Source organism: Haemorhous mexicanus, chromosome 21 (genome assembly GCF_027477595.1).
Source record: "Haemorhous mexicanus isolate bHaeMex1 chromosome 21, bHaeMex1.pri, whole genome shotgun sequence".
NCBI lineage: Eukaryota > Metazoa > Chordata > Aves > Passeriformes > Fringillidae > Haemorhous > Haemorhous mexicanus.
In genome coordinates, this window is record NC_082361.1 from 8,540,105 (window position 1) to 8,610,887 (window position 70,783).

At 48.5% G+C, this 70,783-nt stretch overlaps 2 protein-coding genes across 2 annotated transcripts in view; both read left to right on the forward strand.

The window, feature by feature from the left end:
• Nucleotides 1–3,489: 3,489 nt before the first annotated feature.
• On the forward strand, nt 3,490–24,052 carry TNFSF8 (TNF superfamily member 8). The gene is made up of 4 exons (XM_059865233.1): nt 3,490–3,966; nt 10,451–10,496; nt 22,324–22,395; nt 22,993–24,052. The coding sequence occupies exons 1-4, from the start codon at nt 3,772–3,774 to the stop codon at nt 23,388–23,390; spliced, it is 711 nt and encodes a 236-aa protein (XP_059721216.1). The 5' UTR covers nt 3,490–3,771; the 3' UTR covers nt 23,391–24,052.
• Nucleotides 24,053–64,544: 40,492 nt separating this feature from the next.
• TNFSF15 (TNF superfamily member 15) overlaps nt 64,545–70,783 on the forward strand; it is a 21,390-nt gene continuing 15,151 nt past the window's right edge. The window contains exons 1-2 of the mRNA XM_059865116.1: nt 64,545–64,878; nt 64,977–65,230. Of these exons, the coding sequence (XP_059721099.1) occupies nt 65,042–65,230 (189 nt within the window). The 5' untranslated portion in view covers nt 64,545–64,878; nt 64,977–65,041. The remainder of the gene's footprint in view (nt 64,879–64,976; nt 65,231–70,783) is intronic.

Consider the following 70,783-nt stretch of genomic DNA (forward strand, 5'->3'; position numbering starts at 1 on the left):
GCATCAAAGAAGGAATAAGAGGGGGACAGAATTCAAGAATGGGCAAGATTAAATTGTTCAGCCTGCACAAACTGAGAGTGACATTGCAAAGATGGATGATGTCTAAGGTCCATTCCTCCCCAAACCCCTCTGTGATTCCCTGAATCCATAAGGAGCCTGACAGCATCCCTGCTATCAATGGCCCTCCATTAGGATGATGGCAGGAATCACTCAGGGTAATAAAACAGACATTATAGTTCATTTTGTCTCTTTGATCTTGGATGAGGTTCTGAGTCAACTGCATGGATGTAAACATGGCTGATGGCTTTGACAAGAAATGGACACGGTTCATATAAACCCAGGACCCTCCAAAGGCACCTACACTCTTCACCCCCCTGGATTTCAGGGGCAGCTGGGTGCCCACACATCTCTCAAAAACTGGGCATTATTGTCTTTGATAAAGTTTCAGTTACCACAACTACAGTCAAGGGTGAATTTCCAGTGACCCCATGGATGGGTTCTCAGCTCTCAGTGAGTTCATTTCCTTTCAGCCAAGGAGCAGAACAATAAGTACTAACAACAGGCTGGGATGTTTTGTATTTCTCCTGACAAAGGCAATCACTCGCAATATCTACCAAGAAATAATTAGAGCTGCTGGTTTTGTGGTTGCCTTGTTTTCTGCCTCCCTGCCCTTTTATGCAAAGCTCTTTGCTGCAGAGGACACAGCTCGTGCTGATGCAACTCTGGGGCAAGCACCTGCTCTTTAACCTCTTGAACCAGAGCTGGGGAGAACTGATGCAATACTGGTCAGAAGAATGAAACTGTGCTCTGGGAATCAACATCATCAGGCAGGTGAGAGTGTGAAAGGTGTGCAGGGTGATGCTGTCATGTGTGAAAGCACATCACACCTCTAAGCCAGAACACACAGCCAGAGTACTCCAAAAGCCCTATTTAATAGGGGTGCACATCCCTGGCAGTGCCCAAGGCCAGGACAGGGCTTGGAGCAGCCTGGGACAGTGGGAGGTGTCTCTGCCCAGACAGGGGGTGGGACAGGATGAGCTTTAAGGTCCCTCCCAAACCAGTCTGGGATTCTGTGATTATAGGACCTTCCCAGCGGATTCCAGCTCACCCTGGGGGTTTGCAGTGCTGAGCAGATTTATCTCATAAAGCACCAGGTCTGGTTTAACCTGGATTGCACTTGTTTGCACAAATTTATCCTGTTTTTTCTCACTGACATTCACTGATCTCTTTTCCTTTTGCAGCCATCACCACACCTGGCTGTCCTTACAGGAGTTTAGCACAGGTGTTTGTTTTTCTGTTTGAAGAGCTGCCCTGCAGTCCAGGTGTGAGTCTAAAAGCCTAAGAGCTCACTGAGAACTGGGGCCTCCTCATGACACCACACAAGGTGACATCCCAAAAACTACACCTCCATTATCCTCTGGAATATCATCTACCTCAGTGAGGGATGTACCTGCTCAGTCATGAGCAGAGGTTGCTGACTGCCTGCTCTAGAGTCACTGCAGGACATTGGGAATTTGGATTTTCCTGCATTTCAGAGCTGTCACATTGTTGAGGAGGGCTGGGGATTACTTTGGTAGGGGATCTCCATGTGCTGCTTCCCAAAGAGTGGATTTGCTGCTTCCCAAAGTGCTCTGCACTTGCTGCATTAAGGGGTCAAATGAACTTTCACAGGCAAGAATTTGTAAATCCTTCCTTTATAATAAAGTTTAATTCCCAGAACAAGAACCTCTGCTGCTCATGGCTGTCCAGAGGTTTTGCATCCACCAAGAAGGTGAGGATCTACCTCATCCCACCTGCCAGGTCTGACCAAGTGAGACCATTTTCTCATCCCTTTGTCTCTGGTTAAAAAAGGTTCTGCCTGTTCCCATGGTGATAAGGGATGCTGTGAAAAACACTGCTTTGCAAATCTGTAGAAGCCTTTGTAGTGTTGTGCTCCAGTGATTTTATTAAAGATAGTGGTAATGATAGGAAAATGCTACAACTCTGCCATATCAGGGGTGTAAAGAACAATTGGATTAAAATTTAAAAGTTCTGCCTTTTATCTGGGAGGCCATGAGCCCAAATCAGAGGAAAGTGGAAAACTGCACTCAATAAATGCCTGGTTTTTCTGTTCTGATATTCTTCCCAAGGAATTTCTTGTTTCTGTTTGCTGAAGGCAAGGTGCTGAGATGGATGGACCATTGGTAAGATCCTCTTTGTCCTCTCAAATATCAAATTGAGATTAGCTGAGACATATAACCCAGGATTTGATTTTCTGTCAAATAAATTACTGGCTTGAATGGATGTGATTCAAAATGGGACACACATCCAACTGGGAACACTGTCAGAAAAATTCAGGGGTCTTTTGACTTGGACTGGCCAAAAAGTCAGGAGTCATCCTGCAGAAAACATGCAGGGTCCTTTAGCACTGGAATAGAGTAGGAATGTTTCCAGATAAATCTCACTCGAGTTCTGTGCAAAGCCAGGGTGATAGTCCCAGGCCAGGACAGGATAGAAGTGAGCAGGAATTCCCTGTCTGCAGATAAACCTGGGATTACTGACCCCCTCTGTGGGCACATCCCAACCTCTGCATTCACCTACTTCAGTGTCACCACTTCCTTTCTGCCCAGAACTTGCACCCTGCATCAGAAATTTATTTCCGATGCCTTTTTGTGAAATTCTTCAATGAAAATCTCACCCAAATATCTCCAGACCTCCACAGACAAGGGTAGTAATAAAATTATAGAATATCTTGAGCTGGAAGGGATCCATAAGGATTGAGTCCAACTCCCTGCTCCTCCCAGCAGTGCCCAACACAAACTCCTGTGACCAAGAGGATCACCCAGAGGTTCCTTTCCCCTTGGGCAGGGTTAGTGCTGTGGGGAGCCTATTCCTGTGATCAGCCACTCTCTCAGGGAAGAGCCTTTCCATAATGCCCACTCTGAACTTCCCCTGATGCAGCTCCACTCCCGTTCCTCTTGTGCTGTCCTGGCCACCAGCGAGGGGATCAGCAGGTCCTGCCCTGCTCCTGTTGGGAGGAAGCTCTGGACTGCCATGAGGTCCCCACCTCAACCACCTCTTCTCCAGCCTGAGCAAACCAAATCTCCTCAGATGATCCTCATAAGTCCTGCCCTTGGTGCCTTTTTCACCACCTTGGTTGCCCTCCCTGGACACACCCTCAGAGTTCAATGTCCTTTTCCTGCTGAGGTGCCCAAAACTGCTCCCAGCACTCAAGGTGCAGGGCAGAGCAGGTCCATCCCCTCCCTCCCTCTGTCGCCTGGCTGGTGGTGCTGTGCTTGGGGCACCCCAGGGCACAGTGGGGCTGCCCAAAGGCCACCTGTGGATGCAGAGCTCTGGAGTTGGCTCCCTGTTGGGAGGCAGCAGAGGTTTCAGTGCACAACAGGAAGGTAGAGCTCGGGGCGACTCCCTGAGCCCAACTGCAGCTGCACAAAGTATAAAATGAAAGAGAATTTGCATATCTCCCCATTTCAGAGCCTGGGGCGGGGGATCGTGGTGTCTGTGCACCTTGTGACATCAGAAACCTCGGCTGCAGCGCAGGACCTCGGTGGAGAAATCCCTGAGCAAGAACATGAAGCGCCTTCCCCTGCTCACAGCTGCGTCCTGCCTCACGCCCCCGGGGCCCTCTCTCTTTGTACGGCAAGTGATGAAGTTTTTTTTCCAGATCACATGAGCCAGGATGAAGGGGGAAAATCCTGCCAGGAGCAGAGATGGGCTGCAACTTGAACCTGACCGAGGGGAGACACAGAGCAGTGCCCGGAGAGCTATATAAGAATGTGGCAGGAACAGGAGCAAACACTTTCTCAGGTGAAGGACTCTCATGAATCAGCCATGAATGTGAATGAAGACACTGATTCCAGGAGGCTTGGAGCCACTAACAAAGTCGGCTTGTATTTCATCATCGCCACCCTGGGTGTGTTGCTCGTCTTTGCCTTGGCCACCATCATGGTCCTGGTCGTCCAGAGGACGGTAAGAGATTGATTCCCTTCCCTTCCCTTCCCTTCCCTTCCCTTCCCTTCCCTTCCCTTCCCTTCCCTTCCCTTCCCTTCCCTTCCCTTCCCTTCCCTTCCCTTCCCTTCCCTTCCCTTCCCTTCCCTTCCCTTCCCTTCCCTTCCCTTCCCTTCCCTTCCCTTCCCTTCCCTTCCCTTCCCTTCCCTTCCCTTCCCTTCCCTTCCCTTCCCTTCCCTTCCCTTCCCTTCTTCATTCTGTGGCCAGAAGAACAGTTCCTACCTCTGCTATAAATGCACACACACATGAATTAGGGGAAAGATGAAACACAGATAAAAGAACTTCAGAAAAAGAGGGACCTTTCTCCATAGACAATTTATTCCTGGCACACAGTTCCTACTCTGTAAATGGAAAGAGAAGGCTCCTGACCCGAGGTGCCCAGCAGCCTCTGTCCCACCTGCTTTGGTGTGTGTCTCCTGTTGGTTCTTGGAGAGCAACCAGTGTTTGAGAAAGCCTGGTCTGGTTCTCTGAAGTGGATTGCAGTAGGGGACATGCCACAGCTCTGTGACACCCTGTGGTGCTGCCTGCTGATGTGGTGAGGCAAAGCTGTCCCAAAGCACCCAGAGCAGTGCTGAGGACCAAGGAGCCCCCTCGGGTCCCCTGTCCCTTCAGTCCTGCCTTGGGTGTGATTTTTAATGCACAACCAGAGTTGTAGAAAGGATATCAGTGACACAAGGTCACACACAAATAACTCTTCCCTCTACCAACAGTCACTTTAACTTCTTAAAATAAAAGATTGCTCTTGAATGGATCTGGGGTTGATGGGGAACCAGTGACAGCCAGAGTGGAGATAGATAGTTGTGAGGATAAAAAGTGAATTTCTGACCTTGAAGGGGCATTACCATCAACTTCAGCAAGGTAAAATGCCAGGTTAGAAGTTTTATAGTCTCTGAAATCTTATTGCAAAAATCAAAGTGCTGAGGTACCCCCACTACTGTTCATAGAGGGAAAGCTCCAGCTTTTCACAGAGCTGCTGGAGGAACTGGCCATGGAAAACAAAATATGATTCTTTGACTCAATATTTTCTCCTGCTAAATTTACTCTGTGCAATTTGTGTGCCCGTGTATGCACATTACCCAGAAATTAAACCAGGAAGGCTTGACTGATACTCCTTCAAGAGAGGAATCATTTACCTGTAATCAGTGTTCTCCCAAAAGAGAAGCACTTTGAGGACAGTTAACATGAGACATGGGGTTTTTTAAGTGAGAAATAGTGGGCTATCAGGGGAGATCTTTAAAATAACAGTCTAGGTAATTACAGACTTGCCACAGCTTTGCTGTATAATGAGGCTTTCATTTGTACTGGTTATGGAAGCAAGCATTAAATCACCTCTCCATCAGGATAAAGCAGTTACAGGAGTTGCCAGAGGAACAAGATTGCTGAAAGAGCCAAGGTTTTGACTTAAAAGAGTAATGACACCATTGCAGCTGCTTTGAAAACAAGCTTGGCTGGAGGAGGAAGTACGAAGCTGAGGGGTGTGAGGAACAAATAAAATCAAGCAGCAATTTTACGCTCTGAGGAGAATTTGGCAGTGAAACACAGATTGTGTTTTGCTCTCAGGGAGCTCAGAAGCAGAGCAGCCATCCCCCATCTGTGCCAGGACCTGAACTCCCAGAGCAGAGAAGAAGGGTTGGTTCTGTGGGACAGGTCCCTCAGGGAGCTCCAGGCTTGCTCCAAAAACACCTCAGCACTGTCAGAGGGAGGCTGGGCTCAGGATCTGGGGAATCTGAGCATCTCCAGCCCTGACTGCCAATGCCTGAGGGGCTGGGGAGCCCCTGGAGCCCTGAGCTGCTGTAGGGATCAGAGCACCACCAGCTGACTTCATTATTGTCTTTATAACTCTGACAAAAGAACCAACATTTTGTGTCAGCACCTCCTTGGGACAATGAGGTTTTCCCTCCAGATGTTGCCAGCTGGATTGTGTCTGTGAGTTCAGGGGTAACTTCACACCCTGCTCATGCTTTTTCCTCCTCCCCCTTTTATTTCCCTCTGTTCCAAGGGGTGTTTGGGGGTCACAATGCAGGGGTTGGACCCTTGGGTGCCACAGCATTAAGAAGCTTGTGGTGACAAGATCACACTGTCCCTGTCCCCATCACAGGCTGCCTTTTGATGAATTCATAATTGCCTAATTTAAGTTGAAGGAAGACAGACTGGAAAAGGAAAATCAAATGCTGCAGAAACCAAGCACTTGCAACCCCCACAATCTGGGTGCTCCAAAGAAGGGAAACACAACATGAAAGGCTGAATGAAAAAGGCAACTATGATTCAAAGCTGCTTCTCTGAATCCTACAGCACCTCTAACAGCCTTATCACACCACCCCACTTTCCAGCACCCCAAGTTAAATTTCCTTTACGCCTTGTTTTTCAGAAGGGTGGCACAGCACATCAGTGCCATGTCTGGGAAGGGTCAATTTTAGAGCTAAACTCTGGTTTTTTGGAACTATTTGGAGTGCTGAAGTCAGTTCATTCCTTCAGCTTTCATCTGCAGAGCCACTTGGCTTCAGGCCATTGTTGATCTTTCACAAGTGACTCAGTTTTCCTCTGGAATGAGCATAGTCTCTGTAAGCAGGTCTGGAGCCATCATTTTTCTTCTTAACCCTGTTTATCAGTGTGTCAAACCCTCCACCCTTGTGCCTGCTGCATTCTCTGCTGGATATATGTGTGTATACCCACCTCTGGAGGTATTTGTGTGCAAAGAGAGAGGGATGCCAAATGGGACAGGAAGGGCTGGAAAATGCCATTTTAAGGCACTCAGACCCTCACAAGGCTGGTGCTGTACAGAAAGGTTCATCAGGCACCTGGGCCTCCCATTAACAAATTGTGTGGATGTCCAGAGTCCATGATCTGGGTTAGTCCATCACTGCTCTGGATTTTGTAGACTTCATCTGTTGAACCTCTAAATTGTGAGGGGAAAACCTTTTTATCAGCAGTGTGGTAAATACTAAAGGTCAGAGCAGTTTTTTCTATTTGCTGATCTGCTCTTCAAGGCTGTTCAGAACCTTTAGAAGCAGATTTGTGAATGACTCATAGAGCAGCCAGCACAGTCCTGGAGTATTTATTGGGGTTTTATGTCTCCTAAAAACTCATTTTGGCCCCGGGTGCCCCCTCTTGTGGCAACCCTGACAGACAGGAAAATAAAATTTAAAAATAAAATAAAATTAAAATAATGAAAAATCCTCTAAAAGCAGATTTCCCACTCATTGAGCACTACAGGAAATCCACTGAGGCATTTTAGGAGAAAACTGCCCTGCCCAGCTCTTGCTGTGCTCAGTGCAGTGACACTCACCTGCTGTCTGGAAGTGCCACTTAGGCAGCTTTGGTCAGCTGAAAACTGATTTTCACCCTGTTTCCTGTGAGGCTCGTTATCAGGTGAGGGACAGTGGGTACAGTGCTCTGCTTTCTGCACTTCTCATGTCCAGCTTCAACCTTTGCCTCTTGGCACCTCAGGAGGAACTGCCTCCATCTTCTTCCCCAGCCACAGCTGGGTCATACAAAAAATCCCAGAATCATTGAAAAGCCCTCCAAGATCATCAAATCCAAGCTGTGACCAATCCCCACCTTGTCCCCAGCCCAGAGCTCTGAGTGCCACCTCCAGCCCTTCCCTGGACACCTCCAGGAAATGACCTTTATTCTGCCTCAGCTTGAGACAGTTTCTTGTCTTATTAAGGGAAAGAAGAAATAAATCACTTTCACTGGCACCTGATTATCATTTTCTCTAATGAAGCAAACCCAAATTATTCTGCTTGCTGAGGAAAGACTGAGCTCTTTCATCACCAGCCCCCAGATTGCGCCAGACAGGGTGAAATTTGTTGTCTTGAATTTTTTCTTAGCTGGCAGTGTAGAATTTAATCTGTTTGGGCTCCTCCTGTGTGCCTCTTTGCATTCTAAATGACAGCATTACATGTGATATTCTTGCTGCTGGAAAAGAAAGGAATAATACCAGTAATATTTCAAAGGAAGTCCTAAAGGTTTATTTCAGTATCTACTCAATTGTCACTAAAATAAATTGCTTTGCTGTGTGCTGATTTTACTCACTGGGAGCCTTCCCAGGTGAGAACTCAATGCCTTTGGTCCATTTTAATTTTGTTTTTGTGCCCTGAGTGCAGAGCAGGCTCTGAGCCACCAGCAAGGCAAACACCTCCCTGGCTGCCTGATTTCATTGAGTGCAATCTCACTGGGGGCAGAGCCCCCTTTTTCTGTCACCTAAAATGTCCTGAATTCTCCACAGAGAGTGGGAATGTTCAGATATTGCATTGAACAGCAACACTTCCCTGTGCCCCGAGTGTGTGTGAGACAACAGCCCAGGGCAGGGGCAAGGGAAGGAGCTGAGAGGTCCTGGCAGAGATTCCTGGGAGTGTTTTCAGCCCAAAACCTGCTCAGTTTAACATTTGGTGATGGGTGATGAGAGCTCCCAAGGGAGGATGTTGTGTCAGGGCCAAAAAGCTTGGAAACTTCCATTTTTATAAAATTCCATCTCTGGGTTCCTGTTCTCCTGCTGCCCAGCACCTCCCTGCTCAGCTCAGGAAGGTCACCTGGAGAAATGTTAGCTCAGCAGGTGACTCTGCCCTGCCTTACACAGGTGTGGGGAGAGAAAATGAACAAATACAGATCTCCAAATTCCTGAAGAATCACAGAATCATCCAAACTGGGAGAGAGCCCAAAGATCAGTGAGTCCAACCATTAACCTGTCACTGCCCAGTCCCCTGGGAGCAGCCCTGCCACCTCTGCAGGACACAGCATTTGGCACCAGACCAAAGGATGACAACTCTTTGCTGGGAGCAGATGCAGCTCCACACTCCACTGCTGTTCAAAACGTGGCCACATGAAGCCCAAATCGAATTAAAAACCTTCCTAAACGTTTAAGATTAGAACATTAAGTACCACAACAGAGCCAGCACAGCTTCTCTCCTTGTCCAACCAGCTTCCTCCTCCCCACAGCACCCATTATCCACTTCTCACCCAGAAATGAGGTGTGTGTGCTGTAACACCACTGTGGATGAAGCTCTTCTCACCACAGCAGTGCCCAGTTTCTGCCAGGAGATATCAGGCATTGTCTTAAAGCTGGTAGAGGTTCCCAAATTTCTCCTTCCTGGACGTCCTGGTGGGTCAGTGAACAGGGAAGTGCTCAGGTGGGTCACTGACAGGGCTCAAGGAGCAGCTGGGAGAGGTTTTAGGTCCTGTGGTTTAATTTTAGGTCAGTGAGGAGCAAGGAGAAGGACTCAATGATCCTAGTGGATCCCTTCCAGTGTGCTAATCTGGAGCTGGCCTGATTAGCCTGCACAATTAGCCCAGGTAATTTGCACCCAGGTGAGAGGAGCTGGTTCAGCCCAGCCTGAGCAGAGCCCACTCCCTGTCACTGAAATCCCTGTGGGATCACCCAGGGTGACACAGAAGGGATGTGACACACAGTGAGGAACTGTGGGAATAAATCACAGGAACTCCATTTTCTTCCTGGTGGCAAAAGCCCATTCTTAATTCACAGAACTCCTTTTTATACAGTTTTACAGCCCTCATGTGTGACTCCCATTGGTCAGCAGCTTTCTTGTTAATCACTTTATTGGTCAGTACAAGTTGTTATTCTGCATGGATTGGTCACTCACACCCCTGGTGTGTACATGCAGGAAGAGTTCTTGGTGAGAGAGAGTTTCATTTTTTTATCTAACAGGGTAAAGACAGTTTATACAGGTGTAAGTTGCTTTTTGCCCAGGAATAGATTGTTATGCTCATGAACTGCTCCCACCAGGATTGCTTTCACATGGGAGCTTGCACAGTGCCAGCTTGGCTTGGAAGAAATGACAGGCCAGCCAGAGCAGGCCTGATTTTATATGGCTTTTCTTGATAATTTTTCCACCTTACTGCAACAAGGAGCTCCCACCAGTGCTCTCCTCAGCTGCTGGGAGAACATTTTGCCCCTTGAGGGCATTTATGAGCTGCCAGGAGCTCTGGGGTGTGTGTTTGGGTGACAGGAAGGTGTCGTCAGAGGAATCCTGCTGAATTTCACCCCTGGAGCTGATTTTCTGGGAATTTCTCATGTCATGCTGATTGAGGAGAATTTCCTGTGCCATTTGCACCCTTGGTTGTACACCTCAGCAAGAAGTAGGAGAAGTGAGACAGGACATTACTGTCATGCTCAGACCTGTGTGGGACTTTGATGATCTTTCCCAGGCACTTGGCTCTCCAGGTTGTCCAGTTCCACCCTGTCCTAATCTCTCCAAGCCCTGAAAGACACAGAGAGGGATTTTTAGGATTTGTGCTTCTGAAACAGCACCAACAGAACCCACTTAATTTCCTTCATGCACTGAGAGAATCTGGGTGTGTCAGAAATGTCAATTTTCTATGTTAGAAAAAACCAGAAGTGTATCAGATGCACAGTTGCACAGTTGCACATGAACTGTGTATTTCCTATTCCCAGAATAATTCATCTCTACTCTTTCTTCTCTTTCAGGAGGCCGATCCTGCCATGGAGGGCATCAAAAAACCCATCAGGACAGGTAAGACCCCTAAACAACACAGGCAATTTGTCATGTCTGTAATGCAAATATTGCCCAGGGGCACAAATAAGTCAATTGTGCACATCTTAACATTTCCAATAAAGGCTCCTGTTGGTGAAGAGCTAAAGTAGTGGGGAAAAAATGAAAACAAGAAAAAAGCTTTCAAATGACTCAGTGCATCCAGGAACCAGTGCATGGCTGAGGAAACAACAAATATTTCTGAATGTGCCCTGGGGTGTCTGTTCCAAAGAGCTTTTTGCCAGGAGATGTGAACATCACTCTGATTTTAAGGTCTTACTTTAAGTGCTGGCTCTTGCAAATGTGTGTAAGGTCCTCATCTTCATGAGGGAGGGGTAAATATGTTTGACATATTCCAAAACAGCTCCTGGTTTGAGGGGAAATGGGAGAAGAGAATGGGTGGGTTGAGAATGGACAAGGAGAGACCAGCAGCAAGAAGGACAGAGCAAGGGATAGGAACAGGCAGAGAGTGAGCACAGAGACTGAAATAGGAAAATCTCTCTAGCAGAGACAATTTACCAAGATTCTGCTTTGCCTTAGAGTGAATCAGGAGCACTGCTGATGTCCCTGACACTGTTGATGTCCCTGACACTGTTCATGTCCCTGGCACTGTTCATGTCCCAGGCACTGTTCATGTCCCTGGCACTGTGACATGAGCCTCACACAGCTCTCAGCACCAATATCTGACTCCCTGCAAATGCAAGTTGGTGCCCAGTCCCAGAGGGCAGGAGATGCCATTGCCTCCCCCCCACGGGGAAATGAAGCCCTGTGTTCATCCAGAGGTGGAGCAGAATGGGAGATTGGAGGGCTCTGGGATTGTTCAGCTGGAGCAGAGTGAGGGCAGAGCTCCCTGGGGCTGCAGCTCCTCCTGAGGGGCAGCTCCCATCTCTGCTCTGGGACAGGGACAGGAGCCAGGGCACGGCTGGGGCTGGGCCAGGGCAGCTCAGGCTGGAGCTCAGGGCAAGGTTCTTCCCCCAGAGGGTGCTGGCACTGCCCAGGCTCCCCAGGGAATGGGCACGGCCCCGAGGCTGCCAGAGCTCCAGGAGCCTTTGGACAGCGCTGCCAGGGATGCCCAGGGTGGGGCTGGTGGGGGGCTGGGCAGGGACAGGGGCTGGGACAGGGGTGGCACTGAATGATCCCTGTGGGTCCCTCCAGCTCAGGATATTCTGTGTTTGCAGGATTTTAAGTAAGAGGAGCCCAAGTCCTGCAGAGTCCCAGTCCCACAATCACCTTTTCTGCAGCTGCATTTTTGCAGCATTTGGGCACCCCTTACTCCATTTTGGGTAATTTTGGATCCCCGACTCTCCCATGCTGGGTTTGATTCACAGCCCACGGCTCCCCAAGCTGAGTGTGTGACTCCCACAGTCCCTGAGTGTCCCCGTGTCCTCCCTGAGAGCTTCCCATCCTGCCATCACTTTTTGTAAGGTCTAAAATTCTTCTAACCTGGAGGAATTTTCTTTTCCCCTTAGGCTCTCCCTAGGGCACCCTGAACACACATGCTGCTTTCTCTCCCAAGCATCCCCTTAAACCTTCTTAAGCCTTTCTCAAGCCTTTGTGTGCTTCATTTTGTGTCTGAAGAGGCTCAGAAATAGAGCAGGATCTGGAGGTACAGAGCCTTATGATCCCCAGAGGAGGAGCCACAGAGGTTGGACCTGTAGGTCACAACTTTTCAAAGCAAAGCACAAACGGTGGGGGCATTCCCAGGGCAGGGAGAGAGAGGTCACTGGTCCAAAAGTCCATTTATAGTTATATTTGTATTATTTCTATTTATAAATATAAATATTTCTAATAGAAGTATTTCTATTTATAATATAAATAAAAGCATTATATGTATTATTTATATTTATAATATAAATAGAAAATAAATCTTTTTATTATCTAAAATATAAAGATAAAATAAATGTTTCTAAATATAAATAACAAATAAAAATAATTAATAATACTTTATTTAGGTAATGTTATTAATATTACCTTATATAATATTATTAAAAGCTAAATGTTACATAATATTGATATAGTTATTATATATAATATCTATATTGTATATAATATGTTTATATAAATACTGTATAAATATATAGTTATAAATAAAATTAAAATATAATAAATATAAATTTATAAGTATCATTTAAATTTATTTAAAATATAAAATATATAAAATTATAATATTTATTTCTATTTGTATTAAATAAAATCATATGTATATATATACATATACATCATACATAGACCATATATATTTTATAGATATAGATATGATTTTATTTCAGCTCAAGCAACTCGTGCAGTTGTGTTTGCTCCTCACCAGCAGCTGGCAGGTGCCGGGCAGGAGCAGTGTGCTCTCCCCAGGAACAGCCAGGATGCTGTTCCAGCAGCCAGAACATTTCTGTCTTTAGGTCCATGTCACTCCCAGGCAGCCTCTTGCTCTGAATTTGAGAATTCTGCTGCTCAGTGTGAGGTGATGCCATCAGTGAGGGGCCAGAGGGGGCTGCTGGTGAGAGCCCGGCCCAGGAGGAGCTGCTGAAGGCTGGTTTAGTGCATGGAAATGCTCTCCCAGCCCAGCAGTCTCTGCTGCAGGGTAACAGAGCACTCAAGTGGGAGCAAATTGTCAGGGCCTTTTATTTTCCTCTTAAAATGAATAAAGCAGAGCTTATCAATTATCAGCAAAGAAGAGAGACGGGGAAGACTGAGGTGCTCAAAGAATCTGATTTTATTGTGAGATGCCAAGGCTTATCTAGCATTTTAGGGAGACTAGTAATGCTTTACTCCAATTATTGGGTTAAAGATCACATAAACAAACTTATGCCTTTCAAACACCTCTTGCTTGCAGAAGTCTGATGTCATTTTCATTTTCTGGTAAAGCAGTCTGAACCTTCTTGCATTTTGAATCCTCAAAGTTCTGTTTGCTTTGCCAGGGCATTTTGTTTATCCAACCTCTTCTGCTAATAAGGTCCAAAATACTCTCTGATTTGTGTACCCCAACAATTAATTAATATACCCAGTGGGAAATTTACTGAGGGCTTCTCCCAGGGAGCTCTGCTGCCTGCTGGCAACCAAGCAGGGACTTGGGGCAACGGCTGCCAGGTCCCACCCAGAGACAGGAGAAGGAGAAACATTCAGGAAGGGCACTGAGCTGAGCCTGGAGTTGCTGTGGATTTAGATTTGGATCCATTCTGCCTCCCAGGCAGCCCAGATGGAAACTGGGTGTGGTTTGTAGCCATGAACCAGGGCTCCTGTGTTGTTAAAATGGGCAAGGGAGTGAAAAACCAGCATTGCCCAGCTGGGTGCTCAGCCTGGCTCCAGCCCTGTGGCAGCACCAGCATCTCAGGGATGCTCTGGGGGACAGAGCCCCACCCCTGGAAGTGCCCAAGGCCAGGCTGGACAGGGCTTGGAGCAACCTGGGATAGTGGGAGGTGCCCATGGATGAGCTTTGGGGTCCCTCCCAGTCCAAACCCTTCCATGATCCTGTGACACAATCCTGTGACACAATCCTGTGCTGGGTCCAGCTGAAGTCACTCAGGCAGAGACCTCACTAAGCAGCAGCCCAGCCCCAGCCACAACAGGGATAATTGTGTCTTATTAAAGCAGGGAAATGCAATGATTTAATTTCAGTCTCCAATGAGATTATGTTCTATTGTTAGCTAAACACCAGTGGGCACTAAAGCAGATTTATGGGAGTTTTCCAGCCCTGACTCAGCTGTCAGGCCCCAGTGGATGGGCTGCAGGAATCCACAGGCACAGGCTGAGAGGGATGCAATGTCAGCTCATTAAATGTCTGTGTGAAAAATGGGATCAGTCTCCAATGCTCTGTGCCACTGTCTGTGCAGTACCTGAGCAACAGGGGGGAGGAATGAAATCCATCACTAAGTGTTTGTGAAATGTTCTTCCTGTGGAAGCATTTCTCTGCAGAAACTCATCCCCATTTCTCAAATAACAAATCATCTATTAGTGTGGATCTGAGGAGTCTTGTTAAGTTCATTTTTTAGAGGGAAAATGAACTCACAGACAAATTGATGACCTGGAAAGGTACAGCCCTCATCATCTCCTTGCTGGCCTCTCTGAGCCTCATTTCACTGGGAATTGTGTAATCTGGGCTGATGGCTTTTCTTGTTATTTGAGCTGCAAAGAATTGGTATCAAAATCTCTTCTCATTTACAAAGGGGAAAAAAACCAAAAAAACCCTGCAGATACAAATGAACACACACACACAATTTATAGGTATTTTTCTCTGACACTCAACAAACCAGGAAAAGAAATCCAGCACCCTGCTCTCAGTTTTATGGGAAATATGTCCCCAAGTAAAAATGTGGCTCTGAGAAACAAATATAGTACAGGTGACATAAACCTGTACTGTCATAAACCTGCTACTGTAGAGAAAATCAGGCTGAAGCCAATGAGCCAAGGAGCCTTTTCAGATCTGCAGCTGTGTCTCAGAGGGCAGTTTGGCTTTCTGCAACCAAATCTGATCCCAACACTATGAGAAGCAGCTGAGGGAGCTGGAAAGGGGCTCAACCTGGAGAAAAGGAGAAAAGGCCTGTATCAAGGGTAGAGTGGCCAGCAGGACCAGGAGAGTCATTGCCCCCTTCCTGGGCACTGCTGGGGCACCTCAGGTGCTGTGTGCAGTCCTGGGCCCTCCTGGCAAGGGAAGGGAACGGAGCTGGGGAAGGGGCTGGAGCTCCAGGAGGGGCTGAGGGAGCTGGGAAGGGGCTCAGCCTGGAGCAAAGGAGGCTCAGGGGGGACCTTGTGGCTCTGCACAACTCCTGCCAGGAGGGGACAGATGGGGGGGTCGGGCTCTGCTCCCAGAGAACAGGGACAGGAGGAGAGGGAATGGCTCAGGGTGGGCCAGGGTGTCTGAGGGTGGACAGCAGGAATTTCCTCATGGAAAAGGGAAATTCAGGCCTTGGCAGGGGCTGCCCAGGGAGCTTTGGAGTCCCCATCCCTGGAGGTGTCCTGGGAAGGGCTGGAGGTGGCACTCAGAGCTCTGGGCTGGGGACAAGGTGGGGATTGTTCACAGGTTGGATTTGATGATCTCGGAAGTCTTTTCCAACCTCCATGACCCTGTGATTGTGTGATGACACTGCATGGCATCAGACACCAATCCCACAGCAGTGGGTTCCTCAGAAGTGGATATTTCTCACTAAACCAAAAAGGTTTTTCCCTTGTCAGCCTCAGTCCAGGCAGGTGTCTGGGTGCATAAACATGACCCTGCCTGAGGGCAGGGCAGAGCAGTTGTGTTTCTCAGGCTGAAAACCCTGGGCAAGCCTGGACTTGCAAATGCTAGAAAGAGTGCAGAGGCTTCCTGCAGGCCAGCATCGGGGGAAATGCACCACACACAGCCAGGGTGGGCTGCTGGCTGAGGGCATCTCAGCTGGGCTGATGGGCATTGCTCAGAGTGCTCAGGGGTGGCTCTGCCCTCTCTCCAACACTTCAAACACAAGCTGTATGTGAATAGATATAAATATATATGTGTGAATGAATATGTATACGTGAATAGATATAAATGTATATGAATACACACACACACACACGTATATATGAATAATTCATGATATTGTGTGACCTTTGCTACACTGACAAGCAGGCAGAGATTTGAAGAGTTTTCCACAGGTTTGGCAGTACTCAGGTGTGCAGTGAGGAATTCATCAGAGGTTCTTCCTAAATTTGGTGGGGAAAAAAGGGATATTTCTTTAATTTCTGGTTTTGGAAGGAAATCTGGCAGCTGAGTTCAGTCCCCTTCAGAGCTGAGTGGCAGCTCTGGGCTCAGGAGGACCAAGGGCTCTCGGTGTGTGTGTGACAGGCACAGCCAGCAGCAGAGCCCAGAGCTCTGTCACGGAGCCCAGGAGGGGATGTCACCCAGCTGCCACTTGTCACAGCATCACAGGCTGGGCCAGTCCTTTGGCTGCTGTTTGCAGGGCACTGAACTGGCAGGAGAGAGTTGAAATTAGCTACAGGAACTTCAGGGAGTGGCTGCTGAGAAATAAAATGAGGCAAATTCTAACTCTGGCCTGCTGACAGAGATGTGTGACATCACCTTGCCTAATTCCATAAGCACTTAAATCCACAGGGGTTACAGAGGAATCAAAAGCTGTTTGTTGCCTGCTTTTAATTCTTTACCTCAGAATAATTCAGGGTTTTGCCCTGCTCCTGTGCCTGCCCACAGCCAGCCCCCAGCCAGAGGTGATGCCACCCCCTTGGCAGTGGAATGTCACCCAGGGATGGCTGGGAGCAGGCCAAGCCTCAGGAGCCCCCCTCGAGGGGCTTTCCATGCCTGGGTAGCAGCACCTTCCATGCTGACAGAGCCACTTTCAGCTCGTGGTTTCAGTGCCCTTTGCTGGTGCTCCTGTCAGACCCAGCTCAGAGGTGGGGAAACTGAGGCAGCCAGCAGAGAGAACTTTCCCCAGCACAGTCACACCCTCTGGGACCTGTCTGGCAGCAGCCCATGTGTCCTCATGTCCCTGAGCCCTTGGCTTCCTCCTGGCTGGACATGGTGCTGCTGGGTTTTGATGTTCTGAGAGAACCCCCGGGGTTAATTTTGCACCTCAGGGTGAAATTCGGGGGGCTCAGTGGAATTGCAGCTTCTCTGAGATCCATTTCCCTGTCCCATTTCCCAGTCCCATTTCCCAGTCCCATTTCCCAGTCCCATCTCCCAGTCCCATTTCCCAGTCCCATCTCCCAGTCCCATCTCCCAGTCCCATTTCCCTGTCCCATTTCCCAGTCCCATCTCCCAGTCCCATCTCCCAGTCCCATCTCCAGTCCAATCTCCCAGTCCCATTTCCCAGTCCCATCTCCCAGTCCCATCTCCTAGTCCCATTTCCCAGTCCCATCTCCCAGTCCCATCTCCCAGTTCCATCTCCCAGTCCTATTTCCCAGTCCCATTTCCCAGTCCCATCTCCCAGTCCCATCTCCCAGTCCCATCTCCCAGCCCTTTTGGCTCAGTGGGGAAAAGCTGCATGAAGCCCCTGGAAACAGCCAGGCTGTTTTCCTCAGGGCTGCACCCTCTGGATACCCATCCTCCCATAAAAAAGGTCAAAAAGACAAAAATGAGTGATTTCCTGGTATGTTCTGTAGGGTTTCCCCCTGAGACCCCTCCCTTACCCAGCAGATCTCCTGAAAGCAGAAGATCTGCAGTGCCTGTGCCTCAGAGCTCACAGTGAAACCAGTGTGTTCTCCTTGGTCCTTAGCCCAGATGTAGCTTTGTCTTTCCTCCTCCTCACAGCATTTTTAAGCCCATCTAATCCCATTGACTGCAGAGGGATTTCCTCTGATTTACACCCTGACTCGTGCAAAGCCAGTTGGGCCATGTGAGCACATCCATCGATCAGTCCTGAAGGGAATTTCAGCCTCCCTTGGCTTGAGCTGAAATGTTTCAGATAAAAGAATTAGCTTGAGAAATAAAAGTAGAAATCTGTTATAAGCTGCCTCAGCAGAGTGAGGACCAGACCTGTCTCTCTAAAACAATTTTTTTTCCATAATTTCCCTTCTGACTAATGCAGCTGATGTCACCAAACTTAAACACAGGCACACCAAACTGCTGACAGCAGTAAATGTTAAATACAGCTCTGGAAATGCACAGAGCAGCCATGTCAGAGAGGGGAGATCCTTGGAGAATCCATGGACACCCTGAGCAGCTCAGGGCAGCTGAGCTGATCCTTGGAGAATCCATGGACACCCTGAGCAGCTCAGGGCACTTTGTGGGCAGGCTCAGCACTTGGCTTGGCACAGCTGGCAGGGCTGCAGCCTCCAAGGGCTGCTGCTGCAGCAGGGGATTTTCAGCCTTTGGAGGGCAAACCCCCTAAATGCCACTGAGTTTCTGTAAATTATCTCCCCCTTCCTGCAGACACAGGAGGGTGAGTGGGCTCGGGTGCTCACTGTGTTACCAGACTCTTGTTATCACCACCAGCTGAAATAAGGGCCAGAAGGGTTTTTGCCCATCCTAAGCCATATCTCCACATCTCTGCAGTGCCTGTGCCCTCACTAAAACACCAGATTGACATGACTAACACCAGGAAAGCAGGTTTTGGTTTTTCTTTGGGGATTTCCAGAATGGTGAAGGGACTTTAGTACATAACTTACTCATTCTTGGAGAGCAGTGAGCTCCTGCTCACCACAAAAGTCTTTAAACTACTGAAATCAGATAAATATTGCATTTTTTTTCAAGATATCCACAGTTTCTGTCTCCAGTGGAGAGTGCAAAGGGTGCAATACACATCACATCAACCCCCTTCAGCCAGGGGAACTTGGGTGTGGGACCAGCTTCTCCCTGATTTGTCCATCTTTGTTATCAAAATTCCCTCAGAAATCAGGTCATGTAGATACAGTGGTCTGGAGATTTGAATCTCTTATCATTACCCCGGTTTCAGGAATCCTATGAAACTTAAGATCCTTATCCCACTCTGCATATAAATAGAGCTCTTGTTAGAATCATTGAACCATAGAATATCCTGAGCTGGAAAAGACACCCAAGGATCCCCCAGCCCAGCCCCTGTCCCTGCCCAGACCCCCACCAACCCCACCCTGGGCATCCCTGGCAGCGCTGTCCAAAGGCTCCTGGAGCTCTGGCAGCCTCGGGGCCGTGCCCATTCCCTGGGGAGCCTGGGCAGTGCCAGCACCCTCTGGGGGAAGAACCTTGCCCTGAGCTCCAGCCTGAGCTGCCCTGGCCCAGCCCCAGCCGTGCCCTGGCTCCTGTCCCTGTCCCAGAGCAGAGATGGGAGCTGCCCCTCGGGAGGAGCTGCAGCCCCCTGAGCTCTGCCCTCACTCTGCTCCAGCTGAACAATCCCAGAGCCCTCAGCTGCTCCTCACAGCCCCTCCAGACCCTTCCCCATCCCCGTGTCCCTCCTTTGGACACTCTCTCACACCTTTAGATCTTTCTTTCATTGTGACTCCCAAAAGTGCCCCCAGGGATTGAGGTGAGGCCACACCAGCACCGAAGAGAGTGGGACATGTGAGGATCATGAGACACAACATCTGATGTCAGGTTTTAGTAGAACTTCGTTTTGTGCATTAACTGGTCCTTCAGAGACCCTTGTAGGGTTGGGGACTGTGATATCAGTTTTATCAACCGAGCCACAGGACAGCTTCAGAGTTTCGTGTACCTTAGGAGAGGAAGTATAATTTGAAAAAGCGTTACTGAAATTCCTTTCTGCTTTATTCCTGGTGTTCAGCTGTGGAATGGAACACAGAAAATTCCCAATTTGCCATTTGAGCTCCTGTGCACTTCCACAGCCACAGCAAGGCCAGGAGATGTAAAGGAGAGCAAATGCAAGGAGAAATAACCATTCACCTGTCAGGCTGCAGCACTGGGATATGCACTGTTTTCCTGGATGGACACACCTTGTCTGTGTGTCCATCCTCGTGTGGACCTAGGGGACAATTCTGTGTCATGCAGAATAAAGACAGAATAATCACAGAATCATTGACTGAATCCTAGAATGGTTTGGGTTTGAAAGGACCTTACAATTCATCTCATTCCACCCCCTGCCATGGGCAGGACACCTTCCACTGTCCCAGGCTGCTCCAAGCCCCTCCAGCCTGGCCTTGGGCACTGCCAGGGATGGATAATCAGTGCCATTAACTGAACATCCAGGATGGTGAGAGGAGGAGAAACTTACAGAGAGGAGATGGAAGGCAGGAATGTAGATGGAAAGGAGATGAAATGCAAGGGGGAGAAGTGGGGAGCAGGGTCTGGGATGCAGGATCTGGATCACAGGGATGCAGTGCTGGGATGCGGGGATGGGACTCGGCCGCTCCTCGGCGCGCTGCGGCCGCCTGCAGTGCCGGGCACGGCCGTGGGATGGAGCCGTCCCCGCGGCCGTGGGATGGAGCAATTCCTGTGCCCGTGGGACGGAGCAGTCCGCGAGGCAGTGGGAGGGAGCAATACCTGCATCCCGTGGGATGGAGCCATCCCAGCGTCGCGTGGGATGGAGCAGTTCCCGCATCCCGTGGGATGGAGCAATTCCCGAGGGATGGAACAGTTCCCGTGGGATGGAACATTTCCCGAGTCCCGAGGGATGGAGCAGTTCCCGTGGGATGGAGCAATTCCCGAGGGATGGAACAGTTCCCGTGGGATGGAACATTTCCCGAGTCCCGAGGGATGGAGCAGTTCCCGTGGGATGGAGCAGTTCCCGTGTCCCCAGGGATGAAGCAGGTCCCGAGGGATGGAACATTTCCCGAGTCCCGAGGGATGGAGCAGCTCCTGTATCCCGAGGGATGGAGCAGTTCCTGTATCCCGAGGGATGGAGCAGTTCCCGAGGGATGGAGCAGTTCCCGAGGGATGGAGCAGTTCCTGGACCCCGAGGGATGGAGCAGTTCCTGGACCCCGAGGGATGGAGCAGTTCCTGAGGGATGGAGCAGTTCCCGAGGGATGGAGCAGTTCCCGAGGGATGGAGCAGTTCCTGGACCCCGAGGGATGGAGCAGTTCCTGTATCCCGAGGGATGGAGCAGTTCCTGGATCCCGAGGGATGGAGCAGTTCCCGAGGGATGGAGCAGTTCCCGAGGGATGGAGCAGTTCCTGGATCCCGAGGGATGGAGCAGTTCCCGAGGGATGGAGCAGTTCCTGGATCCCGAGGGATGGAGCAGTTCCTGGACCCCGAGGGATGGAGCAGTTCCTGAGGGATGGAGCAGTTCCCGAGGGATGGAGCAGTTCCCGAGGGATGGAGCAGTTCCTGGACCCCGAGGGATGGAGCAGTTCCTGAGGGATGGAGCAGTTCCCGAGGGATGGAGCAGTTCCCGAGGGATGGAGCAGTTCCTGAGGGATGGAGCCGTCTCCCCGAGGGGCAGCCCCGGTTCCTCCCCGTCCCGGCCCTTTGGATTTGGGGCATTCCCTGGACTCGGCTGCTGCCCCGGGCTGAGACCCAGGGCTGGGGCGGGCGGGCCGTGCCCGCGGGGTGTGCCGGGGCAGCGGGGCAGCAGTCGGGCAGGCTCGGCCCCTCCAGCAGCAGCTTTCTGGTCCCTGGTGCCCAGAGCAGCTGGGGCTGCCCCCGGATCCCTGGCAGTGCCCCAGGCCAGGCTGGACAGGGCTGGGAGCAGCCTGGGATGGTGGAAGGTGCCCCTGCCATGGCAGGGTGGAACAGCAAGTGCTTTAAGGCCCCTTCCAACTCAGAGCACTCTAGGATTGTATGAACAACCTAAAGTCCTGGTGAAATCCACATTTTAACCATGAGGGAACAGAGCAACATTCCAAAAGCACCCAAAGAGCCATTTTCAGAACTATGTCCCACTTAAATGTTTAAAAGCTTTCTGTAATTGCACCACAAAAACAACTTGGTTAAATTAAGCTTACCTGCACATAATTCTTGTTTCATAGAATCAGAGAATCCCAAACTGGTTTGGGCTGGAAGGGACCTTAAAGCCATCCAGTGCCACCCCTGCCATGGCAGGGACACCTTCCACTGTCCCAGGCTGCTCCCAGCCCTGTCCAGCCTGGCCTTGGGCACTGCCAGGGATCCAGGGGCAGCCGCAGCTGCTCTGGGCACCCTGTGCCAGGGCCTGCCCACCCCCACTGTAATTCCTCCTTGTATCTATTCCAAATGCACCCTCTTTTAATTTAAAACCATCACTCCTATTTTTAAGAAGCAGGGTATGGAATTTAATTTTTCACGGCTGAGAGCTGCAATCTGCCAGAGCTTTAGGTTGTTATAGATTTACCAGTTGAGTGACACTGCTCTGAATTCCCTGGGCAGATCAGATATCCTCAGCCAAGGAATAAGAACCGTGCTGCAAGTGGGGTACCAAGTGCTGGCTGCATTTTATTGTACCAAAAAAGAAAAAAAAAGCTCAGGAGCAATGAGTTAATCTGTTTATTTTTTTTCAGGAAACACCTTTGAAGACTATTTGAGGATCCTACAGAGAGTCCCAGCCAATGGAACTGCTGCCTACATGAGAGGTCAGTGGGGAGTCCAGGGGGGAAGAAGGTTGGGGAAAGGAAATTTCAGAGCTGTCTGAAAAGCTGCTCATGTCATTCACACTGGGTTTACTAGCAAATAGCCTTTTTGTCCAAAAGGGCGTTTTATAGGAAAAAAATCCCTTAGCTCTCCTGGAATGTGATTGGCAAACCCCTATCTGATACTAGAAACTTTGTTTTTAACTTGATAAACATAAAAGGAAATTAAGATTTACCTTCTGCATGCACACAGAGGAAGGTACACCTCCATGAGCTGCCCAATCTCCATGAATATGGAAAATACAAGAATGTACACCTCCATGAATTCCCTTCAAATGCCAAGTGGGGAAATAATGGAGATGAACACTCATGCATTTCACTGTCCTGGATTTCCCAAGGGCTGAGTAAATCCTTGGAATTTTTAGTGCCCCACCTCCATGTGTGAGCTCCCAGCTGTCTTTCCAGGGGTTTTCCTGGAGTTTCCTGCAGGAAACCATTGGGCAGATGTCTCCTTCTAGCAGGAAACTCTGCTGGAGGTGTCCTAGGGCTGAAGGGAGCTCAGTGGAGCTCAGAGCTAACAGCCCTTTGCTTTCCCTGCAGTGTGCAGCACAGTGAACAGCTCCAAGCTGAGCCTGGTGGAGAAGGGGATCTGTGGGGCCATCGAGTGCCAGAGCCAGGAGCTGGTGATCAGGGAACAAGGCCTCTACTTGATCTTCTGCAACTTGAACTTTCACTTTCCCAACTGCTCCAAGAGCCCCATCGACCTGAAGATTGAGCTCCTGGTGAACGACAGGGTGGACAGGCAGACATTGTCCACGTTGTGTGCATCAGAAACGTGCCAGGACAAGACTTTTAAGACCTTGCTCCAGCTGCACTTGACACACCTGAAAGAGAATGACAAAATATCAGTAACACTGAACCATCCTGAATTCCTGAATGACATTTCTCTTCCCAATGAAAACGTTCTTGGGGTCTTGAGGTACAGCGATGGAATGTGAGCAGCTCCCTGACCTCCCACTGCTGCCCAGACCCTTCCTCTGATCACCAGCAGCCTGCTTTTACTAGGCACCACCTTGGTTTAAATTTCACACCTCACCTCATGCCTAGGGTGAACTTTGTGAGTGTCCCAGAAAAAAAGCCACTGCAAGAGCCACATCTGCCAGGTTCCCTGGCCTGGCTCAGGGTGGGATTGTTGGACTATCCAGCACATAACCCACCAGGGGTTCCTCAAAATAATGTGTGTAAGCACAGACTAAAACCCAGCCAGATCATGGCAAGAATCCACAATACAGAGATTTTCAGGGTCATAAACTGCTGGCACAGGACATGGGAAAATGTGTTTAACTCTATTCTAAGGAGCAGTGTTTTAACCCAGTCTTTCCAAAAACCCAACAGTCAAAGCTTGTAGTCAAAGCTTTTCTCTACCATGGGCACACAATGACAACTCTGGAGCAGATTCATTGTACAACAGCAGAATGATGAAATTATTGACTCTTGGGCTGGTAGCTGAAACTCTGGGGCAGGACATAGGAGATCTGGGATTTACAGGATATTTCTGTGCTGCATTCTGCTATGGACTTTATGTCGTTTCTTTCAAGTGTTTTCCTTGTCACTATTTATCCATCTTTTCTATTTAAATATAAAGCTCTTTGGGACAGAATTTGTCTAAGCAGAGTGCTCAGGCTCTGTTTTCCCCTGGGGTTCTCAGACCTTTTCACATGAAACATTAAAACAGCAATGGAGTTGCCAATCTGGCAAATAGCAAAGTCCATCAGGATGCATTTCCCTCAAGTGCTGCCCTGCCACTTTGGCACAGACCACACTGGGAATCTGGGAATCCTCCTCCAACCCTCCTCCAACCAGCACTTCCTGGAAAGCCAGGACTCCAGACTTCCCCAAAGTCCACACTTTCCCAAACAGTTTCAGACTGGCCCTCAGCTGAGAGCTGAGATGTTTCAGCAGGCCAGAGGATGGGGTGGTATTTGAGCTTCTTTGGATGCCTGGAATATTTAGAGATGTTCAGGGTAAAAGAAGAATCTCAGGCCCTCTTATTCCATGAATTGCAGTAACCCAGACAATTATTTGCAATTTCATTCTTACAGTGTGAGGAGAGAAGGGACCAAGATGTTGCCAAAGCTGGTCCCAGTTCAGTCCCTCCCCTTTTCCCTTCATCTCTGGGAGTCCAGGAAGGCCTATTCTCACCATTATTGGAGTTTTTCTCCTTGCACAACTGACATTTTTCTCTGACTGCATCTTGGCAAACTCTCCACAGAAAACATTTAGTCATAGATTGAGTTTCTGGCTCCAGAAACCCAGTGCTTTATCACCCAAGCTCAGTGGATGCAGCTCAGTTTGTGTGAGCACACTCCAAATATTCCTCAGAGCAGTAATTTGTTTCTTGTTTTACATCACCAGAAACTGATGGTGCATATAATGAGGTTTTGTCTCATCCATCCAGGTGACTTCAAATTACACCAGACACTTTCCAAAGGTCAGGAGCTGATATGATTCACTCCTAGAGATACCCACTTTCTGTTTTGAGGAACACTGATGCAACCAAAATTTCCTTTTGCTGTTAATGACTCAGGGAAAAAAAAAAAGAAAAAAAATAACTAAATCAAAAAGAAAAAAAAAAAACCAAAAAACATGGATTTAGTTTTCTCTTCTTTCCTTTTCTCTTAGAAAAGAGAAATTTATTTTTATAAGATTCAGCTGACCCTGCCTATGACTTTGGAACCCCCTCTGGGATCTCCTCACTCCTCCAGGCCCTATAAATCCCTCATGTCTCTGAACAAGGTTTTTATCTTCTATTTGCCTCCACTTTGATCCACACAACCAGTTTCCAGAGAAGTTAAAGCAAGCCTGGCAGAGAGGGATCATAGCTCCTGAATATGGAAGCAGTCAGTGAATGAAAATATGCATCTCCTCACACATCCCACCCCTCCTCCTCTCCCTCGAGGCTTTGAATTGAAGGAGAAAGGGCATTCTTTTAGAAATAAAGCAGCTCTCCCTGCACAGGGTGATTTTATTCTAATATTTTGCCAGATGGAGAAAATCCTGACAAAGCAATGCTAAGCTGCTCAGCCCCAGGCATTTCAATACCTTTGGATAAAGAAATCTGGCCTCTACCCCATTGCCTCTGAGAAATAAGAATAAATTATAGCCAGAAAGAAAGCCCATTAATAGTAGACAATTTCCCCAACAGTTACAAAAATGTTAAATAGCTTTAACTGAAGCAAGGCCCTGAGGCAGGCACACTCCAAGCCATTTCATTCTCTTGTCCCTTTTCCTTCATTTATGTTTTTTTGTAAGTTTTTGAAGCAGGTCATTTTGACAACAAACCTGTATTTAAAAAAATACCCAGGCTGGTCCTTGCCCCAAGGATGTGTCACTCCAGCAGCATCAGCAGCAATTCCCTGTGGGGAACAGGAGGTTCCATCTTCTGAGGAGCCACTCCTTGCTCTGGCTCCCCAGCACAGGAGAGGGGAGCAATCCCTTTGGGACTACCTAAAACCAGAGCCTAGACAGAATTGAGGCAATAAAAAGCAGGAATATTTATGGAAGGCCCTTCAGGTACATTTAGGGCAGACAAAGCCCCCCAGGCCCTACACCCAAAATGGATGGTGGGTCACAGGTTTCACACTTTTATAAGTTTGGGCCATAATTGGGGGTTCATCTGCCAATTCCAGCTCCAGCTAATGAAGTCATTGACCCCAAGTTTGCTCCCCCCAAACTCACTTTTGTTTCCATCTCTGGGCCCTGAGGCAGTGAGGTGTCCTTGATTGCCAGGCCTGGAGAGGAATTGTTGTGTCTGCCCCAAATGGGGAAGCAGCAGCTCACACTGAGTGTGGAGTTTGGAGCTATACCCTAAAGAACTGCAGGGTTACAAATGTATGGAAAATATAAAAGCTAAAACCCTAAGGGATCAAAGTCATGGAGAAATTGTGCAATTCCTCCCCTAGTCCTTAGATGGGGCAAATGTGGGGTTTCCTGTGCCTGGGTGTTATTGCCAACTCCACCAGACACAGGGAGCAGCAGAAATCCCACAGCTCTGCCCTGTCGAGGGGTTTGGGCCCTCCCCAGTCACTGATAAACCTGCACTCTTAATCTGATTTCTACTTGGCCATGGGGCATCTATAGGATTTATCCATAATCTTGGTTGATAGAGAAAAAAAAATCCTATTATTGGCTTAATTCTGTCTGACGTTAATTGCTGCAGAAATCCTGGACAGGGATTTCAGTAGCAGTCATGCTGATGTAACACATTTCCATCCCAGCTCACCCAGGGGCAGCAGCCCAAAATCTGATCAGGTTTAAGATCAGAGATCACAGAGCTGCATCTGAGCTCTGCTGGAGCCGTGGAGACTTTGAAACCACGAGAGCAATCAGATTTCACAAGGCTCGGTGACACCTCCCATGAAATTGGCCCCAGCCCAAACTCCTGAAAGCTCAGCTGTGAAAATGAAGCCATGGCTTATGTGACACAGATTCATTATCCACGGAGGGACTTTCACATTCACTTCTGGGCTTGTTTCAGTTTTTGTTCAGCACGAGAAGCAAACATCAGAGTCACTTAGAGAGAAATCCCTTCCTGTGCCAAAGGCCAACCAGGGGCTGCTGGCAACCAAAAAATGCACAGCAGTTTTTATTTAAATAACCCACCTGGATCAATAGGGCCCTGACCTTCTGTGCAGCCACTGCCTGACTCTGCACTGCTCTGAGCCACACAGATTCCTTGGGAGAACAAGCAGCACTCTGCAAAATTCTTGGCTAATTGCTCATGCTCTTATATAATAATAATAATAATAATAATAATAATAATAATAATAATAATTATTATTATTATTATTATTATTATTATTATTATTATTCATAATGTTACTAGATAGAAAAATTCAAAGCAGCTCCACTGTTTTCAAGCACCCTAACCTGAAGATAACATAACAAAGGGACTCCTCAACACAAATAACCAACCTAAAAAGCAAAATAAATAAGAAACTTTTATATTTGGGTCCTTACAATGGGTCTTTAGAAAGTGGAAGTGGGAAACTCGTGTTTGGTGCAAACAGCAAGAGAAAACCTCAGAGCAAAGGCAGCTTCTGGAGGGAGAATGAAACAAATGCAAATTTTGATGAGCAACACTTGGGGCAGCAGGAGCTGCATGTAGTGACCTCAAAACTTCCTCCAGCCCCAGCTTTTAATGGTTTGAATTGGCTCAGTTTCAATGAACGTGAGGATACAGGATCTTGAAAAAGTCTTTTGGAAGAGCACATTCTGCAGTCACACCTGGAACCTCCCCAGCCCCCATGGTTTCAATTCCCAGTTTTTCTTTTCACTGCTGATCCCAGGAGCTTGAAGGTTTGGGATGGTGAAGGGTGGAGCCCCAAGGACAGCATGACACTGTCTGAAATTCAGGCTCCAGGAGAAATTCAGGTGTTTCCAAGGAGAAGGAAGGTTGTGAGACCCCAGAGCTGGACGTTTCCATGGGGGCAGAGCCTTCTCCACGCTCAGCATTCCCAGGGATTGCAGCAGCCTCCCTGCTCTGGTGTTAGTCAGGGGTGCTGCACCCCAGCAGTGAAGCCATCAGTTTTTCCTAAGCTGCCATATCCTGCACTCCTGACATTCCATTTCCCTTCATGTCAACAGCTGCTAAATTTAGGCTCCCTAATTCCTTCTTAGAGCCAATGTGAAACAGGAAGCTGCAGGTGAGTCAGAGCACCCAAAATAGTTGCCTAGAAAAGCCAGGCTCAGCTGCTGAGTGAGTCTTTAGTCTGTCCAGCCACCTCACACTCAACAGCCTCATGCAGTTCCAGATAAAGATTATTTAATCTGTGGATTGATAATTTATGGCCACTTTCCAGGGGTAATTTATGGACTGAGGCCTCCAAGCATGACACATTTGTGAGGTAAAACACAGTGACAACTGAACAAGTTGGTAGATTTATGGCCACACAAGAAGAAGATTTGCCTGTTTAGTCTTTTTTATTCCACTTATTCCTTGTGCTTGTCCAGATCTGACAGAGGAAAAGCCATATTTTGGAATTAAGCACCAATTCAGAATTGGAATTCACGTTTGAAGCTCCTTTCCTCATAGAAAACTGTGTGGTAAATATATGACATTGTCATGGTCTGAGCCTGGCGAAATGCCAATGCTTCCATGAGAAAACCTCTTTTCCTGGTATCTGCCGTGAGATGTGATCAGAGACAGAGCAGAGCAGGCTCCAACTTATGACTGAAAGGAAAAAAACTTTATTAACCTAAAGCTACAGGGAAAAACACACAGAACTCAGGATGAAAACCTTCCAAATTTCCTCCTCCTCCCCCCACCAAATTTCCTAATTCCGTTACCACCCTTTGGATAATCAATTCTCAATTCTTTGAGAAGAGAGGAGTCCCTCTTGCACCACAGACTTCACCCAGGAAACAGTCGAAACTTCTCGTGTTTCCGTGTCACGTGTGGCACCGCCCGGAGAACATTTTGCCATCGTGACCTCTTCCTTCCATGTCCAGTGCTCTCACCACTGCACATGGACCAGAGCTGCTTCTGGGGTTTTTCCCTTTAAGGATGCTTTGTCCAGTTCCAAAAAAGAGCACAGTCCCTCTCCTTTTGGGACACCTGTCCCCCCCATGTTTCACCCCCGGAGGCTGAGGGGTCTCTCGAACAGAGATCATCTTCCTCTTCTTCTTCATCGAAGACGGAGGGCACCACCACCACCCTCCTCACCCGTGGTCTCTGTTCACACACCTTCACATCACCTCACTCTCCTGGCTCTGAGCCATTGCCTCCCCCCAGAATGCAGTCTCTGTGTCACAGGAACTCAAGGGTTCTGTCCATAGCTATCCAAGAAAAGTCCAGCCAAAAGCCACTCCATCATCTCCTCCCACCTAGGATTCTTCTCAACTTCTCTCAATCTCACCAACTCCAGGAGGAATCAGCATTTGCAAGGTTTCCATCATCCCAAGAAGGGTTAAAAGTCCCAGGCTCTGCCGGTTTGGTTCATGAACTCCCAGGGCTGGCTGCCCTGCTGGGCACCCCCTCCCTTCTCCTTCACTCCAGCCGCGCTATCACAGGCACAGGCTGCTCTCTCTCTCTCCCTCCGGGGGAGGAATGGGGGATGGCTGCCCGAAGCCCTGGCAGTGCAATGCTCCTCCACCCTTCGGCCCAGGCCTGGCCTACCTCCCTCCGGCCGCATGGCTCCCCTCCCCCCTGCCCAGCTCGGAGCTGGACAGGGGGAGGTCTGCTCTTGTCCCAGACTGGAACTCAAAAGGAACTTCCAGTGGGAGTTCACAGCTTTTAACCCCTGTGTTCTCAGAGGCATATCCATGCCCTCAGTGGACAAACCAGGTGCCAATATTAAAATCTGGACACCGATTGGCGTGACCACACCATCCAAAAAGACCCCTCATTTCCCCTCAAACCACGACAGACATTTTTTTCATTCCTTCAGTTTTTATATTTTTAATTTCCTTGGGTTTTTGTCATTCTGCTGCTTCTTCTCTTTGCTTCTGTTTTTGTGTCTCTATATTTGTATGAAAGTGGATGGAAAAGGAAATCAAACATAAGGTAAAGGGGGAAAAGGAAGGAAAGCAGAGTGTGAAGAATTGGGGAAAAACACCCCAGCAGTTTGAACAGTTAAATGAGCTCCAAGGAGCTCTGACTCCAAGGGTTTGAGGGAATGTGGCTCCAAAGCCAGGCAGGACAGGGCTTGGAGAGCCTGGGATAGTGGAAGGTGTCCCTGCCATGGAATGGGGGGAATGAGATGGGCTTTAAGGTCCCTTCCCACCCAAACCAGTCTGGAGTGCTTCGATTGCAATATTCACATCAATCACAATTTGACACCAGCAATTTCTACATTTTATGCTGTAGAGGAAAAATAAGTTTTATAGTGAAAAAGGCTAATTTTATGCAATTTTAAAACACTTTATATGGATGTAACTCCAGGGGCTTCAACCAAGTTCCTCAACATGAACAGTGGTGGGAGAGCAGGACTTCTGCCTCTGGCAGACAGAATTAAGAGCAGCATTGCAGAGCCTTTATATTTAAAGGGTTTTTTCCATGTATAAACCCAAGTGTGTTGTGAGTGTTCACAGGGGGCTTTAGCAATGACACCTATGAAATGAAAAACAATTTTCCCACATGAAATGGAGTTGTGATAATTATTTCAGTTTAAATATTGGGGGCACAGGTGTTTTCTTGATTAAACACACCTGGTTCAGAGCACGGTGGTGAGAGTGACTTTAACCATCTTCAGACAAATCACAGAGCAGCTTTTAGGGTAGAGATGGGCACAGGCTGGTCCTGCAGGCCAAGAAACACAAATATTCCTTATGGGAAAGGAATTCCTGGTGCTGGAGCACAGAGCCCTTTGGACAACTGCTTGGGCTGAGGGCTGTGGAATTCGCAGGCAGCCCCAACGAGGGGAGAGAGTGATGCATCTGACTCCATTTATCAGAAGGCTAATTAATTACTTTATTAGACTATATTATTCTATCCTATATTACACTATATTACATTGCATCTAAACTGAATCTGCCAAGAATTCAACTGCACACACTGCACTGAATGTCCTGACTGTCACTGACAGTTCCCACACACACACACACCTGGCCCTGACAGGCCAAGGAAACAAAACACCATCACTGGGTAAACAATCTCCACGTTGCATTCTACTTTGGCACAAACACAGGCACAGCAAATGAGATAAGAATTGTTTTCCCTTTCTCTGAGGTTCAGATAATGTCAAACCCAGAAATATTCTTGGGAAGAATTGTGCCTTGCTTTTCTCTGTGAGGAGAAATGTGGCGATAGAGGGATGCAGTGGGGGGATCTGCCCTTCTCCCATAAAGCTGGGAGAGAATAATAGAATCCCAGACTGGTTTGGGTTGGAAAAGACCTTAAAGCCCATTTCATTCCCCCCATTCCATGGGCAGGGACACCTTCCAATATCCCAGGCTCTCCAAGCATGTCCAGCCTGGCTTTGGAGCCACATTCCCTCACACCCTTGGAGTCAGAGCTTCTTAGAACTCATCTAACTGTTCAAACTGCTGGGGTGTTTTCCCAAATTCTCCACACTTTGCTTTCTTTTCTTTTTCTCTCTTTAACTTATGTTTGATTTCCTTTTCTATCTACCTTCATGCAAAAAATAAAGACAGAAAAATAGGAGCACCTTCCATTATCCCAGCCTGCTCCAAGCCCTGTCTAACCTGGCCTTGAGAATTCCAGGGATGGTGCCACAGCTGCTCTGGGCACCCTGTGCCAGGGCCTCCCCACCCTCATGGGGAAGAACTTCTTCCTGATATCCAACTTAAATTTCCCCCCCTGCCAGTTTAAAGCCATTCCCCTGTCCTGTCACCACATGCTCAGGTTGGACTCGATGATCTCAGAGGTCTTTTCCAACCTAATTTGACTCTGTCATTCCCTGTGGTTCTCTGATTCATTTCAGAGCTGCAGAGACGTTTGGAGGATCTCCCAATGCTTGGCATTTTCTCCCACGAGGGTAAAATGTCTGTGTGAGGATTTAATGATTCAAACAGCTTAGCTGGATGCAAGTCCAGGTTTGGGAATTCAGGCCTGGAAGGGGCTCGTGCTTGTGCTCTGACGCAGAGGAACACTTCAGTGCAGACCTCACTGCCAGCAGGTGTTTGATAGCAACCAAGAGACTCTGAAAATACAAAACCACTTCAGTTCTGGAGTGGTTTTAAGCAGGAACAGTCACAGTGCAGGAGCTCAGGTGCTGCAGCAGCTCGGGGTCACGGCGTTGTATCAACAGTTGAGTAAGATACCTTTGTTTAGTGCCAGTACTTTTAATGAGTCACTTGGTCTTTCCCTCCAGCTTTGATCATGGAATCACTGAACTTTTGGGGTTGGAAAAGACCTTAAAGGTCACCTAATTCCACTGCATTCCATGGGCAGGGACACCTTCCACTGTCCCAGGTTCTCCAAGCCCTGTCCAGCCTGGCTTTGGAGCCACATTCCCTCACACCCTTGGAGTCAGAGCTTCTCAGAGCTCATCTAACTGTTCAAACTGCTGGGGTATTTCCCAAATTCTCCACACTTTGCTTTCTTTTCTTTTTCTCTCTTCAACTGATGTTTGATTTCCTTTTCTATCCACTTCTATGCAAAAAATAAAGACAGAAAAATAGGAGCACCTTCCATTATCCCAGCCTGCTCCAAGCCCTGTCCAACCTGGCCTTGAGAATTCCAGGGATGGTGCCACAGCTGCTCTGGGCACCCTGTGCTGACCTTTCACTACAAAAGACATTAGGGGGGTGTTTTAAGACCCAAATAAATTTAATTTAAAGGGTGTAAAACTCACTAATGTCAATTTAAAAGATGTAAAACTCACTAAGCAACAAGGACTTCAGCATGCATTTTGTTTAGGTGTTACATAAATTCACTCAAAGGATAATAGGTCAAGGGAAAAAAAATTCTTAAGCTGGCTTTTATTAAAAAAAAAAAAAAACTGAAAAGAAAACTACAGTAACTATTCAGAAGAAAACACAACAGACCTGACTCATTCCATAAGTCTCTTTTGTTAAATTCCATGAAGATTAGACAAAGTAACTTCCTTCTTGTAAAAGATAAAGAAAGCAGAAAATAACTTTACTAATTCTCTGCCCCATGAGGCATATGCCATGTACAATTCCAAATATTTATTTTTTAAAAAAAATTTCCAGTCAGAGATTTGCTTTCATGAAGGAAGGATGTGATTTATGGAAGCAGATTCATTAGGATGTTACTGCCAAGGGTGCACTTCAGCAGCAGCACTGCCAGCTGAAGGCTGAGCCTAGGGGAATAAATCACAGAGACTCCATTTTCTTCGTGGTGAAATATTCTTTATTCACAGAACTCCTTTTTATACAGTTTTACAGCCCTCATGTGTCACTCCCATTGGTCAGCAGCTTTCTTGTTAATCACTTTATAGGTCAGTACAAGTTGTATTCTGTATGGATTGGTCACTCACACCCCTGGTGTGTACATGCAGGAAAAGTTCTTTGTACAGATAGTTTCATTTCTCTATCTAACGGTGGAAAAACAGTTTATACAGGTGTAAGTTGCTTTTTGCCCAGGAACAGATTGTTATGCTCATGAACTGCTCCCACCAGGATTGCTTTCACTTGGGAGCTTGCACAGTGCCAGCTTGGCTTGGAAGAAATGACAGGCCAGCCAGAGCAGGCCTGATTTTATATGGCTTTTCTTGATAATTTTTCTACCTTACTGCAACATGAGCCTTTTAAAATTGAAGCAAAACTAGTTTAAACACTGCAGGGGAAAACAAACCCTGCTGGTCTTGAGGCAAAACCAGGAGTAGCCAGCAGAAAAAAGGGCAAGCCCTGTCCCGTGCCCCATGCCATCCCACCAGGAGACGCCTCAGCTCCTCTGGCATGCTGTATCAAAAGAGATCACATTAAAATCTCACCACTCCAACCTCCTGAGGTGCAAGAAGCACAGACTAATTAATTCTTCAGCAATGTGAAGAGGAGAATCACTCTTCTGGGTTGTTTTGAATTCATCACCTTTCAGTCAGGGTGAGCCATCAGCGCTCGGCTTCCCTCACTGTGTGCCCCAAAAATGACTCATGGCCCTCACTCGATTTTGTTCAGTTCTGCAAGTTTTCCCTCCTGCTGCTAACTGAGCCATCCAAAAAAAACAAGGGAAAATGCATAAATCCAGGGATCTGTAAGCAAACCACCCAGAGAGGAAGCTCAGGATAAAAGAGAAAACAATGAAACTCAGAGTGAAAAGCAGCCCAGTCACAGAGTGCCCTGCATAACTGGGAGATAACTCAGCTAATCTGATTTCATGCATCTCAAAGGATTCCTAGAAACTGTCTATTTTTACCATTCTTCCCAAATCCTATCAAAATGAGGCAAAATGAGTGCGTTGAACAGCAATCACTGCAACACGTAATCCAGGGAAAAAATCCACTCCCGTCCCTTAGCAGGAATCCCAGCTCCTAACAGGAAGGAAATTTTTCCCTTGATGATTTTTCCAAGTTTATAGGCTGCAGTTTGTTTACATTCCAGGGTTATAAAATAGTCTGAGCCTACTCAGAGCAAATAACCTGTTTTTTCCCTGTTTAACAGGGACCTGTATTACAGAATATGTAAACTCTTATCATTCCTGATTTATTTCTTTTTTACAGGAATATCAGAGTCCAGAGGAGAAAAAAGAGATTTGTTTCTCCACTCTTCACTAGCAATTGCCCACTAGAGAATGAAAATAAAGTTTAGGTTGAAGACAAAAAGAAGTATCACAGAAAAGAAACTGAACCCAAAGGTTTTGTTTGTTTTTCCCAAAGCTTTCAGGGCTCACCCCATGAGGAAAACCAGTGTCTCAGAAAGTGTAAGCCACGGATTTTTCCACCAAGACACGATATTTTCTCACTTTTACTGGAAAGTACCAGTTTCACTGGAGCTTGTATCAACAGGGGCTGCTAAGAGCATTGCTGGAATTTCTGACCAAAACCACAGAAAGACCAAGGTATTAACATAAAATATCCAGGGGATCTGGCTCTTCCCAGAGCCAGGAGGGGCTGCAGAGCTTTACACCAGGCCCTGCTCAAACTCCTGATAATCAACACAGGGATGTGACTTGGGTAAGAACATCCTGCTGGGGTGTCCTCTCCTTGACTGCAGCCTTGGTGCTTCCTTGCTAATAACAGATTTTTAAAAGTCCCAAAAATGCTAAGGAAAGACCTCAGTGCTTGAAACTGAATCTGGGAGCTGCTGCTGGGAGTGGTCCAGTAAAACTCCTCTGCTGGAGGGGTTGGTGGTCCAAAAATGCCTGATTTCCCCTGGGGAACCAGAATGCCTTCTTATCTCTGTGGTGGAGGTCTAACAAATGAGTGTCAGTTGTTTGTTTTGGGGGCTGAGAGAAAAGCTCAGAATTTACAGTCCATAATTGTTGGAGCCTTCTGGAAATGCCCATCACTCCCCAGAGGAGGTTGTGCCATCCTTCCATGTTGTTCCAAATGCACCCTTGGAGCAGCACCAGGAACAGCACTGGATGCAAGTGATGCCTCAGGTTTTTGCTTTTCTATGTTTCACATTCTGTGCTGCTATAGTGGGTGGGTCTGGGCTTCACATCAGGGGATGGTGAGCTCTGTGCACAGAGCAGGGAGACAAAACAATTCCTGCTCCAGCTGGGCACCAAGGACAAATGATCCAAATCTCAGCCCAGGAGCACAAACCCCATGGGCTGGAGAGAGAAAAACAAGCAGGGTGGGAGTGCCTGGGCTAAAGCTGGGCTGGGACAATGAACTGCAAGGTGCAAATGGAGCAGAGCTGATCCCAGGGAGAGACCCCGTGCCCGGCCGTGCATTTTGGGGCCATTTTGGTTCATCTTGGGTGCAGCCCTGGCTGGGCTCTGGTGCTGCCCAAGGTGCATCCATGGAGGCCTTTAATAAATCCCTGCTTTATTCTTCAGGTCTGTCCAGCCTCTGCTCTAGGGCAGCTTTCACAAGGCATCACAAGACTACTCACTCTCCTTCACTGATTTTCCAGCTCTGCCTCACTGTCTTGTTGCCAGGCTCTTACTCCTCCCTTAAAAACAAGGGAATCCCTGGAAAATATGTGCTAGGCCTTTTCTTTGGTATTTCCTCCCACGACAGAGAAAAGCAGGAAGTACAAAGTGTTGACCAGTTCTTCTTCTTTCCATTTCCTCGAGTCCTTTTCTCTCCTACGCTGATTTTCTGTGTTCCAGCTGCACTCTGTGACCTTCCCTCGGCACCTTGGGGAGGGTCACGTCACTGGGAGGTGTCCTACAAACACAGTCAGACACAAACTCTGCAGTGGAAGGGCACTGGAACACCACTGCCTGCTTCCTCTTCTTGCAAGAAACTCTGTGGGAGTTGGAGAAAGAAGAAAACTGTTTTGCAAGACGCAGAGAATGATCTGTCATCTTGCCAGAGCTCGGAGTGGATTTTGCCTGGGGTTTTCCAAGGAGTCTGGAAGAGTGAACATCCAGCTTGCTTAGAAACCACTGAGATCTGGACAGCAGATACTTGAAATGACAGCATTTCTGATCATTCCCAGCTCTGCCACAGCTCAGGATGGCTGTGCCCACAACAGCCTGAGGGCAGAGTTTGTGTCAGGTGAACCAAAATGGCCCCAAAATGCACGGCCGGGCACGGGGTCTCTCCCTGGGATCAGCTCTGCTCCATTTGCACCTTGCAGTTCATTGTCCCAGCCCAGCTTTAGCCCAGGCACTCCCACCCTGCTTGTTTTTCTCTCTCCAGCCCACGGGGTTTGTGCTCCTGGGCTGAGATTTGGGTCATTTGTCCTTGGTGCCCAGCTGGAGCAGGAATTGTTTTGTCTCCCTGCTCTGTGCACAGAGCTCACCATCCCCTGATGTGAAGCCCAGACCCACCCACTAAAGCAGCACAGAATGTGAAAAATAGAAAAGCAAAAACCTGAGGCATCACTTGCATCCAGTGCTGTTCCTGGTGCTGCTCCAAGGGTGCATTTGGAACAACATGGAAGGATGGCACAACCTCCTCTGGGGAGTGATGGGCATTTCCAGAAGGCTCCAACAACTATGGACTGTAAATTCTGAGCTTTTCTCTCAGCCCCCAAAAGAAGCAGGGTTTGCCTCAGGCATGGGGCAGTCCCAGTGTGGGATGCTGGTGGGTTGGCTGTGACAAACCCCACACCTGCATGAGGCTGGGACCACCCAGGGATGATCCTGGGAGCAGTGGTGCTGCTCCAGGGCAGACAGAGAGGCTGGCCTGGCTCACCTGCAGGCAGGTGTGATCCTGGCCCCCGTGAAGGTCACTTTTCCCTCACAGCCCTCATCAACCTCCCACCATGTCCTGCTGCCTGCTCCTGCACTGACAGCATGGGACAGCAAAGGGACAGTAAAGCTGGGCTCAGGATCCTTTGCAAGCTCTGGCAAGTCAAGGACCATGAGATGTCTCCATTTCAAGCCCTGCTGGAGGTGTATCCCTGCTCTCACCACCCTCCAAAAGCACTTGCACAAAAGGATCCAAGAAAATATCTGCCCATACCCCGTGTGAGGTTTGCTTTCTGATCCACAATAAAACACACCTGACACAAACCAAACACTACTCCAACTCCCCATCACAAATGGCTGCTCAAAAGCTGGGGATTAGTGTTCTCAGAGAAGCTGCAAACACTGGCAGGTGCATTTGTAGAAAGCCCAGAAGCTTTCACAGATGAGTTTTCACTACTGCATATGGAGGAGTTCTCCCTATGGGATACAGCCCTGGGACAAAGGGATCCAGGGCAGCTCCCCCCGTGCTCCTGATCAGCATTCAAGTGCCATGGAAGCACAATCAATTCAGCATGGAAGCACAGACTCAAAATAGTTTGGAGGCATTTCAACTGTACATCACATATTGGCTTATGTACTTCAAGCACAGAGCTGCCTTCCAAAGAAAAAGTTTAATTCTGCTACTCTCCTCAGTTCTCTGAAAGTGAAATTTCAGTGCAGTCCTTTGTTCCAAATGTTGCTGTTTAATAATGATTTCTGATTTTCAGGATATGTCAGTTTACTTGAAATAATTTGATCTTAACATATGGAGTATTAGAGTTTAGGACTCCTTGCATTGAGATAGAAGGAAGGGTCAAAAAAAATGCAAGCTTGTGGTGGAAAATAACTGTCTGTCTCATTTAATGGAAAGTCAAATCCTTTTATAATTATTGTCTAGAAAACATTAAGAAAAATGAATCACAGGTCATAAGCAACCATAGACTCTCCTCAACTTCCCTTGGAAGTGCTGGATGCTGGATTTCACCTTGGAAATTATACTTAGGCATTTATTCACTTGCATTGCTCTCATTACTTTCATTTTTAGGATGAAAATGGACAAGTTTCCCTCCTTTCACTGCTCCCAGACATTGAGCAGAGCTGCCCAGCAGAGCCATTCTGAGCTCCACACTCCCTCAGCCTCCCCAAGCTGTGCCTTGGCACGGAGCTGCCACATTCCCTGTGGAGCCATCCCAACCCAGCCCCCATCCAGGCTGGCAGAGCAGCATTCCCAGCCCCTCCTGGGCTGAGGCACAAACCCAGCTCATTTTGTCTGGGGCAAATTTCATGAAGTCACACAGACTGATTTTCATAAAGCCAGGCCTGGGCAGCCCATGGCCATGGTGAGCCAGGGAAAATCCCTGGAACTCATTTTTCCCTTCCTTCTTTCCCTGGGAATTCTCATTCCCTGAGAATTTTTGGGAGTTCTGGCACTTCTCCTGCTGTTGTGGCTCAAGGAAAGAGCTTTTAATACTCTGCCCCTTTCCCAGCCAGCAGGAGCAGAGTGACAAATAAAGGTGCAAGGTTAAGAGGCAAATCTTTATCTAACCAAAGAGATCCTGCAGGTTTCTGAATAAATAAAAACCCCCACGCTCTGATTCATCCAGCAACTCATTTTGGTGGGGAATGGGTGGAAATCCTTCAAGGCAGAGCAAAGAGCAGCAATTTTATAGATATTTTGTCAAGCATTGAGGCAGTCAGCACCCATCATATTTCAACAGCAAGGCTTTGGAGGCAACTTGCTCAGCATGCAGGAGAGGCCACTGGGAATCTGAGCAGAATCTGGGATCATCTCAGCTGTGGAAAGAGGCCCACACACAAGTCTTGTGCAAGTGGAAGATGTGCTTGATCACAGGCAATGCAAAACCCCGTGGTAACATTTGATGTTACCAGGTCCTCTCCTGCTAAAAGCAAAAGTGACCTGAGACTGAGTGCTGTAGACAGGAGCCAGCAAGTGCTGTTCAGTCTGATAATTAGTTGATTAGATGTGTTCACTGCTAGAATTTATCCTGGGACAGCACAGGTAGTGATCCCATCTTTGCCACTTTCTCCTGAAACTGTGCAATTAAGGAGGGGGGAGAAGAGTGAGAAGCACCAGGGCAAAAACCGCAAGCCCAGGAGCTAAACCAATTTGCCTCCTGTTTTCCACACTCCCCTTTCAGGCCTGGCCTCTTGCTGAGGATCAAACAAAACAAGTTACATAAGCTGCTGAGGGCACGGTGACGTCCTCAGACCCAGCTCACATGTGTTCAGACATGCCCGTGAGCTACAGCATCCAGCTTCTGCTCCTTCCAGTGCCCTGAAACTGCCTCTCCCCTCCTGAAAGGGCCTTAAATGATAAATAGACATCAATTTCACTTTAATCAGACACAATAGCCAGCTGCCCATCCTGGTTTACGTTGTTGTTTTCATTAACGTCAGTGCAAGACCTCAAGGTCCTGTTACATTTCCCATCCTAATTTTTTTTCCTTCATGCCTAACTCTGCACTGTGCACCTTAAGGAGCCCTGCACAGTTTTTCTGCTGCTCTTGGTCTTCTTCTGAAGCACACAGATAAGGGGTTCTTTAATCTGGAAGATGACATGTGACCAGGCCCTACCAGACATTGCAAAATCAGTGGGATCTTGCTAGGGAGCGAATGGCTCCAGGACTTGGGCCAATCCAGTAAACAATGAGCCTGCTCTTGGCAGGAAGGGAAGACTGGTGTTTGGGAGAAAAACTTTTAGAAAATAAAAGCTGAAGAGAGTTAAATAAATTACTCATCACAGGCCTTGGCTGCAGCTTGGAATGATCTCCCACTGCAGAAAAGGAGAGAGGGAAAAACAAAAGGAAATTTCAGCTCTGGAGACTTGGTTTTTCTGCTTTGCCTGACCCCAGTGGCCTTGCTGAGCTTCCAAAAACTGCTCAGCCTTTTCCACGCTTCCTTTGCTGTTGACTTGTGGGCAACCACAGACCTGGAAGTGCTGTGGGAAGGACTGGGCTTCCCCTGCCCCAGAAAACATCCCTCTCCTCCAGCTCCTCTGTGCCCTCAGTGGCAAACCATTCCCACACACTTCTGGGATTCCTCCGGGTCCTCCCTCTCCTCCCTGGGCTGCTGCCAGCCATCTGTGGGCTCCCATGGCAGGAACTCCAGTGGCCACCACAGAGCCAGGAGAAGCCTCCTGCCCTCCTGGACCTGCACATCCACAGGGAAGGCTGAGTGTGCTCCACATCTGCTCAGGATCCACGAGGTGAACATGTCCTCTGACCCAGAAGAGGCCAAAAGGAGGGTGAGGTCCCCCCTGCCTTGCCAGCAGCTCTGCCCCACACACAGCCCCAAAGGCACAGAAATCTCAGCTGGGCCCTGGCTGTGTCCTGGCCATGTTCCCTGCCAGGGAGTCTGCCAGGCAGCTGTACAGGCAGGGCTCCAAAAACCCCTGGCCCTGCTGACTCACAGCAGTTGCTTTAGTCTTCCTTCTGCTTTTTCTGCTCGTGGTCATCGTGGTCATCATCTCACAATCAGGAAAATAAAACAATGACGTCGGTAGAAATCCACAGGGCTGCCTACTCTGCTGGCCAGTGTTGCCTCATCCTAATCCCTGTCCTCTCTCAGGGGCTCGTGGTCATCTTTCCCCTTGCAGGGAGCAATTGTTACCTCCAAAGGCGTCCAAACATTTCCCCAGAAAAATCTCAGAAAAAGCGACTTCCCTGCTATGTAAACTTTTGTGCAGTGATAACTGAACCCATCCCAAACCAGAGTTATGTGCTGGAAAAGTGAGTTGCCAGTCACTGTCCCAGTTAAGCAAAGCTGGAGGAAGTTAGTTCAGGAAATAGCAGGAATTTGGCTGCATAATCAATGATTGTTTCACTTTGCACAACATCTGAGACATGAGAAACTTGACACTACAAGGGTGCTATTTAAATGATTATTAATAGCATCATCAGCTTTAATTAATCAAAGTCCTTGGCTGAAAGAGTTACATGTGGATATAAATGTGTATTTTGGCTGGACCAGATTTTGGGGATCTGTAGCCTGGCCTCCTGCTCAAAGCAAGACTGACACTGGCACAAGATCAGTTTGGTCATGGCTTGCTCTCGCCAAGCCTTGACATCTTCCCAGGGAAGGGTTTCAGACACTCCTCTGAGGGCCTGTTCCTGAGCTCTATCAGCCTCTGAGTGAAAAAAGTTATCCCAGCTTCCATCATCCATCTCCTGAAAGGCACTGGTGGCACCCTGGGTGCATTATCTGGCACTGCCAGGACTGTTTGCCTCTTTTTGCCAAAAAAACCCAGCCCAGCTCCCTCAACATCTCCCAGGTTGTGCTGGGCAGGACCCTGAGCATCTCTAGGAAGTGGAGAGGCATGTGCTGATCTCTGCTCCCTGGGATGGGACATGTGGGAATGGTCCAAAGCTGCATCAGGGCAGGTTTAGACTCCACATTTCTTCACAGAGAGTGTGGTCAAAGGCTGGAGCAAAATTCCTGGAGAGGAATGGCCTGGCTGTGTTTAAGAGGCTTTTGGACAATGCCCTTCAGAATCTGCTTTAACATTGGGTCAGCCCTGCAGGGGTCTGGCAGTTGGATGAGACCATCCTTGTAGGTCTTTTCCAACTGAGACTATTCTATTCTATTCTATTCTATTCTATTCTATTCTATTCTATTCTATTCTATTCTATTCTATTCTATTCTATTCTATTCTATTCTATTCCATTCCATTCCATCCCATCCCATCCCATCCCATCCCATCCCATCCCATCCCATCCCATCCCATCCCATCCCATCCCATCCCATCCCATGTAGCTACATTTCTCTTCACAGAGAAAAGCAAGGCAAACTTCCCAAGAATATTTCTGGGATTCATTCTCTGAACTTCAGAGAAAGAAAAAACAATTCTTATCTCACTTACTGCTCCTGTGTTTTAGAACAATTAGAATGCATTGAGGAAGATTGTTTACCTGAAGGAATTTGCTTAATTGGATTCTGTGTGAGTGTTTTGATTCACTGACCTGTTTAATCCAGGTGTGTGTGTCTGGACTGTCAGCTGACAGTCATGAGATTATGGCAGCTGAGTTGAGTTGAGTGCTTGGGCAGGTTCAGTTTAGAGGTAGTGTAATATAGTATAGAATAATATAGGATAATAAAGTAATTAATTAGCCTTCTGATATCAATAGAGTCCTCCTCATCATTTCTCCCCTTTGTTGGGGTTGCCTTGATTTACTATAATGCCATCCCAGTCCCCTGATCCAGAAATGGACATGACATTCCCAACACAGTCTCACTCTCACCAAGTGGAGAGCCCTAACCTTGCCCCTTGGTTTTCTGGCCTCTCTTCTCCTGACTTTTACAAGGTAAAAAGAAAACACCTGGTTTTGCCATCATTTTGGTGCAATGAGGCCTGTCCCAAATCTTTACCAAAAGCTGAAGAACTCCTTCCACTGATTTCACTGGATTGGGAACAGTCTCAGTTTTGCCAGCACTGCCACAAACCCAACAGCAATGCCAGCTGCACACAAGAGCATGAAAAAAATCCTCCCTGGATTTTGGTGTTTTCCCCTCCCTGGGCCAAAACAAGCAGTGTCACCCCACCACAACTCTGGTGACTCTCACTGCACTGCTTTCGAGCACAAGTACTTGGAGGAAAGAAAAAAAAAAAAAGAAAGTTTGTTTTCAATCCCTTTTTCCTCTGGCAGGTCCGGGTTTCCCTGGAGCTGTCCCACCCACGCCATTCCTCGGAACCTCCCTTGTCAAGGAGCTGCAGAGCAGAGAAGGAGCTGCAGAGCAGTTTCTCTGCATGGGGGTGGCTGAGAAGGCCACCCCCAGTCGCAGAGCAGGAGAGGAAACACTTGGCAGAGGGTGTGTTGAGGCAAGCAATGGGATTTTCAGCCCCTGTGGTCACATGCGTGGGATTCCAGGACTTCACTCTTTTTTTTCCCCATCAGCATCTCTATGTAAATCACGTCCAAAGACAGAGGCAGGTATTTTTCACTGGAAATGTGAATAATAGTGTGAGAATATCAAGCTTTGCACTATTTCTGGAACTTTTCTCTTATCCTTGGGAATTTTTCCATCATGGCTGAAGAGCTTCCTGAATTAAACAGGGATGCTCTGCTTGACCAGCAAAGGGAGAAAAGTGAATCTTGTCTTTCAACCTAAACAAAAAAATTGAAATTTTCCTTAAATATTTTCCAACTTAATCCTCTTATCCGTGTTAATCATGGGCCACATCCTCACCCGGGGCCACATGGAGCCCTTGCATGCTGTGCTGGTCAGCTTTGCACCCAGAACATTCCCCCAGGAAATGTGCCATGGGTGGCTGCCAAAAGTGTCCTTCCTGTAAAGTGTTCAAAGTGACCACAGGAAAGTTTGTGATGCACAGAAGCTTCTGATTCATGATTGCCCACCTCTCACATGTGCAGGATGGTGGGGAAAGAGAGTTGGTGGGAACTTGTGTGGAGGAGATGTGATGCTGCCGTGAAGCACCACAAAAAAGCCTCAAATGGCCTCCAAGCTGAGTGACCAGATTTGTTGGGATTTGTTGCAACATAAGACTGTGACTAAGAGATCTTGAAAATCCTGGGCTTCCTTAGGAGCTGCCAGCTGGAAAAGAAGGGAGACAACCCCACAGAGGCAGAAAACCGCAGTTTGTTCTCTTTGTCACAGAGTCAGAGAATGGCTTGGATTGGAAGGGGTCGTAAAGATTATCAAGTTCCACTCCCAGGCTGCTCCAAGCCCTGTCCAGCCTGGCCTTGGGCACTGCCAGGGATCCAGGGACAGCCCCAGCTGCTCTGGGCACCCTGTGCCAGGGCCTGCCCACCCTCACAGGGGAGAATTCCTTCCTAATCTCCAATCTAAACCCACTCTATGTCAGTTTGAAGCCATTCCCCCTTCTCCTGCCCCTCCAGGCCCTTGGACAGTCTCTCTCCATCTTTCCTGTCAGCCCCTCCAGGCCCTGCAAGGCCACACTGAGGTCCCCCCAAAGCTTCTCCTGTGCAGGTGAACAATCCCAGCTGTGCCAGCCTCTCCTCCCAGCAGAGCTGCTCCATCCCTCTGATCCCCCTGGTGCCTCCTCTGGATCTCTGCAGCAGCTCCAGCTCCTCCCTGGGCTGGGCCAGGGCTGGGGCAGGTGGGCTCTCACCTGGGCACAGGGCACTGCAGGGCCACACAACACCGGTGGGTCCCAGCAGACACAGGGACAGCCCTGTGTGGCTCTGGGGGCAGAGCTGGGCTCAGGAGTTTGTCCCCAGCTCCTCTGGCTGCTGGAGGAGCCTTCGTGCTCCTGTGGCTTGTCAAGGAGAGCTTGACATGGAACGGGGGAAGTATCAAAAGGTAAAACAATCCATCGACCCAGCTGGGTGAAATCCAATGTGTGTCAGGCCTAAGCCTGACCTCAGACCCAAAGTCTGGTGTTTCTGCATTTAGTTACTCCCAGGCCCCTCCACAAAAAGGGAGGAAGGCCAGCTGAGAAGTGATGAGGATCAGAGGGTCCAGAGAACCTCCAGTGAGCTCCTTCTGACAACCTCAAACAACATTTAGAATATGAGCTAATAATAGGAGCTGTGACAAACAGGGATGAAGATCCTTGGAGTAACAGCACAGCAATGACTGTGCCGTTGGGCTCATCTCACAAACACCCTGCTGATTGCACCATTCCATCGTGAAACAGCTCAAAATTCTGCTTCTATTTTTTAGCACATCCTTTTTCCAAATGAACAAATAGATAAATAAAGACTCTGCGGAGGGAAAGATTGCAACAATTTTTTTCTGACCAGTGAAATCAGAATGAGGACAGCTCTGGACATGTGTATATCCATATTCTGTGAAAATACTGTTTGTACTACTAAAAAATTGTTCTTTTCTCTCTGGAAGTGTCTCACGGTGTGACAGCCACAGGTTTGATCTTGCCACTGCTAACCAGAGATGATACTTGTAATTTCCTTTCTCTGGGCCATGTTCAGATGTTTCACTTTGTTTTCTTTCAGTACAGAATGAAAAGCTGAAATTCATTCCCTGAATGTAATCCCTTGATTTGTCTAATATTTAACTGCAGAGTCATTATGGGGTTTTTTTAATTTTTAGCAAAACAGAGAAAAGAGGGATTATTTTGAAATTAAGTCAAACCAAGTTCAAACAGGACAATCAAACATCATTGAAATGAAAACCGTTGATGTTTGCTCTTGACAGCAACATTCCTCCAAGTTTTCACTTGATTCAAGCTAATTTTCTCTCCAGAGGAAAAATATTTTTATCAGAACGATTCTGTGTAGCTCTGACATGGCTCAGTGTGAGGTACCAAGGGATGGGTGAACCTTGGGATTGAGGTTTTGCATCTCACCCTCTTTGCAAATTAATTTCTGCTGCTCTCTTCTTCCCAGCCATTATTGTAAACAGCAGAACTTTTGTGTTATGCAATCTGGGAAGATTTTGAAAGTATTTTCTTACTAGACCTGCAATCTTAAAGAGCAGAGACTGATCTAAACACTGATATTAAAGGTGAAACTATTATTAGCATTTAGGAAATATCTGCCATTGAAGAAATTTACTTAATAATAATAACAATAACAACAAGAACAATACCAGTGGTAATATTAGGAGTAGCAATATTAATGATAACAATTTCTGATTACATCAAGTGCTTCACAAAGGTTGGGCTCAATGACCTTGAAAGTCCATTCCAACATCAATGGTTATGTGAAATAAGAAGCCCAGAATCCCAGCCTGTATTTTCCTATTGTAAATTCAAAGCCCAGAGTAGAAGAGCAACTGGCCAGTGCAGAACACACAATTTAAAACCTTTTTTCAGGCACATTCTTAAGGTGTTGATCAGTTCTGTATTCTTTTTGTCCTCTCAAAGACATTTCATGAAGTAAGTCTCAAAGAAGCCCTGTAATCATCTTTTAGCCAAACACTTTGTGTCTTTGTGCCTTCTGCTGCCTGCATTCCCCACACCCTGAGTAATCCTCACTGGGTTTTCCTGGGTTTCCTGCCATTGGACATGATGCTACAGAAGTACCAGAGACAAACACACTTCTAACCTGAAAGAGGGGGAAGTTAGCTTGCTTCAATATGCAGAAGGAATTGTTCCCTGGCAGGGTGGGCAGGCCCTGGCACAGGGTGCCCAGAGCAGCTGGGGCTGCCCCTGGATCCCTGGCAGTGCCCAAGGCCAGGCTGGATGGGACTTGGAGCAGCCTGGGACAGTAGAAGGTGTCCCTGACCATGTCATGGGGTGGGATGGGATGGATTTAACGTCCCTTCCAACCCAAACCACTCTGGGATTCTGTGACAGCTCTTTATGTCGTTCATTAGTGTCTCTGCCAGGGAATGTCAATAAAAATCCCTTGATGACAAGCAAAGCCCTGACACCCCAGAGCTCTCCAGCCCTTTCCACAGACAAGGATCCCCTGAATGACCACAGCCCAGCACGGAGGGCACCAGGACACCCCCAGAGCACAGCCAGCACTGGCTGGCTGGGGACCCAGGGCCACCCCAGGGTGGCAGGGCAGCGTTGGCTCTAGCCTGGCTGCACAGCCACCCCCTGACACCGGAGCCACAGGCGGCTGCTGGCATGGGCCGTACGTGCCAGGCATTGTGCAAGGGCTGCTGGTGATTTCCAGGTGACTTCCCTGCCAGGAGAGCAGCCACCACAGAGAGCTGCTCACCCTGCTCCTGTTTGCTGCCTGCTGGCAGCTGCCAGGCACGGCTGCAGCCCTGACCAAGGGGTGGCACCGCTGCCTTGGCACGTACAGAGAGGGCTCTGCAGGGTGGGGACCTGCAGGGAGTGGAGGCAGAGCAGAGCTGCTGCAGCCTCCTGGATCAAGCACAGTTTGAGAAAGGCATGGGGGAAAACAAAAAAAGAATCTAGATCTAGATAAAAGAGAAGCCTTTCTATCTGATTCCCTAGTTTTTCTCTTCCATTCCCTAGTCCTGTCCTGTCCTGTCCTGTCCTGTCCTGTCCTGTCCTCTCCTCTCCTCTCCTCTCCTCTCCTCTCCTCTCCTCTCCTCTCCTCTCCTCTCCTCTCCTCTCCTCTCCTCTCGCTTTTCATTCTGTACTGAAAGAAAACAAAGTGAAACATCTGAACATGGCCCAGAGAAAGGAAATTACAAGTATCATCTCTGGTTAGCAGTGGCAAGATCAAACCTGTGGTTGCCACACCATAACACTTCCAGTGAGAAAAGAACAATTTTTTAGTAATACAATTCTCTTCCAATCTTAATTAAATTGTGTTTAATTAAATTAAAATTAAATTGTGCCTAATTTCCATTAAATACAACATTACTGATACCACATGTCCCCAAATTACTGCCATTACTCATTCCAAACACCAGTCCTGGATGATTCAGTGAGGGAGATTTTCCCCATGAATGCCCAAGACTTGAGGAAGCACCCTCAAAATCCAGAGGGCTCAGTGGTGAGACATCCCCCGGGGAACTGGGAATATTCATCGTTGTAAAAATGTGTAACTGGAATGAGAATGACCCAGAGAACAAGAGGGGAGAGGAACCTGAGAAGAAGAGGGAAATTGTGTCTCAACAAATTGATGGAAAAACAAAACAGGAGTCTCTAAATTAGGTAGGGAGGGAGGAACAGCTTCATGATTTGAGCTCCTTCTTTCCCTCCCATCAGGTGGGGAAGGCTGCTCTGCTGAAGGCTCAGTGGAACAGGATAAAGGAAGCACAGGGGGCATCTTTCATATCCACTGTCTGCTCCACATGAACACACGCAGATGAATCATTTGTCTTTATTTATCAAGACTGTTTTGCTGAAAGCTGTAGAAGTCACTGTGATGATCCTCCTGTGGTTTTTCTACAGCTTCATTTTCTCGAGACCATTGCTTATTCAAGGAAATGAGATTATTTAGGATGCTTTCCCCTCTTGCTATTCTTCACAATTTCAGATAATAGGCAAAATTTCTGGGAATGGCATGGCAGCCTCCATGGCGTTTCTGCAAATGGCAGAGTTTTATTACACAGTGCAGACAGATGTTAAAGCTTTCCACAATCACTCATCTTCCAGCAACAGGAGAGGAGAGTTTAATCAATGCTAATTACAAAGAAACAGGCATTAGTCCTTCAGCTATAGCTGATACAATCTTGTACCTGACAAAGAGATGAGAACACAGGGCAAAATTATTCTGCAGATTTAGAAATCATGCTGTTCTTGTTTGATCCACCTATGACAGCAGACAGGGCGTGATTTGTGTCCCTTCTCTCATTGTTCAGTGACTCTCACACCTCAGAGCCCTTCCCAGTACTCCAAATTGCCCCCCTAAGCTGTGTTGCTCAGACTCCCCAGGTATTTCTGAACATCCTGCTCCTCATTCTTCACCTTGGTAGTGATGACACTGAAAGATAGAAACAAAGTGGATGAGGAAAAGAGGCTCAAACCCTTCTGCATTTTGTTTCATTTACCATGGCAGCATGGCAGCACTTCCCTCCAGCCTTCCCTGTCCCTGTCACCTTCCCACCCGTGGAGCTGGGTGTGACAGGGAATGGGTTGTCCTGGGGAAGTCACAGAGTGCCTGGAGGAGCAGGACAGCTTTGGGGCTGGAGTGGCTCTGCAGGGCCACTGCACTGCCATAATCTTAATTGGAAGCATTACTGTGTGAGCTACGTGACAGGTGTGTCTGGCATGGGGGAATGAGGTAAGGAACATTGAGTGTTTCTGTGGTTTAACTTCTGTTATTTCCCCAGAATATTTGTTGTAATAGAGTTATTATCTCCCCCAGCCTACATTCTCACCTTCCTTCAGTTCTTAGACTACCAAGCCCAGATTTTTACTGATCAGTGTAAAACCAGAAATGCTTTGCCTTAAATAATTGAATGGGGGGAGAGTACAAGGGAACAACTTTTCTCCACAAGAGACCTCCAGTTATCCATGAGATTCCTGCATCCTCTACTCTAAAATATTTTAAAATATGAACATTTTTCCCATTGTCAATGGCAGTGTGTTAATTTATAGGGTTCAAATCCCACCAGATCAGCTGCTAGAACATTCTGGAGGCAGAACATTTTGCCAAGCATTATGTCCTGACAGCTGCGTGTAAGTAAAAATTAGTTTAGATGGCACTACAGAAACAAGCTGATGTTTAACCTGGGAAATGACAAGCACTTGCAGATAAAACCTGCAGGTGTAATTAGGTATAGGATTAGGTATAATTTTGTGATAAAGCACAGACTGAGCCATTAAGCTGAGCATCTGTTTCTCAGCATTTTCCCCATGTAACACTTTTCACTTCAAGCACTGTCCTTTTATTGTGCCATACCAGAGAGGCTGCAAGTAGGAAAAAAATATAAAGCTTTTAGAGAATTTTGCTTTTCAATTAATTTTTTTTATTCCAGTTAGAAAGAAAGAAAGAAAAAAGAAAGTTTTATCACTTGATTTATCAATAGGTTAACTTATAACTTCTGTTCTGCCTACTACAGCCCAGAGTTCAGCTCCACAAAAGTCATGAGCATTAATTATCAGCAATCAGCCTTATCAGGTAGTCAAAACACATTTGGATGGAGGCAGAGTCACATCCTGTGTCAAGAGGTCCTTCCACGAGCCACTGTTGTACTCGAGCAATGCTCCATTAATTCACCCACCGGAAATCTCAGCCTCGATGCTCAGCACAGAATATTTCTGCTTTTCCCCAGAGTTCCCTGACTCACTGGCTTTGCCCAAACACCAGGGCTGGGAGCTGAGGGCTGTTACATCACTTTTCCAGGCTCTGGACACGATGTCTCTGTTTCCTCGTTTGCATGTCCATGCTGGCACACCCCTGTCGTGTCCTGTGCTGTGGTCATGGGCTGGGTGAGGGCTCACCCACAAAGCCAGTGCGTAATGCTCAGGGCTGGCTGCTCACCCCACAGCTGACACTGCGCCAGGAGATCCCACGGGAGGAGATGAGGGAGCACAGCCCTGTTGAAAAGTTTCAGGAATTGACTAATTAACTTCCTTGGCATGTGAGAAAGGCCCAATTAAGAAGCAGCAAACTCCTGACCTCAGAAGGCGGCCAGGAAGAGGAGCCTGCACAGACTCCTACCCAGATCCTGCATCCCAGGCTGGGCTGTCCCAACAAGTCTCCTTCCTCCCCCACTCAGGATGTCACAGCCCCCATGGAGCTGACAGAGCAATAATGCTGGCAGGATTGCCTCACAGCCACACCCGCCAGCTCCTCTCAGCACCATCCTCACGTGGCTCCAAAGCTGCAAATCCATCCTCATTCCACCATGGCTTCTACCAAATCTTGGTGGTATCAGAGCAGGCTTCGCCCAGGTGCACTCAAGCTGCTGCAAGCACCTTCCTTGGATGTCACAGTCCCATTTTCCCTCCTCAGCCCCTCCAAGTGTAGAACCAGTTCCCAACCTCCAGCAGGTCCTTCTGCACAGGCTGACCATGACATTTGGCCATCATTTCTTCCCCAGATCTGCTCTTCCCATGCTGCTCTCTCATCCTGCTGCCACAACCACCCACAAAGCCAGATATGTTCCTAGTTCAAGCCTGTCTCCTTGCCTGTCATAGTTCAAACAGTCACAACACAAAGCAGCACACTCCATGTTCAGAAGGCTCCAAACTGTTTTCATTCTAGCCTGCATGCTTTTTATACATTCTTACAAACTCATCAGTTTACACTTTACCCACTGGTCAGGAAAGACAAACAAAGTGCTCATTGGAACAGGCAGTTGCAGGTTTCTCTGATTTCTCCTTCTTTCTTTCTTTCTTGGTTTCAATGACCTTGGTAGAAAATTTTTCCATGGGTGAACGTGGATCCTCTTATCAAACTTCTCTCTGGCTCTCAGAAGTCACTGTAAAGCTTCTTCCACACCTGCCCACCTTGGCCACGCTCCTCCAGGGATGGGAACCTCCCTGAGCAGCTCATGGCAGCAGCTGGGTCATGCAGCCCCTCTGCACAACAACCCGGGGGGTCAGTAGTTAGCCAGTGTAAAATAAAGGCACATTCTTATATATTCACTTGATTGACCCTTCCAACCAATCCCAGTTCTTCAAACAGTTCCAATTATGAACCCCAAATCAAAATCAAATTACGAATTCCAAAGCAATTCCTTTGGAAGACATGAATGCAAACACATTTTGTCCTGGTAGGAGACATCCTGCTTCTCAAATGTCACCTCAAATAACCAGGAGGAGCTTCCCAGCTTTCCTCCTGTCCAAATGGTGCATCTCAGGAATGCCCTGGTTTTCATTTAGGGAAGTTAAAAGTTTTCCTCAACTTCTTTTGGGCATCAGCTCAAGAAAAATAGGCCTGATCTGCCCAAGCAAAGCAGATCTCAGGGACTGTTCCTGTAATAGCTGCATTTCATAGAACCATAGACTTTTTTGGGTTGGAAGGGACCTTGAAGCCCATCCAGTTCCATTCCCCTGCCATGGCAGGGACACTTTCCATCATCCCAGGGTGCTCCAAGCACCATCCAACCTGCCTTGGACACTTCCAGGGATCCAGGGGCAGCCACAGCTGCTCTGGACAATAATTTCCCAGGTGTTGAGATAATTTTGAGCCAGCACTTCACAGGGAGAAGCCACACAGACCAGATAACTGCTGCCTAGAGCTAATGAGATTTTTCTGAACTTCTGTTAAACTGAGAGGGTTCTGCTCTTCTGTGCAGCTTCCACAGGTGTTTTAATCATCCCTGAATCTGCTCAGTATTAAAAACCACAAAGCTTGAGGGAAGTGAAGGCTGGAATCTGTCCCTCTTCATTCACACTTATGTCACTTCTGCATTCAAAGGCATGACAACACACTGTGTGCAAGATGACAATAATTTCCTCTGCCCCTTTGTAATTTCCGTGCCCTCACCTCTCATGCCACCAGGCTGTGGTTTTCACAACCCAGGAGTTGTGGTTTTCTTTGCTCACCATGAGTAGAATTTGCCCACTCAACTCATGAGACCTCACAGAATGTTGACAGTGTCTCTTTTTTAATTTTAAGCACGGGCTGTGTTCTGGGCTGAAGCAGCCTCCCAAAGCCCAGTGAACATAATCACACATTGTCTGACACACACATTGCAACTTCCAGGGACAAAACTCAGGGTCAGCACTTTGTGGGTGGATGGATGGATGGATGGATGGATGGATGGATGGATGGATGGATGGATGGATGGGAAAAGCCTAAATGCTGCCTGACAAATGCTCTCAAGTCACACACTGGGTCATAGAGGCACCATTTAAAGCTGATTTGGCTAAAGAGAAGCAAAATACTTCATAATCTAAATATATGGTAACAACCCTGCAAATGCAAATGGACAAACCTGGCAAAAGGCTGGCCCTGAGAGGTCTCTGTCCCCCCAGAGCTGAGCATCTCCTGAAAGCCTGGTAACATTTCCAGTGGTTATCCACTGTTCTCTAGGAAAAACAGGGAGACACAGAAAGTCTTGAAGCACAAAGAAATTTATTGTGCTTTGTTGTTCACCCAACAATCTAGTGTTTCCCATCTCTGCAAAGATTTGGGCTCCACTTCCACGAAAGATTTGCTTTCGTTAACAAATGAAGATACTTTGTACAGGAGGAGGGTCAATAAACAATAAGCCATTATCCCACAGGAAGGTGAAATCTAGGAGTTCTGCCCTGGCTGGGATTAGTGCCTGCTTCTTGTCAGGGTCAGAATAACAAACTGCAGTTGTTTATCTGTACTTCACATTCCACGAAAAAGTACCTGTGATGGGTTTATAATCTCAGTGTCAACAGAAGTAAAATCACCCTGAAATAATGAAAATAACCAAAATGACACCGTTTCATCCAGAGCCAGAGGTTGAAACAATAAGATCAGCCTGAGAAAAATGTCATGAACAAACCATATGCCTTTCCTAGCCTGCTTTGTTTCTGATATATAGATTTGCTTCAGAGATCTAGAAATTCCAGACTAGCCTTGGAGTACTCTCCTGTGGCATTTCACCTGGATCACTGAAATTCTCATGAAACATCACATTTCTGAGAACAGCGGTTTGAAGCTCAGCTCCTGAAGAACTGTACAATCAGCAGGCTGACTCTCCAGCCTCTGCTAAGTGCATTTATTTCTTAATCCCTCATTTCAGTAAGAGTTTTGTGTGGGCAAGCAGGTTCTTCAGAACTGCAGCCAACAGAAAGGGTGTGTTGGAGGGAGGGGAAGGGCGATACAAGCGAGGAGTCTCCCACGCGGGCCACAGGACTGGGCCACAGCCCAGAGGGGATGCTCTGTCCCATCCTACTGGGAAACCCAAGGGATCAGGTTTCTGCAGAGGACATGAAGTGGGCTGAAAGGCTGCGAGCAGGAAATGTGTAATTATTACACAGAGAAGGGCCTGGAGGAGAAGCTGGTTCAGCTGGAGCAGAGTGAGGGCAGAGCTCAGGGGGCTGCAGCTCCTCCCGAGGGGCAGCTCCCATCTCTGCTCTGGGACAGGGACAGGAGCCAGGGCACGGCTGGGGCTGGGCAGGGCAGCTCAGGCTGGAGCTCAGGGCAAGGTTCTTCCCCCAGAGGGTGCTGGCACTGCCCAGGCTCCCCAGGGAATGGGCACGGCCCCGAGGCTGCCAGAGCTCCAGGAGCCTTTGGACAGCGCTGCCAGGGATGCCCAGGGTTGGTGGGGGGCTGGGCAGGGACAGGGGCTGGGCTGGGGGATCCTGGTGGGTTCCTTCCAGCTCTGGAAATTCCATTATTGTCACTTAAAATCTGATCAAGAGGGCAGCAGGCTGAGTGTGGCCACCCCATCCTCTGCTGGGCACAGGCTGCCCCCACCCCACTCTGCAGCTCCAGCCTCCAGACCCAGCAGAGATTCCATCCATCTCCTCCCACTGGAGTCATGACAAGCTGCCAATATCAGGGAGCAATTTCCAGAAATGTCCCAGCACTGCCTGTTTTCTGCTACCTGCAGCTGGACACCTCCAATATTAATCCTAACATTAATTCAATTAATCCTGGCAATAATTTCATTTATTTAATGCATTATTTTTAGGAAGAAATTATTTACTGTGAGGGTGATGAGGCACTGGTGATGCCTCAGGTTTCAGCTTTTCTATTTTTCACATTCTGTGCTGCTGTAGTGTGTGGGTCTGGGCTTCACATGAGGGGATGGTGAGCTCTGAGCACAGAGCAGGGAGACAAAACAATTCCTGCTCCAGCTGGGCACCAAGGACAAATGATCCAAATCTCAGCCCAAAAGCACAAACCCCGTGGGCTGGAGAGAGAAAAACAAGCAGGGTGGGAGTGCCTGGGCTAAAGCTGGGATGGGACAATGAACTGCAAGGTGCAAATGGAGCAGAGCTGATCCCAGGGAGAGACCCCGTGCCCGGCCGTGCATTTTGGGGCCATTTTGGTTCACCTTGGGTGCAGCCCTGGCTGGGCTCTGGTGCTGCCCAAGGTGGATCCATGGAGGCCTTTAATAAATCCCTGCTTTATTCTTTAGCTCTGTCCAGCCTCTGCTCTAGGGCAGCCTGCACAGGGCATCACTGGATTGGGTTGCCCAGAGAAGTTGAGGATGTCCCATCTCAGGGAGTGTGGGATGGGGCTTGGAGCAATCTGAGATTGTGGAAGGTATCCCTGGCCATGGCAAGGGGTGGAATTTGATGATATTTAAGGTTCCTCAAACAAAATGAGTCTGGAATCCTTTGATTCTGTCAATTTAATTGGTTCAGGTGATGGTGGCCATAAACATCTAGCAGTGGAGGCTGATGATAAAACTTCTGTGTGAGTTCCTCTGATGTTCACTCAGTGTGAACCAAGCTGTAACATCAGCTGTACAATCCTGCCCAGAACCAGAGAGAGCAGGAGGGCACTGGGTTTCTTCCTGTACAGTTATTAATTACATTCAATTAATTGCAACTAACTGAATTATTAATTGCATTCTCCCCACTCAAACAAGGGCATTCTTGGTACCACCACTCTCACAAACAACTTTTGCAGACAAATCAGGACATCACAAGACTCACAAGAGGTCAGGTCCTTCTCCTGGCTGAGCTGTTGGGAAGGAGAGCTCTGAAATCAATCCCAGTGGAGGCCACTGGCCCTGTCTTTGTTTATTTACCCGATGGGAAATTATCCATAAAGCCTCTGACAAAGCAAGCCATAAAGCCATTAGAGAATGGCACAAAAAGGCAAATTACACGATAGCAGAAGTGTGGCAAGGGATGGCTGAATGAGGAATGAACCCATGATATTGTTCATTTCAAGGGAAAACCACGGCTAGATCAGTGCCAGGAAATCATTGGCACAAGGGAAGTCATTAATTCCTCCCAGATGTGACAACCCAAGTTTGCTGTCTGTTCATACGTACAGAAGGACAGCGAGGTTCTGACGGAAATTTGTGCTGATTTCTCTTTCCTGACTCTGCCCTTGGCCAGGGCCCGGACCTGGAGGGGAGCCAGGTGTGATCAGTGACTGAAGCAGTGGGAGCTCCTTCTCCCCACAGACAGTTACGTGCTCCCCAGAGCACAAGGGTTAAGAGCCTGGATTTCACCGTCCGTGCACTTCGTCAGAGGGCTCTGCTTTAGCAGAGTCATTCCCCCTGTGCCTCCAGAGCCACCTCTCTGCTTCCTGAGCCAAGCCTGACGTGTCAACCTTTTCCTTTGGGAGTGGGTTTTTCAACATACTGGACAAAGGCTGCAGCTAAATCAGAAATACAGTGAAAAAGGTTTGGATCTGACACAAACCTTCCATGATGAACTTGAGAAAATCCATAAATCTCCATTTCATCATGCAATCCTTTCTCATTGAGCTGGGAGGAACCATCTGGAGTTTGTTTCTGAATTTTGGCCTCCTGTGAGAAAGTTCCTGGAGGATTTGATGATGCCATGTGGTTTGGGGTGCAGGAACATGGGGATGGCACCCTGGATCAATGCCCTGTGGTTTTGGGGAGCAGGAGCACAGGAATGGCACCCTGGATCAATGCCCTGTGGTTTGGGGAGCAAGAACATGGGGATGGCACCATGGTTTGATGCCCTGTGGATTTGGGGAGCAGGAGCACAGGAATGGCACCCTGGTTTGATGCCCTGTGGTTTGGGGAGCAGGAGCACAGGAATGGCCCCTGGCTGTGCTCAGCTCTGGCTCCTTTGCCCAGCTGGCACAAGGCTGTGCCACTTGGCACTCCAGCCATGCCTGGGGGTGTTTTGGCAGCTTTGGTGCCTATGGGAGCAGCAGACTTTGTCTGGGGGAACATGGGGCATCCCTTCAGGGAAAGAACACAATTCCCACCCCCTGGGATTTTGCAGCATTCATTTCACGTGGCAGCAGCAGCCTAAAACTTGAAGGTCTGTGCTAAAAGGGAAACAAAGCTTTGGCAGACTGAGCTCAAGAGCTGAAGTGTTTCAGAGCACTGCAGGCTGGGACCATGAGCTCAGACTATGTCACCATTGCTCTGCTCAGGAAATTTGGAGTCTGGAGTCAGCAGGCTGCAAGATCCCATTGCTGACTTGGGACAGCTCTGGGCTGCATCACTCCCAAAGAAGGCAAGGGGAAAGTCCAGCTGTGCCCAGCTGTGACGTGTGCAAGGAAGGCAGTGAACAAGTCATTCTTCCACGCCATACAATCCTTCCTAGGGAATCACCAGTCACTGCATTGTACAACCAGATCTTCTGCCCCTGCCTTTGTCACGTAGAACCACGTGTCCCTGATGCTGCTCTGTGTATCCTCAGCAACCCCTCGATGTCCACACACCAGCAGTCAGCTGTGGTTTGCTGCAATGCACACCAGGCACGTAGAGCAGGGAGGCTGGGGCAGAGTCAAGGCTCCGCCTCGTTTGCTGGGGACAGCCAGGAGGGGAACAGAGCCCTGGCCATGGAGGGGGCTGTGGTATTCACATGCCCTCTGAACAGAGAGAAGCTGTGAGGCAGGCAGAGAAGAAGGAAAACACAATTCTTATCATTTGCTGTGCCTGTGTTGTGCCAAAGTAGAATGCAATATGGAGATGGTTTGCCCAAAGTGAGGATGTTTTGTTCCCTTGGCCTGTCAGGGCCAGGTGTGTGTGGGACTGTCCCGGGACAGTCACGGGAGAATCAGAGATGAGTGCAGTTCTGTGCCCTTGTGAGCAAGAGTGAGTGCAGGGCAGGTTCAGTTTGGATGCAATGTACATAGTATAGTATAATAAAGTCATTCATTGGCCTTCTGATATCCATGGAGTCAGGTGCATCATTCTCCCTCCCCTTCATCAGAGTCACCTTTGATTTACAATAGGGAGCACTTTACAGAGCCAGCTTCCTGGTGTGAGCTGGAATGGATGGCAAAATGTCCAGCCAAGCCATGTCTGACAGCACAAAACTCCCTGCAAAGCTCCAGCAAAAGCAGAGTCCAGAGCACCACTCTAAACACCAGAATTCCAGGCTGAGAGGTGTCCAGTGCACCACTCTAAACACCAGAATTCCAGGCTGAGAGGTGTCCAGTGCACCACTCTAAACACCAGAATTCCAGGCTGAGAGGTGTCCAGAGCACCACTCTAAACACCAGAATTCCAGGAGGAGAGGTGTCCAGTGCACCACTGTAAACACCAGAATTCCAGGCTGAGAGGTGTCCAGAGCACCACTCTAAACACCAGAATTCCAGGAGGAGAGGTGTCCAGTGCACCACTGTAAACACCAGAATTCCAGGAGGAGAGGTGTCCAGTGCACCACTCTAAACACCAGAATTCCAGGAGGAGAGGTGTCCAGTGCACCACTGTAAACACCAGAATTCCAGGCTGAGAGGTGTCCAGAGCACCACTGTAAACACCAGAATTCCAGGCTGAAAGGTGTCCAGAGCACCACTCTAAACACCAGAATTCCAGGAGGAGAGGTGTCCAGAGCACCACTCTAAACACCAGAATTCCAGGAGGAGAGGTATCCAGAGCACCACTCTAAACACCAGAATTCCAGGCTGAGAGGTGTCCAGAGCACCACTCTAAACACCAGAATTCCAGGAGAGGTATCCAGAGCACCACTCTAAACACCAGAATTCCAGGAGGAGAGGTGTCCAGAGCACCACTCTAAACACCAGAATTCCAGGCTGACCATGTCATTCTCTCTTCCCACAGCACAGGCGAGGGGACAGGCCAGGAGTGACCCTGCAAGGCTCTCCTGGAGTCCCTGGAATGGCTCAGCTGCCATCCCACAGCCCCTGCTCCTGCACAGCCACGGGCTGGAGCAGCATCCCTTTGGGCCATGACATTCCTGCCGGCTGCTGCCACCTCGCAGCGCCCAGCCCAGCCCAGGGCTCCCTCAGGGCGTGGGAGGGAAGAGTGGTGGCAGGAGGAGCTGTGCAGCAGCTGGGAGCTGGGAGGTCACAGGAGGGACACGGTGTGAGGTGGGAACCATCCCGCACCTCCTGCTCCTTCCCGTCCTATGCGTGTGAAAAATGCCTATTTTATCATTGGCTTTTGGCAAATATTAAAATGAATGTTGTACGTGTTGTGTTAGAAAGCTAGGCTGTGTTAATCCTCTTAAGTAGTGTGTTAAATGCAGTTTTAGGTTATAACAAAATGTTAAAATAGAAACTGTGCTATGTATGATACTTTTTTTTCTTAAAGAAAAGACTCACAGCGAGATAGCAGCCACAGCACACCTAAATCTTTCAGAGAAAGAGAATTTATTGCTCCATTATCAGAAGAAATGAACTTCTTCCTGCCTCTCAGCCCTGAAGAGCCGTCAGGATTCAGAGGAAGAAGCTGACACTGCCCAGGGAGCATCCTGTGTTGGAATGGAATTTATGCATCACGGATGAGCTGTATGAATATGCAACAGGCTGTTGCTTTTAAGGGTTAATCCTCTGTTAACGTGGGTCCTTTTTCGGGCTTATGTTGCACAGAAAATGTACTCTGACTGTCTGTAACTTTTTGTTTTTATTGTCTCATATTGTCCTAATCCAAATTGTCCAAATTATTATTACTCTAATTTCATTACTATTTTAATAACCATTTTATTACTATTAAACTTTTAGAATTTTAAAAAACATTTAAACCTGTTATGGACTGAACACCCAGAGGAGCATCCAGAGCTCACACCTGTGGCCCACCAGGGCCATGGCATTTCCAGAGCCAGAGGGACTGATAAGAGACTGATAAGAATCTGAGTGAGCTGAACCACAGCCCGTGGGGGGGACTTTCTGAGTTTGTCATCTCTTTTGAAGTTGAAAGAGTTTTGTTATTTAATATTGTTTGGGTTTTGTACTAGTAAATGCTTTACCTGTTAAACAAACAGGTTTTTTTCTACTTTTCTCCAAAGAAATCTTTTTCCCTAAGCAGTTAAGGGAAAAGCTGCTTAAATTTGCTTTCTAAAAGAAAGCCCTTTAGAGCTTTTCTCAGAAATTTGCCCTAAACCAGGACAGAAGAAAATGATGAGATCAAGGGGAGCAAACTCACACTCTGATTTCCCTCCCCTCCCAGCTGAGGGATCCCCTGTGCTTTGTCTTTCTGGGGCAGTGTCTCAGGATTCAGCAGAAATAGTGGTGTGAATAAAACATGAGGCATTCCCCACACAGTGAACAAAAATCACTTTGAAATTTGAAAACCCGTAGAAAATCTGTGAAATGGGCTTGGAATGCTCAAGTATTTTTTCTCCACCCTCAGTGCAAGCTTCAAAACTTAAAACACAGACAGAGACTCATCCAACTATAAAACTGTTTAGCTTGGAGAAGATCTCCAAGGACATCGAGTCCAACCATTCCCCAGCACTGCCAGGGCCACCACTGGGCCTTGGTGCTACATCCACATGGCTTTTAAATCCCTCCAGAGGTGGTGACACCACCACAGCCCTGAGAAGTCTGTGCCAGTGCTTGATAATCTTTTCAGTGAAGCAATTCCTCCTGATACCCACCCTGAGCCTCCCCTGGCACAACTTAGGGCTGTTTCCTCTTCTGTCATTTATTAACAAGGGAGCACAGCCCGACCCCCCTGGCTGTCCCCTCCTGTCAGGAGCTGTGCAGAGCCACAAGGTCCCCCCTGAGCCTCCTCTTCTCCAGGGTGAGCCCCTTCCCAGCTCCCTCAGCCTCTCCAGCCCCTTCCCCAGCTCCATTCCCTGCCCTGGACATGCTCCAATGTCCTTCTTGTCATAATGAGCCTAAAAACCGAGCACAGCCAGTACCTGGTGTACAAAGGAATGAATAAAGATTCAATATAATGAGAATTTTCCGTGCTAAAGACAGGAACAGCTGTCAGACCATCCCTGTGCACTTCTCTCTCCTCACTCTAGATGTGATCCAGCTTGTCCTCAGACACATCAGGCACAAACACGCAGGGAGAACAAAAAGCACTTCAGGCAGCAGAGAGAGCTCAGCAGCACAGCGGTGACATGCCCCAGTGCCAGGCTGTTTTCTTTGGATCCCTAATTCCTTTCATACTTTTTCAGCTCTTCCAAAACACCTCTGAGCCCCACAGTAACTCCCCAGCAGAACACCTGCCCCCTTTAAAGCTCCTTGAGCTGCAGCAGCAGTTGATAACCCCTGCAGATTTCTGTCATCAGTAGAAACTGCTCAAGGATCCCAGGCTGGGACATGTCTGAACAAGAGCAGGAGAATTTGCACAACAGTCTGGACTGAGAGAGGAGCTGGGGACAACAGGGAGCAGCAGGAGACGTGAAGGGTGGCATGATGTGACATGATGTGACATGACTGACAGCCCAGCAGGACCATCCCTGACTGCCCTGATCAGGACCCCTTCACAGCAAAGATGAGACCATGGTGGGTCCCCAGGGTCCCCATTCCCTGTCGTGCAGCCAGGGATGGCTGGGGAATATCCCAGTGCATCCCAGTACAGCCCAGTGCATCCCAGTGCATCCCAGTACAGCCCAGTACATCCCAGTGCATCCCAGTGCATCCCAGTGCATCCCAGTGTACCCCAGTGCACACCAGAGCATCCCAGTACAGCCCAGTGCATCCCAGTGCATCCCAGTGCATCCCAGTGCACACCAGAGCATCCCAGTACAGCCCAGTACATCCCAGTGCATCCCAGTGCATCCCAGAGCATTCCATTGCATCCCAGTACAGCCCAGTGCATCCCAGAGCATCCCAGAGCATCCCAGTGCATCCCAGAACATACCAGTGCATCCCATTGCATCCCATTGCATCCCAGTGCATCCCAGTGCATCCCATTGCATCCCAGTACAGCCCAGTGCATCCCAGAGCATCCCAGAGCATCCCAGAGCATCCCAGTGCATCCCAGTGCATCCCAGTGCATCCCAGAGCATCCCAGAGCATCCCAGTGCATCCCAGTGCATCCCAGTGCTGGGTTTCTCCTGGCAGCTCCAGAGAGAGTTTCATTCTGGAAAGATGAGACAGGAGGCACCAAACCAAGCAGGTTTCCTTGGGCCTGGAATTCCCTTTATGGTGCAGGGAGGTCCTGAGGTCCTGCTTTGGACATTAAATGGTGACTGTCCCCTGTAGGTGACAGTTCAGTGATCACCCTTTGCCCTTTATTTTTACGTACCCAGTATGGGTGTGTAAAAATACCCATAAATATGGCTACCAAAATACCCACATGTAAAAATAACAAAATACCAAAATACCCACATGTAAAAATTCCAAAATACTAAAATGCCCATATGTAAAAATTCCCCCAGCCCAGTTTGGGGGGGGAAAAGATGGGAGTAAGTCTCTTCCAGTGCTCCTCTCTTCTTTCTCCCCCCACCAATAAATCCATGTCTGGGAATGTTCTTTTCCTGTGTTCTTTTTCTTTCTTTTGCTGAGTCCCCTCCTGGCAAGTACCAGGCTCCTCTCTGCCAGGCACACTTGTCTGCACAGGAAAAAAGAAATTCCTCCTCCCTCTCTTGGGATCTTTAAGAGCAAATTCTCAGCTCGGCCTCAGTGCCAGGGCAGAGCATCAGCCTGTTCCCAGCTCATCTCAAGAGGTTCCAGCTGCTCATCCTCTTCCAGCCAAGGATTTGCAGGGCACTGCTGCAAGAAGGCTGAGGCCAATAAAAGTTCTTACAAGCTGTTGTAACTCAGAGCTGGCTCCCCTGGAAATCCTTGGCAAATAAAACAAAAATAAACTCCTGGTGTTCCCTGGAGATATCTGTGTCCGTCTGCTGGCAAGGCTCGTGCCTTGAATATATTTTCAGCTTTTTGTAGCACTCTCAGTGAAGAGAAAATTAACTTTGACACTCATGGTCAAAATATTAGTATTGAGGTTTTTTAGTATTTTGCCCTAGATTATTCAACTTGGAGCCCAGAGGGAAAAAAAAAAAGTAAAGAAATCACTTGTCTACATAGCACTTCAGAGAAATACATGTTTTATTTGAGGATAAATGGAGCCACATCTACCCTGAAATGAGATCTGGGCTCTGCAAAAGCAGAGAGCAGTGCTTATCCCCAAGGTTTTACAGCCTAAATGAAAACAAACAGTGAATTAAGGAAGGAAACAGAGTCAGTCACTTGTCTAAGGTCTGACAGGAGCAGTGTGGTTTGGCTGGGATTGGAGCATGGAGCCTTTGGTGTTTTACAAAGCTCTGCTGGGTGAGGAGCCCCTGCCCTGGGCTGAGCCCAGCGAGGGCAGCAGGGCAGGGGGGATTGTGCCCCTGTGCCCAGGTGAGAGCCCACCTGCAGAGCTGCCCCAGGCCTGGCCCAGCCCAGGGAGGAGCTGGAGCTGCTGCAGAGATCCAGAGGAGGCACCAGGGGGATCAGAGGGATGGAGCAGCTCTGCTGGGAGGAGAGGCTGGGATTGTTCAGCCTGGGGGAGAGAGCAGGGGTGATCTAACTGAGGCCTTGCAGTGCCTGAAGGGGCTGACAGGAGAGATGGAGAGAGACAATTGACAGGGGCCTGGAGTGCCAGGACAAGGGGGAATGGCTTCCCATTGCCAGAGGGCAGGGCTGGATGGGATATGGGGATGGAATTGTTCCCTGGCAGGGTGGGCAGGCCCTGGCACAGGGTGCCCAGAGCAGCTGGGGCTGCCCCTGGATCCCTGGCAGTGCCCAAGGCCAGGCTGGAACAGCCTGGGACAGTGGGAGGTGCAGGGGGTAGAACTAGGGGACCTTAAAGATCCCTTCCAACCCAAACCATTCCAGGATTCTCTCTTATCTCCCTAAACCTCTTGCTTTTCACTATTTCTTGCTTACTCTTTCATACTTTCTCTTTCCCTGGTCTCTTCCCTCTCTGCCCTGCTGGCAAGGATCCTGTTCTTGCTGCTGGCAGCCTCAGCCTCACTGACCAAACCACATGTTCTGCTCAGAGCCTGACTTGGAGCTCTCCAGAACATCAAGAGCTGCACCCAACTATTGCAATAGGAAGATTTTTCTGTGTCATTCAAGTGAGAAGAACTGGCTGAATTTTTATGAGGGAAAGGGATGTTATGGACAGCCTGGGACATGAGAAAATAGTTTTCTTTCCTGGATCTCATTTTTTAAAAGCCCAAATCTGAAAAGCTTTTCATGGGGAGGTGGGGGGAGTCAAATCTCTCTTGCTAAAAAAAGTGTTCAAGTTTCCAGCCTGTTTCTCTACCCAGGGAAAAAGGAGAAGTTCCTGCACTGTGCACTGTGTATGCACATCCACCTCAAAGAAAGTTTCTGTTTTAATGAGAACTTTCCTGGGGACAAAAAAAAAGCCAATTTCAACAGTCTAGGCAAGTCTAAATGGCAACATCTGCATGCCAAGCACTTCCTAAGTGAGAGGATTTCCCTGGGGAGGGGGGGATGCTGTAGTGTGGCAGGGAGCAAGGAAGGAATTTAGGAATTTTCCTGGGAGACAGGAACCCCTCCCAGCTGGACATCAGCTGCCAGCAGAGCTTGTTCCTCCTGGTTGTGCTGCTGATCAGTGATGCTCTTGAGTCAGGGATGGAAAGAAAGACTCCAGTCTTTAGGTGGACCAGAAGGTAAAACAGAATAATTCTTTATTAGCAAGAATTCAGTTCTGGAAATGTGGAATTACAGCAGAGCAAGAAGTTGTGAGTTTAATAGTGTCACTCACTAAGCTGGGACCTGATAGGGCTCAAAGTAGAAACATCTCACATTATTAGTGATTATGAACAACACACTGTGGAGAACCACAACTATAAACAATGGTTACAGAAAGAGAAATAATAATTGGTTTTATTCTTTTCTTCTAAAATTCCCAGGCTCAGCCTGAGAAAAATTATCTCTGTTGTTTCTCCAACTGAATTAAGAATATCCACAGATCAGCTGCAGAGGATCTCCACAGGCTGCAGCCCCTCTCTGTCAGGGACAGCAGCTGTCAGCCAAGTAACACTGACATCATTTCTCCCCCAAGTACAGTAAGACCACACTTCTCCAAGTAGCAACAACAGACTCCTGTGACAGCACAACGTTTTGTTAAGGTTTTTAATGAAGATGATTTGGGAGAAGATGAGCCCCAGAGCAGACAAACATCTGATTTTGTGCCTAAGCCCTGACGGCTTGGTGCAAAAGGTGCACACTGAGCAACGGGAAGCCTCTTGTGAATTCTGCTAAAATGGGGGGGATGAAGCAACACTTCAGAGAACCGGACCCCTTCTTTGGGGTCACTTGCTTCCTGTCATCTCACCTTCCCCAAAAGCTTCTTCCCCTTTCTCTGGGAAAGAAGAAACTGCCGGGCTGCGCTCGCTTCTGCCTCTCGCTCTCCCCCTGCTTCTCACTTTCACTCCCATCGGTTTCGCGTTCCCTTTGCCAGGCGGAAAAACCTCGCGGAGCTCCAGCCCGGCAGCAGCAGCAGCAGCAGCAGCAGCAGCAGCAGCAGCAGCAGCAGCAGCAGTAGGAGGGTTGATCCTGGTCCCACCCACCGGGACTTTCCTGGCTTCCTCCAGCAGGGAGCGGGGGGAGCAGGAGCGCTCGGAGGCAGGAGCGGGCCGGCGCGGGGAGCGCTCCCGCGGCTCCTGCCGGGTTTCTACTGTAGGCGGTGCATTCCTCGGGAGGGAGGGAGGGAGTGCGTGCGCCCGGTGCCTTCCCACACTCCGCACAGCTCTTATTTAATGGGGGTCTCCATGCAGGGCAGGCGCCACAGGAGGTTTGGCGGTGCCCGGCTCCCTCGCAGGACGAGCCCGGCGCTGCTGCCATGGAGAGCGCGGTGGAGATGGGCGCGGAGGCTGCGGGCAGCGGGCACGGCGCAGGGATGCAGCTCCGGCAGGACCTGCGCAGGATCCGCTGTGCGCTGCTGCTCTGCCTGCTGGCCGTGCTGCTGCTCATGCTGCCCACCGCTTACCTGCTGCTCGGGAACCTGCGAGCGCCCAGCTCCTGCGGCCAGGTAAGGCAGGGCTGTGAGAGCCTGACTGAGGGATGCGGGACTACAGGCGGCTCTTCAAAATGCAGTTTATTGTATCCAAGAGGTTACAGCAGGCCAGGGTCGTGGGTGACAGAGCCTGTGCCTACAGCAGCAGACAAGCCTGGAGACCCTTAGTTTAGGTTACATTGCATTCTATACTTTTCTTTTGTTGCATTGCATTATTTACTTTTCTTTGCTGAGCATCTTCATACAGTAGAACCAATCTATACCTGAACTATTACCTATAGCCTATCATAACTCCTGTAATTACCATATTCATGTTACCATTCTCCAATCACTAAAAGTCAGTACATTACAGTTTAAGCTAGAAGTTGTTTTCCAGTTTTCTTGCAATGGAAAATTCTGAGAGCTTTTTTCTACTTGCCACATTTGCTGACTTGTTTGCCTGTGGAATGTTTCTGCTTGGTAAAAACATCTTCTTGTTTGGGTTGGGTTTATCCTTTGCTCTAAGCCATAAAAACCCCTTCTAACTAACACACCCACCCTTTGCCTCCTTGGTTATCCAGTCAGACTGGCTCAGCAATTCTTTTCTTCAATATCAAAATTTGCTTCCATCTCTATTCCTTCTTCAGATCCCACATTCAAAAATCTTTCTGCTAAGCACACATATCTGAGAGACTTTCTTGGCAAACTTTCATCCTTCCCAACACCTGGGCACACCTGAGTGCTGTCTGTGCCTCCCTGGAGCACTTTTAATCCTCTTTGTGAATTTCTCCTGTCCGAGGAGTGTGAGACTCACTGTTGCATTCCTTCTTCCTCACCCCGAGGATAAATCTGATTATTGCTCTTTTATTTTTAGCTAACGGTTCCTTACTTTCACTGAGGTCACAAGCGGAGTACTTGGCTTTGAAACTTTTATTGCTGTGCTGCAGGGAATGCTTAAAAAAACCACTGATTTCTGACAGAGTTTTGACCCTATGGCTCATTTTCCTCCCTTCTGTTGAGTTAAATCCACATCTTTCCTTGCAGTGTCTGATTTCAGGAATACATGACTTTAAAACTTTTTTTGCTGTGGTGCACGGAATGCTTAAAAAAAAAATCACTGATTGGTGGCAATCACTGATTGGTGGCAATCACTGTCTCTGCACTGATTTCTGCCAGTTTTTTTGCACTGGCTCATTTTCCTCCCTCCTTTGGGGTTAAATCTGCGGTTTCCCTTGGCAGTGTCTGATTTCAGGAGTACACGACTTTAAAACTTTTATTGCTGTGCCGCAGGGAATGCTTTAAAAAAAAAATCACTGATTTCTGCCAGATTTTTGATGCTATGGGTCATTTTCCTCCCTTCTTTTGGGTTAAATCTGCAGCTTCCCCTCACAGTGCCTGATTTCAGGAAGATCTGCTGATGTCAGTGGGTCAGTCACCCGTCACTAGCCTGACAGCTACAGCTCTGGTGAATAATTAATTATTATTAATGTAAACTTCTGCAGAAATCTGATTTCAGGAAATTAAGGGAGTCTTTAACTCCTGTTTTTAATTCCCTATTAAAACTTTCTCTCAGTCCAGGGCTCTTCTCAGCTCTTCTCCTTTGCCAGACTTTGCTCCCAGCCATACAAACTTCTGCTCTGCTGCTCCATCCCTCCTGCAATTCCCTATTCCCACGGGAGGCTGTGAGCTCAGCAGGAATTCCCCGTGCTGGAAATAGGTGAATGAAGCTTTGAATTTTAGCTTCAGGTCTGAAATTCCCCAGTTAACCAGCAGGGCCCCAGATAGGGGGGTTGGTTTTGGGTGGCCTCGAAGGCAGGTTTGTCCCCTGGCTCACGTTTAGCCCGGGGGTGCTGAGGGAGGGCAGAGCCCCTGGCAGCTCCTGGGGCTGTGCTGGCCCCACTGGGACCCCGAGGCTGCTCTGCCTGGGTGATGCTGAGCTCAGGGTGCAGCATCCTCTGCCTCACCTGGTTCTAACCTGGTGCAGCCCCTCAGGCTGGTAAACCTGGCAGTTCCTCGAGTGATGCTGCCCTGACTGTGTCACTGCTGTCGGTTCCAGCTGTAGAAACCCAGGCTGCCCTGCCTGCAGGTGCCAGAGCACAGCTTTCTTCAGGGGCTGGGCACAAACAGAGAGGATTTGGGGGCCTTCAGTTCTGGAAGTGTGGAATTATAGCAGAGCAGAGGCTGAACATGGAAGAGCTTGAAAAGCTGGGTGCTGCTCGAGCTTGGGGTGGTAAAATTCACCAGGTGCTTTGGGCACCTCTGCTGCTGCTCTGGGTTTGTGTGTGTCCCACCAGAGGAGAACAGTTCAGTCTTGAAACAGTCTTGGAGCAGAAGAATAATCAAATGTTAACTTGTTTAATCAATCCAATATGTTCCTGGATCGTGACCTTACTGGCAGAAAAGTTTTTTAATGAGTGGGCTTGGCTCCTTAGGAGGAAAAGCACAACGTAAATGGTCAGAATTGCAACTCTGGTGTGCATTCCCATGCACCTGCTCCCAATTAGCAACACGTAATGTTTCCACAATGATGTTACGAGGTGATAGAGGAGTTACAACCTCTGCGAGTCCCAGGGAGGAAGAGGAAAGTCATCGGGGCTGGCGGGGTGCCCGGGGTGCTGTGGGAGGAGCTGCACCTCTGCTGGGCCCTGCCTGTTCCTGATTTTCATTCATTCTGCTGCTCTCTGTGCTGCTCTCTGTGCCCATCACTCACTCTGCTGCTCTCTGTGCCCATCATTCCCTCTGCTGCTCTCTCTGCTGCTCTCTGTGCTCACCATTCCCTCTGCTGCTCTCTGTGCCCATTGCTGTTGTCCAGCAGGACAGCACAGAGGTGTGGATGTCTCTGCCTCTGTGGCTGCCTCTGAATGCTCCAAGGAGCCATATCCCCCAGGAGCCTGCAGCTTCAGAGAGGTTCAGGTCCTGGGAATATTTCTGGGCATAAAAGCTCTCAGGAAAATGTCTTTTTGCATTTCCCTCTGCATTCAAAGGTTGCTAAATGGCTCTGTCCTCATGTGCCCCACTGACAGCTCGGATCAGGAGTTTTGGGACCAGCCACGTGTGGCAGAGCTCTCTGGGGCACTGGTTTGGGGTGTGGGTGCCCTGGGCACTGTGGGATGAGTGGGCAGCCCCGAGCTTGCTCCAGATGAGTATTGGCCTCCTGACCCTTGCAGCCCACGGGAAGAGTCCTCTGTTTGCCCCACAGAGCTCTGCCCACACACAATTGTCACCTCCCAGTGCTCTGGGGACAGTGCTGGGAGGAGGGAGGGACTCAGCACGCCAGGAGCAGATGGAGTAAATTCCTGAGTCCTTCCTGGAGCAAGGAGGAGAAGGGAAACCCGGGAAGGTTTGTGCAACAGGGGAGTGTCCCTGGGCAGGCTGCCTGCAGGGCGAGGCACCTTGGTCGTCCCTGCCTGGCCGTGGTGTCACCTGGTGCCTCTGAAGGGATGCAAACTCATCTCTTTCGCTGGAAATGTCCCTTTCAGGAAAAAGCAGGGCAAGTTATGTCATTACAGCAACATGTGTGGGCTCCCAGTGTTCTCTGTGTGTCATGGTGCAATGCATCTTGGATGAATAATTCCAGGCTGGTGATGGTTTTCCCTGGACACCTTCCAGGCTGCCTCCATGCTCCTTTGGGAAAGACAAACCACTTTCTTTTGTGCTTCAATCCAGAGCAAGGAGAGGAAAAAGCGTTTTTCACACCAGAGCATGTGGCTTGTGTTACTAGCAGAAAATCTATTTTAAGGCCATAGTGGTGCCCTGCTAGAGGAAGGGCAATCCTTCCTCAAAGGGAAGCCAAGTTTCAGGCTGAGTTCCCAAACCCATTGATGGAATGGCACAGGAGAGCAGCTCTGGCTGCCTCAGCATCCCACTCAGCAGAGCATTGAGTCCTGTGGCCTGGAGGAGTTGGTGTTTGGGTTTATTTTTCGTGGCATCCTTGGCACATCAGGGCCACAAGCAGAATAAACAGGGATTCCAAACCCTGTCCCAAGGGTTGGACACGTACCTGTGTGCCAGGTCTGTGCCATGTCAGCTGGCAGAGGAGAAGGGACCTGCTGCAGAGCAGGAGGAACTGGAAAATCTCAGAGGCTCCACCTGGATCCTGCTGGAATGCTGGCAGCAAACCCCAGGACAGATCTGCCCTCATGGTCTGCCCATAAAGGAAGGAGAACCTCAAAAGTTTCCTGATCTTTGGGGAAGGAGAAATACCTGGGGAGGAGCAGCAAGCACACCTGGATGGGCTCAGGTGTTGGGATTCCCCTTCCAAAGCCAGCACCAGTTAAATCCCTGCCTGGCCACTGCAGCTGGATGCAGATGTTCCTTGTGGGCACATGCCTTGGGTACAGCCTTCCACTGGGCAGCAAAATGTTCTGATTGAAGCCAGCTTTTACTGGCACAGATCAATTCCTCCCAAAAATTCCCAGCCCAGGCCATGCAGCATCTCTGGAGTCAGGAAGAACTGGGTTTCTGTAGTGCACGTGGCCTGCAGAGCCCCTCCCTGGGAAGCAGTGCTGGAATGGAGTGCATGGAGCAGCTGGGGGAATTCATTCATTCTGCTCATCAGTCCCTCTGCCTGCAGAGCCAGCTGCTCCTGCCATGCACTGGATATCAGCCCTCCTGTCTGGGTTTGGCAGTACCTGGATACAAATGCACTGGGGCCTTTTGGAGGGTTGTGGTACCAGAAGTGTTCAGCACCCAGCAGTCCCCAGGGTCACTAGAGCTGCCTGTCCAAACCCCTGAGAGCCAGCTCAGGGTGGGGGTTTCAGCATCACTCAGTGGCTGGGCTCTCCACAGCAACCAGAGGGAAAACTGAAGCTGTGAACTTTTCAGAAGCACAGCTGAGCAAGAAAGGGAAAGGAGAGAAAAGCACTGAGTGTGTGAATGTTCTCTGCACTGTCCCATGCTGCTCAGCTCTCCCTCCCCATCAATGCTCAACACCTGTGCTTATTCAGGACAAGTATTTCTGACCCCTGGTCATTGTGCAGCATTGTCTGCTGCTAAAACATCTTCTCTAGGAGATTTGCATTTATATCTACACCTTTATGAGGTAGCACAATTAGGAAAAAAAAGAACAGCCACACCTTTGTCAAGCAACAGAATAATTTCACACCTTGCTGTGTCCCCCTGCTCTATCTGCTCTGTCCCTCAGCATCCCTGAATGCAGCTCCTGCACCCGGAGTTTCCAGCTGGATTTCTTAGGAAACAAGTAAATTTAGGTTTAAACAAAACCTTTTTGTTGTCTTTTATAAAGAAGCAGAATTCTTCTTGCTCTCCTTCCCATTTTCCTGCCACCCCTGTTTGGATTGCAACATCCAAGTTTATACAAGGAATTTCAGCAGAAGTTAAGCTTCAAGTATGTAAACAGTTCCACAGAAGTTACATTCTTAAATACAGGTTTGGGACTGATTTTTTCCCTGGCTGCAGAATCCTTAAAGAATGGGATCACTAATGAGAATTAGTCACTTGGGCAATAGGTAGGAAATGCCACACAAGGAATGTCTAAATATACTCCTAGGTGAATACACCTGGCTGAAAGCCAGGGGAGTGTGAGGGAAATCCTAAATTCGGACCTTGTGCTTCCCACCAGGGCAGGGA

Coding starts and splice junctions, on each gene's coding strand:
- TNFSF8 (XM_059865233.1), top strand. CDS start 3,772: ATGTGGCAGGAACAGGAGCAAACACTTTCTCAGGTGAAGGACTCTCAT. Junction 10,497..22,323: donor CAAAAAACCCATCAGGACAG/GTAAGACCCCTA, acceptor ATTTTTTTTCAG/GAAACACCTTTGAAGACTAT. Junction 22,396..22,992: donor AACTGCTGCCTACATGAGAG/GTCAGTGGGGAG, acceptor CTTTCCCTGCAG/TGTGCAGCACAGTGAACAGC.